Here is a 72,089-nt window from a genome sequence, read left to right as displayed (position 1 = left end):
CCTCAGACACCGGGGCCCATGTGGCGTTGAGTTCCTTCAAAAGAGAAAGCATAACACTCAACTTCAATCACAACACCTGAAAGAGGAGGATGGGAGCGAAGAAAGATCTTTGGGATTTGGCTTATGTTGTACTGTATTTTGGCCAAAATCTCCTCCCTAAGATCATTCTTAGGCTTCTTGCGAGGCCGTCGCCTCAAACCCCGACTCCTTGCCTTCTGACCCTGTCTCCAGCTAGGGCCGGCTACAGGGTCAGAAGATGGGGATGAAGGACCCTGACTGCAGCAGGAAATGTACTTCTCAAACTCCACTGACTTAACCTTTTCCTTCCTGAACTCTCAACGGCGGTGCCAAAAGTCCGGAAAGTATCCGGGGCATCAAAGAGAAATGATTCTCCATCCCAATTCTCCTTGAGATGGAGGGTAAGATCTGCAGTAGGGCGGAGCTCCAGGACTGCATCTGGAGACATCCTCAAGCCTTGGCTGAGGTCCATAAACAGGTCAGCCTGGTAGACTTGCAACACCACCATGGTGTCCAAAGCGCCACTGGCCTGGCCCGTTGCCACATATGCCTTGCCAAGGAGCCTAGATGTAATCTGACAGGGCTTCGATGGCAAGACCGGAGCCTTTTAGAAGGATGGACTGGAGAGATAGCCAGAAGAGATAGCTCGCAAGCACATCTTTAGTCTTGGGGATCCTCACATATCTGTGTTCAGCCCTTTAAAATTCTAAGGGCCCTATCGCAATTAACTTTATACACCGACGCATGAATTATTTCTATTTTGCACCCGACGCACAGCAGACTTTTCCCTCCACAGACGCACGTCATTAAATTAGGGAATGAACTTGCGCTTCCGGGGGTGGTTCAGCGAAAAGAGGAGGCGTGTCTTGATGCTATTTTGCAGTTCTAGAAAACAATTCCGCCACAGACCAGGAAAAACCTAGTCTAAAGTCAGTGGCGCATTATTCATATGCTATTTTACAGGCGCATGCTTGGCCATAATGTAGCGTGTGCACAACGCGCATACACTTTGCTTCTCTACTCTACACAGACGCAGCAGTTGACATTTTTGCAAACCATACATAATTACAAGGAAAAATATTCCACACGAGAGCAATCATTGTGGTGTCCATGAAGATGTGAAAAAATAGGCATAAATCTAGCTTACACACAGGGATGGGCAGAATTTCAGATACATGTATTTAAAATACGTATTTGAAAAACAAAATACTATTTTGACATTTAATAAATACATTTAATATGAGTATTTTAAAATACATAAAATACTTTTTGCCAGTCAACCTCTTTATCAGGGTATTGATTTTGTGCATCAACTAGTTCAGACATTCACTAGCTCAGCATTGGATCAGCGACTTTTTTTGGAATAAGGTGAGAATGTCATGATCAATTCTACTTGTTGATTAAAGTTAAAATAATGCATTATTCACTTCAGTTAACATAGCAGAGCACAGACAAGTGGGAAAATAGTGTTAGCCAATCAGTCTAGACCGGTTGTTGATTTTTATCAACTAGCTTGTCAAATGTGTTTAAAGCATTACTGCATGTTAGGGCTGGGTGATATGACACTACATATCATAGCGATGATATAAAGTCTGAATCGATGGAACTTTTTCGAAATCGTTTACATAGATGGGCCTATTTGTGGGGTAAGCAAATTTATCCGTGCAGCTTTTAGTGGGCAGGAATTACGGGAACGTCTGTTATTGGCTGAGGCGCTTCAGATCTGTCGGTTATTGGCTGAGGCGCTTCAGACCTGTCGGTTATTGGCTGAGGCGCTTCAGACCTGTCAGTTATTGGCTGAGGCGCTTCAGATCTGTCGGTTATTGGCTGAGGCGCTTCAGACCTGTCAGTTATTGGCTGAGGCGCTTCAGACCTGTCTGTTATTGGCTGAGGCGCTTCAGACCTGTCAGTTATTGGCTGAGGCGCTTCAGACCTGTCGGTTATTGGCTGAGGCGCTTCAGACCTGTCAGTGATTGGCTGAGGCGCTTCAGACCTGTCTGTTATTGGCTGAGGCGCTACGGTTTCGTTCCAATGAACTGCAGTAGCCAAGGCGACATCTATGTATATATCTATACCCGCCCGCGCCGTCAGATCATTTAGACGTGTGCTGTTTTCAAGAGATAACAACGATATAAATACTGTTCGTTTTCTCACACAAACCGCTCATTTCGTGTCTTAGGCCATCAATGTGTACTTACGATGGGGAATTGTTTAATTTGGACGATGGGGAATTGTTTTAATTTGGACTCTGTGCTTGTGTTTTGATACAGTGACCATCGACCTGCATGACATGACTGACAGACAAGAACGGTTTGACCTAAAAATATCAAAATTGAAACTACTGCGGAAACAAAGACACCTACATCTTGGATGCCCTTGAGGTAAGCTAAAACATATCAAAAATTAATTTCAAAGTGAACTATCCCTTTAAAGGGAATGTGAGATGTCTCTCTGATTGGTTTATTGCACGTTACGCCCAAACCACACCTATGAGTAATGAAGCTACTTCAGACCAACCCATTTTAGATTTGCGTCGGGCACCCACAAAGTTACTTGCGTTTCGCGTTTGATACATGTGTTTCAGATCTTTAAAATAGGGCCCTATAACTTGATGCAAGAGGGGAGTGAACACGGGCCAAATACAGCTTCTCCCACGATCTCAACACCTCTTCATTGATTTATGGGAAAAATTGAGATTGTATGACCCATGTGGAATCACCTAGATCTAATCTACCTAGAGCATATTCCTCCTTATCCGCCGACTAATCTTTTAAAGTGTGGCTATGGTACAGGTCAAAACATCAACTAACTTCTCATATTTGGGGTTGAGGTAGGATATACGGACTCACTTAAAATATCCATCTCAACTCTTATCATGTCTAGCTCCTCAGAACAAGACACATTTTTTTTATAATTGAGCACCAAATCAGAATATTAGAATGATTTCTGAGCGATCGTGTGGCACTGAAGACTGGTGAAATGATGCTAAAAATTTAGCTTTGCATCACAGGAATAAATTACAACTATAAATATATTTAAAAGGAATAGAGTTATTTTAAATTATAATAACATTTCACAATATTACTGTTTTTACTGTATTTTTCATTAAATAAATGCAGCCTTGGTGAGCATAAGATGCATTTTAGGTTGCATATTCAAATGTTTGGCACCCATACCACTGTAAATGCATCTTTGGCTTTGATGAGTTTATATGCATATGAATCAAACCACAGATTATATATACATTTATATGAAAATAGAAGGAACAGCACCTGTTGAACATGAACGCCAAGACAGTGATAGCAGAAAAGATCGCAGACAGACTGCAGCCGATGTAGCTGACGTAGGACAGGATCTCCCACTGGCGTTCATCAATATTATTCACCTCAATCTATTCAGAGTGAAGGGGGGACAAAATTTAAATGAAAACAATGAAATTCAAATAATATCAGCACAGCATGATTTCGTACTTGCTCAGCACTTACTAGAAGCACAGCAAAAGGGGTCATGTGATTACAGGAGCACTCCACAACATCACCACTGAGCTGAGTGGTGTTACAGCCATCCGTTCTCCAGGTGCTGTTTCCTACATATTCCATGTGAAGTAAATACATTTTAGTATTAAAAATATATATATAAATATAGTACAATAGTATATAATACAATACAAAGCTTATATGTCAGTTTAGCATAAATTTTAAAGGGATAGTTCACCCCAAAACTAAAATGTCACAAATTTGCTCACGCTCATGTGTTCCAATTGTTCATTATCATTCTAATTAGGGAAGTCTAAGAAGGGAATAGGGAAGTCCACACCACAGCTATAATGATAAAGAGTTGATACTTTTTAACAACTGATTAACTATTAAAACACTGGCAGCCAATAAGAATGCACCAGACCTTTGTGGAAAAAAGTGTGCTTGTACTGTAGTACAAATCATGAAAGCATATCATTAAAAAAAAAACTATTTTCATTCATATTTTAATGCAACAAAAGGCCACATAAGTGTTCACTATCATGACTATGTTTCTTAACACACTTATGAACACTTGTAAAAAGTTCACTTTGCAATGATGTCAAAATAAGTACATTTTAAATGATAATGTTTTAATAATCTTTTGTCATGCTTTAAAGAAATACACTTATTTTAAAGTGTTGACTAACTAAATCACATGTAAAGTGATTGGATATAATTTTAACTGCAGTGTGTTCTTTGATATTACACTTACATTTAATATATTTTAAGTGCATTAAATTGCAACTTTTATGTGCTGCATATATTCAGCAGGACATTTAACCATAAAGTAATTATGAAATTACATGTATAAAGATGGACTTAAGTCCTACTTAAGTGGGTCAAAAAGACTCTTAATTGTAAATGAAAAGCAATAAAATTTCATAAGCATTACTTTCAGTTTGCACTGAAGTATATTCTTCTCAAATATATTATTTAGTCTTTTTAAAAGCATACCAAAGTGTAGGCTACTTCTTTTTCACAAGGGGACGACGTAACTGCAGCGTGTGCTAAAAGCTATTATTATAGTAATAGTTCTTGGTGTGAACAAGCCTTAAAATGTGCCATATGTGAATGATATTTAAAAATGAACAGCACACAGCAGAATTTTCAGTGAGTAATAACTTCGAGTCAGTTCGACTGGAATATAGTCATATACACCACATTTATGATACTTTTAAAGAATTATTGTTGTTTTTGGAGCTTGAAGAATTGCATGAATATTCTTCAAAAAATAAATTAATTAATAAAACAGCACATGGATTAATAACGACACGAGGTAGCTAAACGATGACAATTTTCCCTTTAGTTCCCACTCACCTTGTTCATCATAGTATTGACAGGAATATATGTAGCTTGTCTATATCAACACAAAAACAGAATTAACAAATTAATAAAATGTTTTGGGCATTTTAAGAAAATTTGAAAAGGTATGCTTACGTTTGTGTGATTTGTGTAATTATTGACTGGGAACTGTATTATAAGTGGATTGGTCAAATTCACAATGTTGCGTCCAGGAACTTCAATCCGTATGACTTTGGACATTATAGCATTATCCAGCTGTGAAAACAACCACAGACAGACAGGATATATGATAAAGAGTGAAGGGGTTAACAACAGGTTTAATAGTCCCTTAAAACAGTCAGAAAAACAAAGTTAAACCTTACATTAAACTGATCATCGGAATCATATGTAACTACTCCAACTTTCTGCTGGTTTTCTGGGACATTCTGGAAAGGCTCCATTGGGATCGATATGTTTGCTGTTCGAGTTTCATTAGACACCTTAAAATGGAAAGGAGTGAATGAAGTCATTTCACCGTATCATTAACACTTACAAAGGCTATGAGATGAAAACATGTTACATAGTGTCAGCGTCATCTTAAAGAAAGTATTTATAAAATAACATAGTCTTTTAGACTTTTGGGAGAAGAGTCTTACTTTTGGAGCGGTGACTGGTACACGACCGTTTGTCTTGTTCATCTTAAGTACAGTCAAAGCGAGCTCCTCAAAATTGTAGGTCTGCGGTTCCTTCGTCATATCTATAATGCTGTGTATGGCTTCTTTCTCGATTCTGCAAAATTATATCATTAGCACGAACACAACCAAGTCAACACAAGATTATTTAGATCTTAAAAAAAAAAAAAAAAAAAAAGATTGGCATGTGTTTACCTATTGCAGGTGTTCTTAGTTGTTTTATTTTGTGAGCAATCCTTTTTAGCCGTCTTAGAACAAATCATCTTTACTTTAGATTCCAGAGTCTCTGCAAAGGTCTCAATGCAACTCTTGGGATTTCTGCTAGAAGATGGCTGTACTGGATGTGGCACAAAAATCAGACACTTTTTCCCACACTGTTTGTTTCTATGTTTTTCTCTCTCTCTGTGTGTGTGTGTGTGTGTGTGTGTGTGTGTGTGTGTGTGTGTGTGTGTGTGTTGTTGTTGTGTTGTTTGACCCTTAATTCACTAATTATTAAATTACAAAGAAATGTTTAATGTTAAAAATATTTCTATTGTATTTGTACAAGGAAAAATATAAATAAAAACAGATTAGCTCGAAATTTACTAAATTAATTTGTTGTATCAACTTACACCGTAATATATTAGAATGTAAAATGACATGAATGATTTCTGAAGGTTCATGTGACACTGAAGACTGGGGTAATTATGCTGAAAATTCATTATTTTAAAATACAAAAATGTTTTAAATTAGAAAACAGTTCTTTTAAATTGTTATAATATTTCACATTATAAGGCTATTTTGACCAAATAAATGCAGCATTGTTGAGCAGAAGGGATTTTTTTCAAAATCTTAATTATTCCAAATTTTTTGACCAGTAGAGCATTTGTAACAAAATAGTTTTTAGTGGATCGTGAAATTATGTAGACTTTATGCTAATACATTGCTCGGAAAGGGGATGTAAAAAATCAGTATCACACTACTGTCTAAATACTGAGATCTAAAGCGCAAGACTACGATAATGAAATACAGTGTGATTTCAGGAACTTACTGGTGGTGGATGTCTTGGGGTTAGATTCTCTAACCTCTCCATAGATCACGATCAGAAGTAGCAAGAGTCTCATATCTTACACTCTGTGGATACATAAATACAAAATATTAAATTAAATACATTATACAAATATGTAAAAGGCTCATCTTCTTGTTGATAACATGGTTTAAAATACACTCTATAATAATAACAATAATAGTAAACATGTAGGCCAAATAGGCCTGATATATTCATAATCCTTTATTTACAAATATTTCTGTGTAATATTTCTGTTTAAATACATTTAGATTATTTAGATAAACACATGCTCTTACCTTACTGTTTTTCCTGTCACGAATGCTGAAGTTGTGACAGCTCTGTGGAAAGTTTGCAGAAGTGAAGAGCAAAACTCAAATTTTGTGGCTTCAGTCAAACTCAGTGAGCTCTACTGATGACAGAGCACAATGACATCCTTGTCATCACATTCAGCTTCCAGCAATACCATTAACATACGTACCGTACACATGTGTACATACATATTGAAAAACAAAACAAAACGCAATGCCAGCACAAAAAGGGCTGTTTTAAAGAAATGGCATTTGGTGACACATGATATTATGACCAAATCCTCAGCACTACATGCTACTATTGTTTTTTATGGGTTAACAGTAACTGCCACTTTCTCATCATATCGTAATACTTTGCTCATTTTCGTATAGTTACCTAGCATTTGGGATTATTTATCATCATTATAAATACTGTAGGTTAAAAAAAAAAAACTTTATACTTAGAAAAACCTCCATGGTATTATCGTGATATCTATCTTGGTGTACCATTTCATGCTAAATAAGATTTGATCTCTCTAGAAAAATATAAAAAGACCAAAACTTCCTTCTAAAGACTTGATTTGAATAAACGAGGTCATTGATGGAAAAGGCATTTGACTAACTGTGGAAAACTTGATTATAGCATATTGAAAACTAACTAACAAACATTTTAAATATATAGAATAAAACATAAACAAAATGAAGATATTTTGAAAATGTAACTGTAGCAATGAATTATCTTTAACAAGTAAATGAGATGAATATTGTTACAAAAAAACAATATTAATATAATATTAATATTAATATAAAGTGTGGTATTAAAAGAAAGAAAGAAATTCCAGTCAGCACAATGATTATGAATACATTTTGCAAGCAAGTTTTAATCCAGTTTTTGTCAGTGTCCCATTACAGTCTTTTCTCTTCTCTCTGTGTGTGTGTGTGTGTGTGTGTGTGTGTGTAGAATGAAGGGTGTTTGTGCTCTAGCTCTTCTTTAGGCAGGTCTAACTACCATTTCTGTGTGTATTTGAAAAGGGCTTTAATTTGTTTGTGTTGACAGATGTTAGAAAGCACTCTATTTGACAATCAGCTCTCAGCACACAGCCAACTCTTATCTCCGACATTCACCGCAGTCCTTTAATACACCTGTCTAAAACACAAGACCGTTCAAACAGACTGAGCTTTTTAGAGACAGCAGCGAGAACAAGACAGACGCCCTAATGACAAGTACACGAGTCTCAGGAATGCAGAAAAAACACCAGTTAAGAGCAAACTATACTCGTGTTAAATCTACTGGAAGATTTCATACAGTTCAGATGTTAAGTCTCTTTTCATTAGCATGGTACAGAAATAGTTTCTTGAGCTTCTGCAAAGTTTATAAATACTAATTCTACAGTTTTTTATGAAGCTGTCAGCATTCAAATGTGAAAAGGGTCAGAAATGAAAATGGTTTTAATACAGCAATCTATAGTAATTTGATCACAAAACGATGAGGACAAATGTATTAGTTTTGTCTAACTGTATTCTATAGGTACGGAAGTTGTATGTTTTGTGTGTTAGAGTGGTACATAAATAAAAACGTTTGTGCAATGCTCGAAATGGACACAAATTAGGAACGAACCCTGATAATATAAGGTGTTATGAAAGTAACCTTAAAGCTATACCCTGGAAATCCAGAGTTCTCGCGAGAGCACAAGTTGAATTTGCTCAGCGTGGGTTGCTTGTATCCGAGCTGCACCATGTTGTGGAAATTCTTTTCTCAACTTTAAATAATAATTGGAAGACAGCTGGAGATTTCAAAAGTTATAAAGATCTTTATTTCTTGCAAGAAATTGGCTGTTCACACATCAGTCAGAGTCTGATATGAGAAGGCGCTGACTTCTCCTTTTTGCCAAGCTTATATACCCTTAACACATCCTGGTCTGTCTCAAAAGATCGCCTTGGTTTACCTTAAAAGGCAACACGTCTTGTTCGAGATCTCTTCTAACATAAATTCTATCTAGACAGGACAATACCATGTCTGCAAAAATATACCATGTCTGCAAAAGTTTCCTGTTATTAGCTGCTGCTCGATTTCACACATTTTGCCTATCTCTATTTTCATCAAAGCTGCGCACATACTTTTCACACTTGAAGAACACAATAGGTCACTTTGAGTACTCATAGTCTCTTTGCTACCCAGAACATTTTGCCCCTGCAAGCCTATATGATTATATTTCATTTAAATGCTTATGAGTAAAAATAAATGTTCAACGTTAACAAGTTGCACACACCTAAATGTAAAAGAACACATCTAAATGTAAAATTTCCATTACAATCCACCCCATGTTCATTCAAAGAACATACACACAAATTTTGACATTTACTTCTCCTATAATCATAGTAATTTACAACAGGTAAATTTTCCCATGGTCATTTAATTTCTTAGTCAAACTCATGTTCGCTCTCGTTCTCGTATACCTCATCTTCAGGCACTGTAACCTCAACTTCATCTTCTTCCCAACATTCTAATTCTAGCAATCTAATTCTATTTTCAAAAAAAACTAATCATACCATAGTACATTGCCTTTTAACTTTGAATCAAGCTAAATTTTGAATCACATTGATCTATTAGGCCTTTAACAGGCTGATACTGCTGATTAACCATTTTTCTTAACCTTATTTTGCTAGCTTTTATTTCAAGGAGGCGATTGTTTTACTTAGTCAGATCTATTTAAGGATTTGTGTAATAAAATCTAACCAAAAAAATAATATAATCTTTTCATTTTTATCTTTAACACAAATATCAATAATTGTATTATCTTGTTTCAAACAATGTCAATTATAATTTTTTTTATTATTATTATATATATTTTTTTAATTATCTCTCACCCAGCTGTTGCCATGAGAATAGCTTTAGCTGCTGATGTGCCATTTAATCATTAATTACCTATCTTAAAATCCTATTTTCCAGAATTAACTGATGGACATAACATGTCCTGCCTCTATTTGCTGGCAATACGGAATAATTTATAATGGATCCATTGATCCAGATCATTAAATCTGTAACTTCATTCTGAATTAAAAAAGCTTTTTAGAATTTTGCTTTGAGCAAATATTCTATTTCACTGAAATGTCTTAACTGTTTAGATTCATTTTAGTTTAAATTTAACATGTTTGGGTTACATTGTTCTTGGTCTAGGTTTTAACTTTGTGCTCCCTACATAATTATTTTTAATTCGTTGAAGACCTTTCTCAACAAAACAAGTCCATATTTCATTTATGGAAGCCTGGCTAAATTAGCAAGCACTGTTACTGTATTCCTAGATAGACTAGACCTGCAGTCACCTCTCAGATATCAAATACAGAATTAGACAATACATGAAAGGAACATTTCAATAATCACACTGGTAACTTTTCTAACTAATAATCATCCATAAATTAAATATGTTTCCCAAAATCAATTTCCTTTTGAAAGTTTTTCTTTTGCTATTTTAACAAATGGAAACACCTAAAAAATATTTAATGTAGTCATTAATTAATCGCTATAGAAGTTTACCCCATTATCTACTCGGACCGAGTCCAGCAAAGTAACTTATTCTCTCTTATTAGAGAACAACCATTACAACTATTAATTTTTTTTTTAGCATCTATGATATCTGAATTAGGGTTCTAAACCCCTTAAGTCTCTTCAAAAACAGTCCTTAGATTATTTTTATCTTTACAGTAATGTACCTATTTAGAGTCCCTATACTCTACAGAATTAAGAACTTTTCCTCTTCTTAATTTACGAGTACCTGAATGTACCTATTAATTAGTAATTGTTCAAATCATGAGATCTATATCAATTCTCAGTCGCACAGTTTGATTGAAACTGAATAAAAACATCAATTATCATAACACACAATTAATTATTATGCTAAGCTTGAACCATTAGTTGGTCCACATCTTCCTCCAGATGTGTTGATCATCTCGTTGCCCCATGGACGTTCCATCTTCACCAGGGTGATTCTTTGCGAATCGTCGCAATGGGCTTTCCCACGTTGGAAAGGGAGGAAAGTTAAACTAGCACTTCCTTTGTCCCTCACTTGACGCTTTGCGTTGTCGTTGGTGTCGGCGTTTGGGGTTGCTGAGGCTGGTTGGTGTAGTTTAAGTCGAGATGCTTGGACGGAGGTGTCACTGCACCCCAGATGGGACCTTGTTTGTGGAGTGAACCATTTCCTGGCTGCTTTCACCTGTGAATGGAGACCTTAAGTATTTTTGTTAATTACAACATCATGTATCATGTCGCCGGACTCATCTGCTTATCCGACCTGTCATCCTTTTTGATGAGACCTGTAAAATTTCATGTCAAACAGTGACAAGACAATACTTTATACATTTGGAACAGAATCAGTTCTGTTCGATGAGATCCATCATGACATCCTGTAAAAAGTTAAATATGGGGTGGACAGGGCAAGCTTGCTTGCTCTCTGCCTTCCCAAAGTTATACGCTGCGCGTGTGGCATTGTTTATTTCTGCCACAACAATAACCCAGCTCAGGATAGTTAGCCAAAATCATCCATGGTTGTTATTTTGTTGGGTATATTTTCTTCCCTGTTGGGTCATATTTTAACCTGTTTAGATACAGCTGTTTTGATTGACATCATTTATGTCTCTGAACACCATAATTTACACACTCACTTTCACACACTCCACACACCCTTCTCTGGCCAGAGATTCTTTCATTCATTCATTCATTTTTGTCTGCCTTAGCAGTTTATGAACTGAATGGGGAACATATATTAGGAGTGGAATACCACCAAATCTGAACGGTAACAAAGTTCGACGACGACGGAAACTACTGAACGTAGACACACTGTGGCATTCCCCTTGCGACAGTGTACGTAAACCTAACTTTTCAAAATCAAATAGATTAAACACTTTAAATAGAAATCGTATAGACCTACAATTGCAGTTGAGAGAATCCGTTTTAATTTCTCAAATGCAATTTGTCGTTCTTTGCACAATTTCAATTTTCCAACCTTTTTTTGTTGCTCATAAGCTATTTAAAAGAAGATTTGGAAATCTTCACACAATCTTTGATCCATGGACAAAAATAAAAAACATTTCTATCTCGCTGATGATGACAGCATGTGATTTCAAATGTTTATAGTTAGAAAACATTGTTTCTATTGAATCTAGAAAATTACCTTTTAAATGAAATGGAGTGACCAATATTTTTGTCAACCCACAATTTATATTTAAAGTTGGTCACCCAATCTCATTCTCATATGCACAATGCACAAAAAAGTATCTTAGTTAAACATACAGTAAACCATTGACTCTTAGAATCTCATAGATCAAAACCATTTTTCCACACTGTCTCCCTGGGATAACGGGATACAAATTCTAGACGCCTTCATATAAAAAGTATAATATTTAAACACGTTCAATTCATTTAGTACTATTTATTCATCACTTTAACAGTTCTGATTCCCTTAATATTTTCTCTTATAGTGACTGTTTGTAAAACCCTGTGCTCTCAGATGGCCACACATTTTGTCAGCCACCAATCTTTTAGTCACACTGTTTCACAAAAAGCCCCAATTCTCTCCACTCTGCAGTCAGTGGTTTAGCTAAAGAGATGTCAGGGACGGCCCCCTCCACATCATACAGTGATGCTTGGCTATCAGTCAATTCAACCTTCACAGCACACCATTTTTTCTGACCAAATTAACTCTGAGGTTTTTAGTTCCTCAATCTCTAGTTCAGACCATTTTTCAGCAAAAATTTCATCTGGCTCATTGCTAACATGACATGTGCAATGCAAATCACTTTCTTCCATGAAATCATGGTCAGGAGGCATCCTATTTGTGGCTTTGTTTTGCAGACCACACTGAGGAGTGCTCCATTCAAAAACATATAATGTTTCAGTTGGCATTCGCACCATATTCATATCAGCAGTGAGACCACTGTCACCACAATACAAGTTCAGCTTTAGTTTACGCATCAAATCTCTTCCCAGAAGATTACAAGGACAGGTATTAGTCACAAGCAAAGCATGAGAAAATGAGTGATCACCAATCTGACAAGACAAATCTGCTGTATATGGTTCCTTTACCAGATGCCCTGTGGCACTTCTGGAGGTTGTCCATTTTCCAGATAATACAGTTAAATCAGGCAATTGTTCATTTTTAATTGCTGAGTTCTTCACTCCACTGTTAATTTAGAAACTTAACTTTCTTTCCCTCGACACTAATGTCAATCATTGGTAATTTTGCAAATGCTTTATACCAAAAGTTCAGTGTCAGCAAGCATATTTTCTTCATTGCAAGAAACAGCAAGCACATTTTCTTCATTGCAAGGAGCAGAAAAAGAGATAAGATTAGACATATTTACCACCTGGGAGTCAGACCCTTCACCGTCGCTCCCCTCCCCCTCCTTCTTTCAATCTCCTTGTGGCTCTGGTGGCTGTTGGAATCCTCTGTTCTTTGGAGGATCCGGACAGTCATTTCTCCAGTGTCCTTTTCGCCCACAATTATAACAAGCTTCAGGGTCCCTTGCGGGTCGGTCACCCATTCCACGTCCTCTTCTTCCTCTGCCTCGTCCTCTTCTGCCACCTCTTCCTCCTCCTCTTCAGCAGAGCCAGTTAAGTGTCTTTGTCAGTCTTTTTCTGTTTGTTCTTGGCTTGGTCTCTCAGCAGCTTTTGTTGATGCGTTGCGTGTCGCCGGATTTCTTCCAGCCGCGCTTGGTGGTACCCCACACAAGCTGTTTTGACCTTTTTCCCTATTTCAGGGTCCAGACCGTCCAGAAAAAAACAGTTTTCAGATATTCTTCATACGTACTTATCTTTGATTGTCTGGCCTGTGCTTCTCTTTGGGTTGGTGAACATTTACGAATTTTGGAGATGGAGGAGTGTAGTCTGGAGGAGCAGAGGGCAGGGTAGTCGAACCTCGCAAGCTTCGATGTTCAGGGTGTCTTGGTGGTCTTGCTTGCAGACTCGTTCCCTCTTCTTCTTTGTCTTCCTCAGGATCTTGACCTCCCATTGCTCCTGGTTGTCTTTGTGGTTCGTGGAGGGCCACTGCTGGTGGTGGTTGGTAGGGGGAGTAGGGAGCCGGACAGCGGTCGTCCTCAGCCAGGCGGGTTTTCATGCATCTCATTTCCTCGGAAGAATTAGAAACAGAGTTTAGTAAAGTTTTTTTTTTTTTTTTTTTTTCTGGCTTCCTCTGCCTTTGTCTCTCTACTATTTGCACTCTCTAATGGTGCTAATGCTGCATTTATCTGTCTTCTTTGTCTGGTAATTGCCTCATTTAACCATACATCTACAATTCAACCATCAAAGTCATAATTATCTTTTTCTGTATATTTTTGGACTTGCTTTTTGTCCAATTTTCCTTTGTCTTTAGCAGATGGCTTACTCTCAGACATTAAACACACATTAAATCCGTACAATACTATTAACTGTGGTATCCTATGATGCCACCCCGTTCCATTTTTCTTAGTCATGGAACAATAATTCCCTTTTGAGAAATCCACTGTCTCCAACTCTTTATCATTAACATTACCCATTTTTGCACTAATTTTACTCAACAGTATTTATATTTGCGTATTTAAATCTTTCTCCTTGCGTGGTCACCACGCACTATATTTACTGTGTTAATTCTTTCCCCCAGCGTGGCCACCACGCCTGCCTAAATCCGTCGATCTAGGACTTTCAAAAATGCCCACATCCGTCGATGCTAGGTCTTTTTCCCAGACAAGTGCCTTGTTAAATATTTGGAAGTTACTTTCAGGCTTATTCCAAACCGCAAACTTGTCTAGACTTTTGAGAAGATTACTTTCAGGCTTATTCTCAAAATTCTGGCCCTTCTGGGAAAACAATTAACACTGGCATTTTAAGAAGTTACTTTCAGGCTTATTCTCAAAATCCTTTTGGAAATTACTTTCAGGCTTATTCCAAAAATCCTGACCCTTTTAGGAAAAAATATTCAATACGCAAATAATTTTCTTATTTACCACGTAAATAATTTTCTCTCACCGTGCTTTTTGCAGCTTGGTTCTTTATTCGGGATCGCGTCCACCTAGGCCTGCCGTGGTGTCTACAATTCTCCCGTCCCTTGCAGTTTTAGCGTTGGGGTATCGGAGCCAGAGACTTTCTTGTCTTTGGGATGTTCAATCAATTGCTTCGTACACGGAGGTCATCAGCTTTGCGAATCCCATCCTCGTCGCCATTTGTTGTGGAAATTCTTTTCTCAACTTTAAATAATAATTGGAAGACAGCTGGAGATTTCAAAAGTTATAAAGATCTTTATTTCTTGCAAGAAATTGGCTGTTCACACATCAGTCAGAGTCTGATATGAGAAGGCGCTGACTTCTCCTTTTTGCCAAGCTTATATACCCTTAACACATCCTGGTCTGTCTCAAAAGATCGCCTTGGTTTACCTTAAAAGGCAACACGTCTTGTTCGAGATCTCTTCTAACATAAATTCTATCTAGACAGGACAATACCATGTCTGCAAAAATATACCATGTCTGCAAAAGTTTCCTGTTATTAGCTGCTGCTCGATTTCACACATTTTGCCTATCTCTATTTTCATCAAAGCTGCGCACATACTTTTCACACTTGAAGAACACAATAGGTCACTTTGAGTACTCATAGTCTCTTTGCTACCCAGAACATTTTGCCCCTGCAAGCCTATATGATTATATTTCATTTAAATGCTTATGAGTAAAAATAAATGTTCAACGTTAACAAGTTGCACACACCTAAATGTAAAAGAACACATCTAAATGTAAAATTTCCATTACAACCAATCACATCGGGTTATCTGATATAGGCGGGCCAGAGGCGAGCTAAAGATGACGACAGCGCTGCGACGTCGAAGTCATTAGTAAACATTGCAAGATGGCTATGGATGAACACCAGTTGTTTGAAACGGCTTTGGTCGCTACAATGAACGAATTAGACTTGGCTTTTTATCTAAAAGAGGAACAAAAGACGGCGCTCGAATCCTTCCTTTGCAAGAAGGGCATTTTGCTGTTTTGCCGACGGGATACGGCAAGAGTCTAATCTACCAGTTAGCTCCGCTGGAAGCTAAGCGATAACTTGTGTTGTGATTGGTCGTAGTGTTATCTAATTGCGTGCAGTGAGATTTTCCAATGCATGCTTGGTGCCGCCCCTCGAGCTGGCCGATTTTCATTAGTCGACGCCAGACCATTAATCTTTCAGACTACACTATGTGTCCCAATTCAAAAGCTTTATCCCTCAAAGGCTGTCCCAATTCAAAGGATCCTTCAAATGTGGCCAACAAATGCGTCCTGCATTTCCCGGGCCAGATCCTTCGCAGTCTAGAATATCCCAGGATTCACTGTGCGTCAGTGACGACTGAAATTGTTTGATGAAAAATGCCGGATTACACTTTTCAATGTAAGTATTGTTGCAGCTCTTGATAGAAATAACATCACAACATTTATTTCCATGAGGCGGTGCATCAATTTTTGGTCAAGATCTTGTATTGTCAATGCAAGAGTCAATCATGCAATTCCCACACCATTCAAGCTCCACCGTAACCAGAGCTACTTTTTTTCTGTAAATTATGTGACATTTTATTGGTGTTTATTGGCTGTTGGCAAACCAGATTACAAGTGCATCACTGCCACTGGACGGGAGGGCGAGTTAGGACACTGGCAGGGAAGAAATAAATGAAATAAAATAAAACAAAGACATTCTATATTTTCTCCATCAAGTTTCTTTCAAAAATGTTCAAATACCTGTGCATATCTTTGTCTCAATGCTATTCCAAGGATGATTATTATTTATTTATTTTTTATATGAAGTTTAGATTCACACTTTTGAGTGCATCTTTTAGGTATTCTTTCCTTTTCATATGCATTAAATTCCATTATCACATGTTGGACAGATTCGGGTTGGTTACAGTTATAAGCACAATCTATTTGGGTGTTTACCTATTATATAAAGTGTAATGTTGAGTCCTGTTTACGCCCTGTTCTAACATATCCACTTCCTCATTTCCTTTCACACCTACATGTGCAGGAACTCAAAAAGAACCTGATATTCAAACCTTTGTTATGCCACCTGTTTATCATTTAATAATTTTCATGTAGAAGTCTGCAAAATTTCCCTGATTTTAGTGCTGAGTCAAACTACCTGATGAAACTAAAACACTCTTTTTATGGCCATCAGATCTCTAAAAAATGTTTTGTCTGTTCTCAGGGTTCTTTTTGAATTATCAGTGAACATCATTAAATCAATTTCATTAAATACTTTGATTTTTATTTTATTTTTTTTATCTTTTAATCGTGTAGTTTTTAACAAAGAGCTTGTCTATAGCGTTCTGTTTTCAGCGCTCATATAGGCTAATATTCGAAGCCATTGGTTCTTGTGTTTTTTCCCAAAGTATAATGAAATGATTTATTCCAAGCCTCTGGGATGCACTACTTTAAAGTCTTGCAACTCAACATCTGTCCTGTAGAGTGCGCTGTGTCCCATTATCTGACTCTCAGTTTATCAATTTACACAATCTCTTTCTGATTCTGTCACAGAGATTCTCTCAGTCTCACAGGGCTATTCTTGAATGTGACTGAATTCAACACATGCTACTGGCATCCTGTTCATTTATTTCCATTGTGTAAACAACCAATCTAAAATTGATAGAGTGAAACTGTCTGACCTTGACCAGAGCATAATTCTGAATGTCTGGTAGCCAAAAAACTCTAAAGCAGGGATGCCCAAACCGGCTCCTGGGTGTCGCTGTCCTGCAGAATTATTAAAGACTTATTTTAAATAAGTAATTACTTCACAAACGCTAAAAAGTATGTTCTATATAGTATGAATGTAATATATATTCGCCATGTTGCCCTTGCACACTTCATAATCTCGCCAAATAGTTAGTCATACAGGTACTTTTTGCCTACACTTTTATGAGTACTGTGAATTCATACATACTTCTTTTCTCACATACTGTTTTTCAACTATATAGTAGGGAAGTATGCAATTTTGAATGCAGCCAAAGCATCTGATATGTCTAAAAGACATCTTTACACAGCTGAGTAAAGGCTGCTCTGTGCCTGCTTAAAATGATGCATAAAAACGCCTGCTCTGACCCACCTCAGCCCCTAGCGTCTGGTTAGTATACCAGTATTAACTATTGTGATGTGTAAATGCATTTATCTCACCTCTAGGCAGCATTAAAGGAACACACCGACTTTTTGGGACTTTAGCTTATTCACCGTATCCCCAGAGTTAGATAAGTCCATACATACCCTTCTCATCTCCGTGCGTGTCGGAACTCTGTCTGACGCACCCACCGCTAGCCTAGCTTAGCACAAAGACTGGAGGTAAACGGCTCCAGCTAGCATACTGCTCCCAATAAGTGACAAAAAAACACCAACATTTTCCTATTTACATGTTGTGATTTGTATAGTCAAAGCGTGTACAAAGAACAAGGTCACATGAGACACAGCCATCTTCTAACCGCATACATACTGGGAACTATATTCTCAGAAGGAGAAGCACTGCTACTTGGGCGGAGTGATTTGCTCGCAGCACCTGAGAAGCCCTGTGGTGAGGAGCAGAGAGTTTGCTCAGAGTTGGAGTAAATCACTCCGCCCAAGTAGCAGTGCTTCGCCTTCTGAGAATATAGTTCCCAGTATGTATACGGTTAGAAGATGGCTGTGTCTCATGTGACTATACAAATCACAACATGTAAATAGGAAAATGTTGGTGTTTTTTTGTCACTTATTGGGAGCAGTATGCTAGCTGGAGCCATTTACCTCCAGTCTTTGTGCTAAGCTAGGCTAGCGGTGGGTGCGTCAGACAGAGTTACGGCACGCACGGAGATGAGAAGGGTATGAATGGACTTATCTAACTCTGGGGATACGGTGGATAAGCTAAAGTCCGCAAAAGTCGGCGTGCTCCTTTAAACAGTCTGTGTAAAGACACCTAATTGCCACTTCAGAAACGCTTCTGTGCCACCTTTGATGTGTAAACTTGGAATTAAGACCAATTATTAGCTGGTTCAGGTTTGTTTAATCGGGGTTGAAGCTAAACTCTTCAAAGCTAAAAAAAAGCTAAAAAAAAAAGGTAATAGGTCTAGCGATTTTTTTCTCTCTCTCTTGGGTGTCCACCAAGGCGTTTTTTATCCAGCTGAAAACACCTAGCTGTGGGCGCTTGAGAGCGTTTTGGCAGTGCCACGTTTTTTTCAGTTGAGACGCTTTGCTTGCTATGATACGAATATCCGCGGAAGTGTTACTAGAATCTCATTTTACAGATAGTTTGTTTCTGTATTGTTTCTATACAATGTAAAGTATTTGCTCTGACTCTTGTTTTTAAATTATTTTGTTCCGTTATCATGCTTGTTTTTTTTTCATCTTTGCCAGCAGTGAGCGCTGTGTTTTACCCAAACTTGAACATTCTTAGGGTTAGCGTGAAATAGACGATCAACGCCTCGTTACACTCCTGCATTTAAAAAAACGCGGCCCTCCCATTGAAAACAATTGTAAAAGTATACTAGCTGTGGAAAAAAAAAAGCTTTGGTGGACACACGGCCTTACAATTCTGACTTTTTTTTTCCCTACAATTGCGAGTTTATCGCTATTCTACGAGGCCCCTAAAGGGACATGGTGAAAAATATAAGTCAAGGCTTTAAAGTTCTCTTTTAAATGTTTTGCATTTGCTCGCAAAACGTTTGAGTTCCCCGAGAAACTTTGCATTCGCTTGCAAACTGTTTTGCGTTCCCCCTGGAAACTTTGTGTTCACTCGCAAACTGTTTTGCGTTCCCGCTAGAGACTTTGTGTTCACTCGCAAACTGTTTTGCGTTCCCCCTGGAAACCTTGTGTTCACTCGCAAACTGTTTTGCGTTCCCGCTAGAGACTTTGTGTTCGCTCGCAAACTGTTTTGCGTTCCCCCTGGAAACCTTGTGTTCACTCGCAAACTGTTTTGCGTTCCCGCTAGAGACTTTGTGTTCGCTCGCAAACTGTTTTGCGTTCCCCCTGGAAACTTTGCGTTCACTCGCAAACTTTATTGCGTTCCCCCTGGAAACTTTGCGTTCGCTCGCAAACTGTTTTGCGTTCCCCCTGGAAACTTTGAGTTCGCTCGCAAACTGTTTTGCGTTTCCCCTGGAAACTTTGCGTTCGCTCGCAAACTGTTTTGCGTTCCCCCTGGAAACTTTACGTTCGCTCGCAAACTGTTTTGCGTTCCCCCTGGAAACTTTGCGTTCGCTCGCAAACTGTTTTGCGTTTCCCCTGGAAACTTTGCGTTCGCTCGCAAACTGTTTTGCGTTCCCCCTGGAAACTTTGCGTTCGCTCGCAAACTGTTTTGCGTTTCCCCTGGAAACTTTGCGTTCGCTCGCAAACTGTTTTGCGTTCCCCCTGGAAACTTTACGTTCGCTCGCAAACTTTATTGCATTCCCCTTGGAAACTTTGCGTTCGCTCGCAAACTGTTTTGCGTTCCCCCTGGAAACTTTGTGTTCACTCGCAAACTTTTTTGCGTTCCCCCTGGAAACTTTGCGTTCGCTCGCAAAGAGCTCCAAAGCAAGTGAACTCAAAGCTTCTCGGTGGGAACGCAAAACGCAGAAGCATTGACAAATAATTTTTCCTCCATATCATATTTTTTTCGTCACCATGTCCCTTAAGGGGCTCTGTACTAATCTATCATGAGTTTATATCTTGCAATTCTGATTTGTTCCCCCTCAGAATAGCGAGGAAACTTTTGTAACTGTTAAATAGGCTGTTGTCTATTATTATTATTTTTATTTATTTTTTTGTGTGAAGGCATAGTAATAGCCTACTTTTTTTATGCGCATGAGCTTTATTTGCGCTTTATATGCGCTTTATTTTAAAAAAGTGCATGAACACGTGCATGTCTTTGTGTTAAGATAAATGTCCAGACTGGAGGTGGCACTGGCTACTTTACTGATGTCCGTCGCGTTGAGCCCCTCCTCCAGCTCTACACGGCAGCGGGACACGCCGCAGGATTCGGCACAAAGTCCGAGTCACTCTCTGCACACATGAGGGGCGTCACAAGCGGAAACCAAGTGGAAACCGTCCAAGAATACTGAGAGAAAACGAGGATTTTATCGAGAAGAAACCATCATATTAAATCTTTACAAGCAGGGCGCTGATCCAAGGCAGGTGTCAGAGAGTGTTGCCGTCATCTGCGAACAATTTGAGGTTCTTGTGTTGTGGTTGATGCGCGACGACCGACGGCATCGTTCACGAGCGACTTTCTGTCACAAATCTTTGCACCACAATAAAACCAGCCGGTATTCATGCTTCGTTTACAGAGTCATCCCGCAAGAGGAAATTGCAACGCAAGTTTGCACAGCGCCTGCTTTGAAGTAGGTTGTAGATGTAATTAATTTTATAGTCAGCACGTGAGTGGGATGAAACGAGCATTAAGTGGGCACACCCGCGGGATATGATACCTAACACACTCCGAAACTTCAGACACAGCATCGGACCTTATTGACTGGAATTGGTGTTTGAATCTCACTGAATGATTGTTGCGCTCAAGAACACCGCGCTTCTGCAGAAAGGACACGCGAGCCCACGATGAGATTGTTTTTAATCTGAGTGCATTGGACTTTTTGTGTTTTTAGTTACAGACAGTTTTGGTTACACTTGAAAGAGTTTAAGCTGCGGAACCCACCATCACTGATCCCGATGAGAATGATGGCAGTATTATGGGATGACCCGTTCACGTTGCTGTGGAGACGGACTCTAATGTATTCTCTTCTGGTGCTGTTGATGAGTGGAGCGCGCGCCTTTGGAGATGAAACCTTTAATGGAGAGGTGATTCTTTCAAATTGTGCTGCATTTTTGTATCACAAACTGATCACGTAGGGCTTATTCAGTACTTTATTCAGTAAGTTTGGTGAGAACTTAGAGTGTTAGATTTAAATTGTTTTGGTCACTACTTTTGGCCACCGACAAACAAACAGAAAATAATGTATTCAGATAGTTGTCAGTGCTTGAAGAGTTAGAACTAGAACAGGACTAGTTGGTTTGTTGATGTCCTGCTAAAATGCATTTTTTTTCTTCTGAATTACACTTTTAAAAAATATTTTCATGATTTATCACAACTTTTTTTATTTTGTCAAATCAACATAATAATAATTAATGTGGTTCAGAGTACATCATATTTTGAGTTTAGGTTCATTAAACCAATCTCCTTCATTGTATTAACTCATATTTTTAATTTCAATGAACTCAAACTTTAAGTTAAACCAACAATAATTTGTACAGTGTAGCTGCACATTTGGTGTTGATTTTAATGCTCATTCTCTACTGAATAAGCTTGATACAAGTATAAACCCTATATTTGGTGTGTGTTTCTCATTTAGGTTTGATGCACTGTGCATTTCTTCTCCAGTCTCAGGTTTGGTTTTTATAGGACCGCTAAATGACTGTAACTCAGCATGTCAATTGCTGCAATATCAGAGAGCAAATTAGAAAGTTATTTAGATTTTAACAACTTTTTGAAATGCCAAGATTCTTGTCTCTTTGAAAGCTTAAGTTCTTGTAGACAAACTTTTTGGATGTTTTAGTTTGAAGTGGTGGAACAGCTTGTAGTCTGTGTGGTTTGAGGGTTGTTAGTGGTGTGCCACCTCATGCATGCAGTGCCTCAGTGGTCCAAACCCAGTCGTTGGTGGTCTGGCACTGTGCAAATAGACTGACAGAAGAACCGGCAGTTAATTATTTTACTCTTCCAGACTGATTCAGATATCTGGCAGGGAGCCTCATATTGATCCTTTCAGGTATCTGTTGCCTTCCTAAATCAGTCCTGACCCAGATTCATCCAAAAAAGAAAAGAAAAAAAAAATCTTGAATAACACAAGCTATAAATATACAAGTTCTCCTCTGGACTGGAAGCAAAATCGATCTCAAATTGAGCACCTGCAGTTTCTTCAGATTAGGGATGCTTAACATGTGGCCTGATGATTTGGTTTTGTGAAAAAAAGCTAAGGGACTTTCTGATGTTGTGACACTATCAAAATGCGACGTTGCTAGGGCTGTTCCCACACACCTGGTTATCACATCAGCTGTTTATCACTCATTCTGTGCAGGTTTTTTTTCCTTCTCACACAATTGTTTGACTGAAACCCCAAATATGAATTTTACACATTCTCCTTTCATTACTTTTGAGGATGTTTAAAGTGTTAGATCACCCAAAAATGAAAATTCTTTCATTATTTACTTATGCTCATGTCATTCCAAACCCCTGAGACTTTTGTTCATCTTCGGAACATAAATGAAGATCTTTTTGATTAAATCTGAGAGATTTCTGTCCCTCCATTGACAGTCTACGCAACTACCACTTTGATTTTCACTTTGAAAATTTGGACTGAACCGCTCAATTCATATGGATTAGTTTTACGATCTCTTAATTAACTTTTTGAAGCATTTGAAGCAAGTGGTAGTAGCATAGACTGTCAATGGAGGGACAGAAAGCTCTCAGATTTAATTTAAAAGATCTTCATTTGTGTTTCGAAGATGATCGAAAGTCTTACGGGTTCGGACCGACATGAGGGTGAGTAATTGATGTAATTGATGACCTTTTTTTGGGTGAACTAACCCTTTAAGTACTGGTACTCACTAAACATTGGTGGCAGTGGTTTGCATGATCAACTTGGATTCACAATGCTTTTGGGAAACGCATCCCTGATCTCCAAGGTCTGGGCGTGTCGTTTGACCAAAACCCTTTCAGAACAAAGCAGTTTATCTTAGTAAATCTACCAGTCACAAATGTTGAATGACAGCTGATAGGCCTGTACATGCCACAGCAGTCTATGGAATCTTAGGGGGATTATGTGTGTTAAAGCTGTACGACCCACAGATTTGGGTGTGTGGTGAGAAAACTCTGGGAACAAAGGCTCAAATTCCGCTCCAAAACCTTAGTTTAGATTCCATGCATTCTCTTTTATAACATATATTTTGTGACAGAACTTACTGAACATCCAAAACAATGCATTGCGCAATTTGTGCTCATTGTATGTGTGTACATATGTTGGTACTTTGACCAGCTGAAAAGTAACAAAAAGCTTATAAAATGTGTAAATGAGTCAAAACAGTGCTAGGTATTCCTCTGTCACACACACAAATAAAGATCTGCTGCGAAGAGACGGCGGTTCTGATGCCTAAACCGAACTGTGATGGGCAACGTAGCTCCTATGATGAGAAAAACCAGGTAGAGCATTCTGTCCTTTTTAGGGTCTCATCTTATGCCATCACATCCTGTTTATGTTCATATTTCAATCAAACCACATCAGAGTTCATTGCAAGGAACGGCAGGTCTCGGTCCGCTTGATTGTTGCGCACCAGGGTTCGGATGGCAGCATTCACACTGATTAAACTGACCCGCACTAACAGAGCAATCACACCTGAGTTCGTTTTAACCAAACCAAATCTGCCTAGTGTGAACCAAAACAACAAAGTCCATGTTTTTATGAGCACATTGTGCTGGATTTACATACATTAATTCAACAGGTGTACACCAAGACCTTATGAAGCCTACAGAGAGCAACTTGCATTTGAGATTCACAATTAAGAACATTAATATTCTAAACATTGGGTCTCATGCGCTAATTGTCATGCAAATTGTCTGCCTAACCCACAACACATGCATACGCACGTGAATTTGTTATTAACCATGTTTTAATGTTAATGAATGGGAGTATTCTGAATGAGAAACCACATGACCGAGGCTAGTCATTTACATAAAACATGCACACCCAGATTACAAACCTATTAATAGCCAGCTGTACATATGCATATCTGCAGAATGTACAGTATCTGAGGAACCTCACAGCGTGAGATATAACACACACTTTATATATATGTGTGACCCTGGACCACAAAACCAGTCACATGGGTCAGTTTGTTGAAATTGAGATTTATGCATCACCCGAAAGCTTTCCATTGATGTATGGTTTGTTAGGATATGACAATATTTGGCCGAGATACAACTATTGAAAATCTGGAATCTGAGGGTGCAAAAATCTAAACATTGAGAAAATCGCCTTTAAAGTTAGGGACTGTTCATGATTTTGCTGCATTCAGTCACAAAAATAAATGTTTTATATATTTACAGTAGGAAATTTACAAAATATCTTCATGGAACATGATCTTTACTTAATATCCTAATGATTTTTGGCATAAAAGAAAAATCGATAATGTTTACCCATACAATGTATTGTTGGCTATTGCCACAAATATACCCGTGCGACTCGTGACTGGTTTTGTGATCCAGGGTCACATATATATATGTATATGTATATGTGTATGTACACAGAAAAAAGTACATACACATTTCATTAGCACGTGATTAGCATGCGATTAGCACATAAGCACATCTCACACACACACACACACACACACACACACACACACACACACACACACACACACATATATATGTATGTATACGTGTATGTGTATGTACGCAGAAAAAAGTTTGGCATCTTTATGGGTTGTATAATCTTTTTGCAATGACAAAAAGTGCAAACTCAAAGCTTGTGTTCCAGTTCACCCTTAACACAAAAACTGTAGCCGCTTGAGTGAGGATAGGGAGTGTTGTGAGTATGTGTGTGGGTGCTGCTCAGAGAGCCTTTTGTCATACAGTTCTTTACAATACAATACTTCATAGAAAAGCATTTGCTTTCTCAAACAAAGATATGACTTCAAAGTGGACTTGAATGATGAACTTTTGAACAGGGATCGGCAACAAGGTTACTTTCAGTTGTTGTCGGTTCCTTCAATTTTCAGATGGCTTGATCTGTTTGCTTGGCAATTCAAATAGAGTCCTTTCAATTATGGATATATCATAAACTATCAGGAATGTTTAAGTAGATCCTGGGTGAAAAAGGTGTTGTCTTGCTCTTCCATGTTGCATGTGATCAGTGAATGCTAAAGCTGTTTTCCAAATAGGCCACAAACAGAAAGAGTTAAGAGACGTTTAGGACTGCAGGGCTCTCAGGCAGCTGAGGCGCAACAATGAGACTTCTTGTGTTCAGCTGACTGTGTTCAGAGGTGCGGGGAGATAGAGAGACGGGTAGAGCTCAGGGAGCGGAGGGGGGTTATGAGGACTGTACTTCATAGAGAGCTGACTGTATCACTTCCTGCAACCTTATCTTTATCCTGCATTTAACCCCTGGAGTCCCACTTTTCCCTTATGCTTTTTATCCGCCCTGGGTATCCGTGGAATATCTGGCACGTCGCATCTTTGTAGTTTTCCCACAAACTCATGTTCAGCTGTTTGTGTGGGGTCTGGGCTACCTCACTATGACTCTGAGGGGTAATGAGATGTGATTGGACCGGCGAAATGCATTAACTGCTAATTGTGTCCATGTCTCAGTGAATGACTTTTACTTCTGACCGGTAGGTCTATTTCCTCTCTTCTTAGGAACCAGGGCCACATTGACCAGCGCAATTACTGCAAGGTCATGAGGGTAATGCGCCAGATTCGTTTGGCCTGTTCTGAAACCTTTCCCCGGTCTCTACTGTACATATCTGCCTTATCCTCACAGAAATGGGCCGTCATATATGATTTATTTAGAATGCTATTTGTAGGCAGGAACTATGTATGCCACACAAATAGTGTTCCTCCTCATGTGAAGCATGTGGGAGATTCGAAAATGGATTCCAGTGGTGTTTGGTGCATTTTGCCAAGTTAATGCTAATACTCAGCACTAAGCAAACAACATACAACATCCATATTGGGTAAGCATTTAATTGAAATATTTTTTTATGCATTCCTTTTAGTATTTAATGAAATATCAAGTTCAGTCACGAAACTAGATGGCGGAGACTGACGCAATCTGCAAGCAATCACATAATTACTGTATGACACAAGCTGATTGGTCTCTGCTAATCCTGCAACCAATGAGATTGCTTGCTCAACATTTAAATAGTCTGGTTCAGTGTTTGCTGTAGGGTAATCCTGCAATGTGCACTATCAGAGTTGCTCTGAAACCCTCAACTACCCCCCCCCCCCCCCCAGCTCCACCTGCCTAGATCTGCTATGGGATTTATGTATGTCTATTCATGCAGCAGCAGCACATCTTACATGCTCACAGCAGTATCAGCAGTAGCAAGTTCATACTTGCTCCGTAGCAGCAGCAATACCAAATACATTAACATGGCCATATTCAAGAACTTGCTAAAACTATTTTGATAGTTGCCATGATTCAATATCCAATATTAACCGTTATGATACATTTTTCTTAAAAATATTGGCAGATAACCAATATGGTACATACTGTGCATCCCTACTTAAAATGCTGTCTTACTAGAGCTACACATAGTTAATGACTATTTCTAAATCTCTTTTGGTGATACTTCCATATCCTTCTGAAAACTCCTCACTTGATTGTTTAGTTAATTTAATATGCTGTTTTGATTGATTAAGGTTATTGATTTACACAGCGGGAAATGAAATTGTCAACTGATTGATGCACTTGGTCCTTTGACCTTGCTTTGAATCTCGTTTTACAATGCCTGCCATTGCCTAACAAAGATATAGCCTAAATGCATTTTCAAAATCTATTTATTGCAATTTCTGGAGGCTGGAAAGGACATCAGGGCGAGCTGAGAGAGAAGACCACATGGAGTTTAAATGAAATTAGTCTTATTCCCCATTCCAGTTTGATTATTCCCCAGTCTAGTTACCTGAGATATCAAAGCCAGAATCCTGTCTGGAACGCCCAAAACCCAACGTGCTTTAACTTATTTTACTCCCACCCTCCTCTGTCATGTTCTGTTTTCCTGTCTTCCTCTTAATCTTTTTCACTTGATCTGGTTCGCTCGCTCCCCCTTCCCTCTCACTTAATGACCAAAAAATGGCACGCACCCAAGGCCCAGGAATAATAGCGCTCTCTAGTCGTTAGATTCTTGGCTGACATTGTTCTGGACACACACACACTCTCTCTCTCACACTAAACCCAAGTCTTTTCACGACGTGCTGTGAATCACAGGTTCCTGGAGGACATGCTGTTGGCAGACGCTCTCAAGGTCCCATTGAGCCAACGGCTGGCAACAGTGGCTGATGGGAGAGAAGGATGTCTCTCCTTGCTTCTGTTCTCTGCAAAGCCTTACTCTGTATGCATGACATATGATGTTGTGATGGTGGAATAGATGCTGAAAACTTTAGGTCTTCGTTTATCTCATGCACTGGAGAGCTTGGCGTCCATTCCAATGACCTGCAACGAATCTCCCACGTGCCCTTGACATAAGGAAAAGAGCATATAAAGCATGAAAACAAGAACGTTGTTCTCCTTTACGAGCCAGTAAGCAGAACACTAGGGTAATGTCTTTCTGTTGTGGGAGTTCACACACCCTCCCACCTCTCGCCCTGCTAAAAGCCCCAGGGCTCTGAGAGACTGAAAGCCGGCAGTCTTATCTGTGGGGGTAAGGTGTGTCATGCCCTGCACCGCCCTTTAGCACTTCCCTCTCTCACAGCCCTATGGGGGACACAAAGAGGATTGTGCTCTGGGAGAGGAAAAAAGCTGGGTATTGTTTTATTAGGTGTGAAAGTACAAGGGTAGTTGACATATGATATGGAAATTGGGGGGAAAAAACGAGTGCTGTCAATCGATTGCATTTGTAATTTATGTATTACAATATACATAACACATATATGTGTATTACTGCAAACACATCCAGATAATGAGCTGCCAGTGTGTAAGAACACACTGCTGCACTTCATTTTAAAACATGCAGCGCATACTTATTTAATAAAATTGCAGCCTTTGCTATTTGATAATTGCACTCAGCCATATGACTATTTTTGGTTTATTTTGATGAATCAGCCCTAGTTTAGGGGATTTTACACTTTTTATTATTCATCAGATGACAATAGTAAGTCTGATCACTTAGGAAAGTTCTCAAACAAGCTGCATTATTTGAGGCATTATTCATGTCTTTAGCACAAACATAGCAAAATGAGCTTCATACAGAAGTTTAATAATAACACTTTTTTAGCTGGTTTGTTGCGGTGGCACATTACCCTTTGGCCAGCTATTCAACTGTTTGACTGTTATCCAGCTGCCTCTCAGCACACAGAAGGGCACAAAGGCCTGTGTTTTCAGTGGCCATGGAAAGTGAAGATCGGGTCCAGGCAACAGTGTGACAGCCCTGGTTACAGAGTAGGGAGAGAAGGGGACATTATTAAAGCAGGGACCCCCTTAACCACATGAGCCCATTGGGACATCCACATTAGCCCTCTGCTTATTAATACCAGGTGAAAAACAGTTTGCACTGTAAAGTCACAAACACACTGTTGAGCAATTGATTCTGAATTGCTTTTAGTGTTGCATTTGTTCTTGGTTCCTTCATTTTAGGACCAATTTTATCTCTTATGTTTCTCATTGTAAGCAATAAGGGATGGGAGAAAAAATGGTTCCTCTGTATCGCGATTCTCTAATCATTGATTCTGAGCTTCGTTTTTTTTCTGCATATACACAATGGATTTGTGTGCGGAAGTAATGTTAAGAACAGGACAAATCATCTGATATGTTAAAATGTAAAACCATGCATAAATGTGAATGCTGTCTGATAGACCTAAAACCTCTGCCTTTTGACTGCAGAATCTCTACAAATCAGAGGACAATTTGTGACATTGTTCAGACTTTCTGAACAATGAGACAAGCAAAATACCTCTCCAACTGTTCTCCACTTTATCTCACTGCTGTCTAGGAGAAACAATTGAGACATTACAGAAATCTGGCTTCCTATGGGAAGTTTTGTTTGGTGTAGGGCTGCCCGATTAGTGTTGCTACAGGGTGGGCTTAACAGTGGGGTAGTTTAATTACATCATTTGTCTTAATGACCTAACTAATGATGATAAGCAGTACTGTAGCCACATTTAATGCACATCAATGCATAATGTCCAGCTTTCACCCCCTTTAATCAACCCTCTGGCCTTTTAAAATCGCCCACCGCATCCCACACAAGAGCCAGATGGGAGTCCATGCATGTCTCTGCCCTGAGGAAAGTCCCCCAGCAGTGAGGGGAAAAGTGGCCGCTCTCTGCTTCTAAAGCCTGGTAAATTGACCACCGCAGCTGGTGCCGTCTCCCCTCAATCTGTGGTCAGATCTGCCTCAAGTGTTCGCACACAGTCTGGGCCAGTATTAGGTGTCGCGTATAACAGGTGTGACGGTCTTTAAGTCCGTGAAAATATCTTATTTCTCCCTCATTCTCATGGCAGTGACAGACTTATGTTCTTTTGAACTGCTGTGGTCTTAAAGGAGTCACATAATTATGACTTGTGCCACAATTTAGTTTTTCCCCCTCTCTCTCTCATAATTTCTTATAATTTCTTTCTGTAATTTCCAACCCATAAGACTTTCATTCATCTTCGAAACACAAATGAAGATATTTTTTATGAAATCTTAGAGATTTCTGTCACTTCATTGACAGTCTACAGAAGTACCACTTTGACGCTTCAAAAAGTTAATAAAGAGATCGTAAAACTAATCCATATGAATTTAACGACTTAATAAAAAAATTCTGAAGAGAATGATGCTTTATATGATGAACAGATTAAATTTAGGCTTTTATTCACATATAAACATTGATCAATGAACATAAAGAGAAGCTCAACCGTACTTTGCTTGATACGGGAGAACAAACCTCACTGGTTCTTGCTGAAGCTCAAACATGCTGCGTAACATGAGAATGAACCTCATTGGTTCTTGCTGAAGCTCAAACGTGCTGCGTAACACGAGAATGAACCTCATTGGTTCTTGCTGAAGCTCAAACGTGCTGCGTAACACGAGAATGAACCTCATTGGTTCTTGCTGAAGCTCAAACATGCTGCATAACACGAGAATGAACCTCATTGGTTCTTGCTGAAGCTCAAACATGCTACATAACATGAGAATTAACCTCATTGGTTCTCTAAAACGTCAAGCAAACATGATTGAACTTCTGTTTACCACAACTGATGTGTGAGTTGATGAATGTTTATATGTGAATAAAAGCCTATATTATATCTTTATCATATAAAGTGATCACGTCTCATTAAGAAAATTTGGACTAAACCGCAAAATTCATATGGATTAGTTTTACGATCTCTTTATGAACTTTGAGGCATCAAAGTGGTAGTTGCGTAGGCTGTCAATGGAGGGACAGAAATCTCTCAGATGCCATTAAGATAAATCTAATATATATCCCTATTTACAAAAGGTCAAGGAAAATTTGATTCCTCATGATATGTCCTTTTAATTCCATCTGTCTGTGTTTTTCTCTTAGTCATGGCTGCGGATGTACGGCTACCTCCCTCAGGCCAGCAGGCAGATGTCCACCATGCGCTCCGCTCAAATCCTGTCCAACGCCATCAGCGACATGCAGCGTTTTTATGGGCTGGAGATCACTGGACAGATGGACATCGTCACCATAGAGTAAGAGACTCAATCCATCATGTGATCTAATGTATCAGCTGTACTGTTTGAGCTACTACCAGTCATCTTCAACTCATCGTAATCAAACCATTGATTTTTCATCAAGTACTTTCATCCCATTAAACCTGTAAACAAAGTTCACCTGATAGAGAACCTTGAGGGAATATTGCTGGTCATTTAATGTCTGTGGAAGTACTTTTCTAGCTGAAGGATTTTTTTAGCTGGGTCATTTTCCCCAAAAGCTGATTGATTGTAGTTGATCGTAGAGAACATTGGTGGCAATAGTATCCATGATCAACTTTTGGAAACACAGCCCTGGTTGTAACATGAGTTTGATTAGAAATTTCCACAGTTTACAAGCGATTCTGTTATACCAGTCTCAAGCTAACAGATAATACTGAAGGCCCATTCACATCAAGATTGATAACTATGAAGATAACTATAATGATAACTTTATTAGTGTCCACTCCAACAAACGATATTGTTCAGTTTATTATAAGCGTGTGTGCAGTCATGCGGCTTAAATACTTGAGCTCTTTAAACTCGGTTGGATTGTGATTGGCTGTCAATGTTTTTATCGTTAAAAAGTAGTTCTGAAACAAAATAATTCCTCTGTGTCGCTATTGATATAGCTGTGGAGTGAACTTCCCTATTCTCATACAATTACGATTATTAATACTTATTATAGTTATATTATAGTTATTGTCATTATAGTTATCGGTTTGGATGTGAATGGGCCTTTACACATTAATGTTAAAGTGTTTTTGTTATTAAAACTGTGATAGTTGCCTATTTAAAATGTTCATTGAGCTGTGCTGTTTTCTAGCATGCTTATCTGCCTTTTGTAAGTGTATTATCAGGTGAAAAGGATTGTACTATGGTAATGGAAAACATGCCACAGATGTTTTCCATAGATGTTTAGTTAAAAACCCCTTACCTGGCAGGGATCACTAGTGATCCCAGATTATTTTAGTTCAAAATATGTTTGAGCTTATATATCTCAATATTAATAAAAGTCTGGTTAATTTTGAGTCTTGAACTATAAACTCTCAAGGGTTGGCTTTCTAAATGTATGTGTGTTATGTTTCTATTCAAAATTACTTATGAGCAGTAACCTTTTTATTTTGGGCATTTCATGTATGCAGGAAGGGATGAGGAAGGGGTTAAAAATAAACTGAAATATTTCTTTAATTAATAAGATCAAAGTCCACCATGCTGCATAGACATAAAAGAGCTTCCCATTCAGGGCTTGACCTGACCTGGACCTGACGCACAGATCCATTATACTTACACATGCGTTTTATTTCTCAACTGTTTATTGTTCGCTTAAAACATAGCTGACTGTGTTTACGGGAATACTCGCCAATAATTGACATTATTTTGTGTGTATTTGACTGTTTAAGCAGTGAAAAAGAACTCAATTTAGTACTGAGAGATGGCTTTAGGTGCGCGCACTTTGGGTGTGAGCACAAAATCTTCGGGAATGTGTAAAAACATGCACAACACGCGATCCTATGCCGAAATTCAAGCCCTGTAACAGCAACAATGTTCATCCGGAGCAAAATAAACGAGTGAGTGAGGAGAGGCGGGTTTGTGTGTCACTCGCTGTTGGAGAGATGAGAGAGAGAGAAAGAGCAGCTGGTATCATGCATTTATTCTGAGGCAAATGAGCATTGGAAGTGTGTGATAAAGTTCGTTGTTGTGGGCAGGAAGAAGACAAGGAATCAGCTGGCTTGAACTCAGTAGACTCTTTATTGACTTCAGTCTAAGCACAAAGTAAAGGACGGGGCTTTTAACGCACCCAAAATAAACATAAAACTCGTGTCGTCGGTTTTGTCATGCGATTCCTCTCTGCGTGCCTGTGTGTGCTCCGAGTCCCAGCGTGTGCAGCTCTCTCTCCTGTCACTGCTTCCTACTGGCTTATATGCTGTCCCTCCACCCAATTACTGAAACAAGAGACAGGTGTTATCACTTGAACTTGACCCACTTACATCCCACTCGTCCTCCCACTCTCTCTCCCGTCACAGACTTCGCTAAACCACGTCCCCTTGCCACAAAGTGTTTCAGATATTTCAGTATCGATATATATCGAAAAATGTCTATTTTTGACAATACTACATTGTGCTTACACTGCTGAAATCCACCAGCATTTAGCTACATTGTGCTCCGAGTGCAGGGTGTTAATGTCAAGCCCTGTTCCCATGTGTTCAGCGACACTAAGCCCTCATCTGTTGCTGTCTTTTTAGGGCCATGAAAAGACCCCGCTGTGGCGTCCCAGACAAGTTTGGGGGTCAAATCAAGACCAACGTACGACGGAAACGTTATGCCCTTACTGGCCACAAGTGGGACAAGACCCACATAACTTTCAGGTGGGTTTGAATTTCACTCTTCACTCTTTTCAGTGATTTTGATTTTCCTTGCATCAATGTTCTTCCTGCGTTTGTTGTGGATGCAGTATTCAGAACTACACGCCTAAGATCGGGGAGTACAACTCATACGAGGCCATCCGAAGGGCCTTCAAAGTGTGGGAGAAAGTGACGCCGCTGACATTTGATGAGATTCCTTTCCATGAGGTCAAATACGGCCGTCGGAAGGAACCGGATATTATGATCTTCTTCGCATCGGGTTTCCATGGTGACAGTTCTCCGTTTGACGGAGAGGGAGGATTCCTGGCTCATGCTTACTTCCCTGGTCCGGGGATGGGTGGAGATACTCACTTCGACTCGGACGAGCCGTGGACCATTGGCTCGCAAAACACACAAGGTGAGTCTGAAGGACCTGTGTGCTTTATAGATTGCATAATATGTGATATATGTGAAATTATAGATTCATACACTACCGTTCAAAGGTTTGGGGTCGATAAGATGTTTTTTTTAAGATGTTTTTGAAAGAAGTCACCAAGGCTGCATTTATTTGATAAGAAAATACAGTAAAACGGTAATATTGTGAAATAACTGTTTTCCACTTTAATATATTGTAAAATGTAATTTATTCCTGTGATCAAAGCTAAATTTTCAGCATCATTACTCCAGTCTTCAGTGTCACATGATCCAAAATCATGAATAGAAATAGAGTCCTGAAGCCGTTTCACTCGGATATACGTCACAAGACTGACTTTAAGATCGAAAGTTGCTATAATACAGTCCCTGTTTCCTAAAGTAACTCGGAAAAGCCTCTTTGTCTTTAAATGGGCCAAAGGTTAATCGTAGGATGTAGTTTTTTAAACAGTTTAAAGGAATCATTCCATCATGACACATTTGATTAATCACTGACACACTGTAACATTCACTGAGAGAGAACTCATCATGCAACTTCAAAAGGAATCTCCAGGATTTTCCAGAGCCATTTCCATTTTTTGGTTTGTAATGTCTGGCTACAGGATCATCATTGTTAGGCTACAGTTGAAGTCTCGGTCACCGTGTCACAGCTGTGAGGAGAGATGTCTGCTATTGCCTTGAAGTTGCATCTTTTACCAGTCGCAAGCCTCAGACAAGAGCAGCTTTGAATGACGAGTGCATTTGTCTGTGAAAGCCGTCATTGATTGAACTGTCTGAAAGCATCAGGAGAGCCAGTTCAGTGCTTCTCTTATCTGCACACTTATTAGCCTTAATGATGTTGCCTCTCTGAGAGAGAGAGAGAGAAAAACCTTGAGGAAGCAACATTACTATCCGATGACTTCATGCAGCCTGCATTAACACTGGCTAATAATGGATACAGTCAGTATTAAAGGGAAGCAGTCAATCATTGTCTGTCCCTCCCGAAATCAGGATTTAAGAATCACATAGAGCCATTTACACCCGCAGAGTCACAGATCACTGTGACAGCCGGAAAATGGAGACAGAATATGATTAAAATCACTCACAGACTGAGTGCACTGTCATTGCAAGTGTTTCCATTAATCGTGTGCAGATGAATGCAAATTTTCTGCTCTGATGCCACACTCCTTTCAGATGAACTGATAAGACTGAGTGAGAGGAACACTTACTATGTATTACAAATCTGTAGCAATTCAGGACATGATGATTTTCAATCGGCAAGTGGCCTATGCTTGTGAAAAAGTAGTGTGTTTGATTTTACTGAATGTACACTTAGTGTCCTTCAAATCTCAAAAGTGTATTTCTTAAAAAACTGTACTTGCATATAATATAATATTAATGCAATAAAAGGCCACTTAAGTGCACTTAAAGAGAGTGCATGTTCATTTCTGTTTCTTAAAAATACTTTGCAATAATCTCAAATTTAACATTTTACTTTGTCAATTTTTTAATCATTCTTGCTTTATAGAAGAACTCTTATTTTGATGTGTTGACTAACACACTAAAGCACATGTAAAGTACATGATTATAATTTTAAGCGTAGTATGTTATTTGATATTACATTAAAAGTTTAACAATCAATTATGCATAATTACATGCAACTAACCCTCAACCAAACCCTAATCCTATCCTAACCCTATAGTAAGTACATGTAGTTGCTTAATATTACTCAGTTCTTAAATATATACAGTAATTACACTGTAACAATGACACCTTAAAATAAAGTGTAACCATTAAATGTTCTAAATTACAGCTTTCTCATTACAATTGTGTAATTACAAATGTCAGTACCTTCGGCAGTACAGTTTAACCATATTTCAAAGAAAATAGTAATTATGAAATTACATATACATGTTTACTTAAGTCCTACTTAAGTTATATTTCCACTTCTGCTTGTCCGGCACGGCACGATTACAAACCGTTCTCGGCCCGCATTTCTCATCAGTGCTGTAAAGGATTGGCCACTGGCTACCAGTTTCTCTGTAGTTGGCCAAGCATGGTGTTTGAGCGAAGTAAACCAGTTTAAAAATATCTTTCCATCCCTCATAACACAGTCACTATTTACATCCCATATCATTGCATTTGTATTACATTCCAAAGAGCTCTGTTATCATCCCCACAGTGGAAAATTAAACCACATCCGGACCAGCTGTGTCGGATCGGCACAGAATAGCAACGAGAACGGTTTGGCCCAATGGTGGAAAAGCGGCTTAAGCCAACTAAATATAACTTCTCTTCCTTATCTACTGCAAGACCAGTGGCGATTTTGTTTAATGTGCACACTTAAAGGATTAGTTCACTTTCAAAAAGATTTTTGCTGATTATTTACTCGCCCCGATGTCATCCAAGATATCCATGTCTTTCTTTCTTCAGTCGAAAAGAAATTAAGGTTTTTGAGGAAAACATTGCAGGATTTTTCTACACAGAATGGACTTCAGTGGCAACCAACTATACCAATGTTCAAAGAAGGTTCAAAGACCAGCTTCAAAGTCTATATATACACTTTTTAACCACAAATGCCCGTCATGTACTATCTCTGAGATGCGCCATGCATTGCGTCATCACGTTGGAAAGGTCACGCATCACGTCATCTGTCTAAGTTATTTGTCTGTACTCCGGTTCAAAAAGGTAGGGAAGGGCGAAAAATTTCATCTCATTTTCTCCTCCAACTTCAAAATCGTCCGACATCTTTGTTTTAATTTATTTTTATTATTATTTTTATTTTCTTCGTGACCTTTCCAACGTGATGATGTAATACGTGGCGCATCTCAGAGATGGTATTGAAGCTGCATTGAGTCGGACATTTGAACCTTCTTTGAACATTGGTATAGTTGGTTGCCATTGAAGTCCATTCTGTGTAGAAAAATCCTGCAATGTTTTCCTCAAAAACCTTAATTTCTTTTCGACTGAAGAAAGAAAGACATGGATATCTTGGATGACATCGGGGTGAGGAAATTATCAGCAACATTTCTTTTGAAAGTGAACTAATCCTTTTACTACAGCAAAAGTAATATGCAGTTGATATGCATTATATCATGTGCCCTCAGAGTGCTCATAAAGTGCAGCTGTGATCTCCCAGAGCGAATGCTGTCGTATCAGACATCAGACCTCAGTAAATCAGCTCTTCTCCTCCTCATTGCTGACCGTTAGCTGTCTCTTATACCTCAGCATGTGATATTTAATATGTGTCTCCTCCAGGTAATGATCTGTTCCTGGTAGCCGTACATGAGCTGGGACATGCCCTTGGACTGGAACACTCCAATAATCCTTTGGCGATCATGGCCCCTTTCTACCAGTGGATGGACACGGACAACTTTGAGCTTCCTGAGGATGATCTCCGTGGGGTCCAGCAGATTTACGGTAACCTGACGCATTTTACTGTATATTATCTCTGATCAAGTGAGCAGTTTAGAACAAGAACAAGTGTTGGCGGAGCGGTTGTGCAACATTTGTTCTGGTCTGGCGCATTTCATTTCCGGATCCCATTCTCTGCTGTTCTCCTTATCATCTGTTTATAGACAATATAGATTTACAGCTTTAGATTACGTTTAGTTTCCTGGTCTGGTCAGGGCCAGAGTTACTATATACATGTGCTGTTGTAAAAGTGTTTTTGTTTTTGTTCGTTTACAGTAAGCAGTTTTAGTGGTATTCAAGCTTTTGGTGTAAAGTTTATATAATGTTTGTTTTTGTGGTAGATTGGATTTACTTTGCCCTTGACCAGGCCATGTTGCTTTTGATTACTCTGGTCTTTGTGGACTTAAGTAATATTTATTTAAGTTTTGCATGAGCGAGTTTCAGCTGTGAGGGAGAATCGTAGGCATCCTTCCCAGTTTAGAAGAAAGAACTTGTGCTCATGTCATGGTGAATTTGTTAATCATTTAACACATTATTGGTGTTTGTGAAGGCAAGCATCACTATTATTGTTCATACTTAAAAAGAATAATTTATTATACCCGACTTTTTATTTATTTATTTTTTTGCATACAGAAAATGAAGCCTAGTTTTAGAACCATTAGGATTTCGTAATGTGTTCAGGGTCCATTAAGTCTCTCTCTATATTATCATTACTCATTGCATAAATAAATTACTGTAATACTATAATATTTTTATTTTAATCTTCATTAATTGAAGACAGTTCAAAAAATACTACCATGTTGTATCAAAAGTTTATAAATAAATATTACAATTAAAATATCTATTTTTTGTTCAAATGACCATAATGATAAAGTTTAAGGAAAAGTGTCACAATGCAAAATCAATACAAAAGGCTTCATTTACTTTAATCAAAATATATTATCTTATTTTTGGAGATTAAATATGACCTGGACAATATCTTGATGCTTTGTAAAATTCACAAACATCATATCCACATAGGATAGATCCATGTTTTCATGGTTTTTTTTTTATGCCAAATTCTGACCCTACCATCTGCAATGTTTTCAATCTTCTATTGTCCAGTTTTGTTGAGTCTGTGTGAATTGTACACTCTCAGAGAGAGAGAGAGAGAGAAAAGAAAAAAGGTACAAAAGCTGTCACTGTGGTGGTACCTTTTCAAAAGGTACACTTTTGTAACTAAAGGGTGCATATTGGTACCTTAAAGGTACATATTAGTACCTAAAGTGTACATATTAGTAGCTAAAAGGAACAAAAGTGTACCTTTTGTAAAGGTACCGCCCCAGTGACAGCTTTTGTACTCCGAGTATAGCCTCAGTTTGCTGTTCTCAGCTGACAGGAGTGGTACTGGTGTCTTCTTCTGCTGTAGCTCGTCTGCTTCAAGGTTGGTCGTGTTTTGTGTTCAGAGATGCTCTTCTGCAGACCTCGGTTGTAACGAGTGCTAATTTCAATTACTGCTGTCTTTCTATCAGCTGGAATCAGTCTGGTCATTCTCTGACCTCTGATATCATCAAGGCATTTGCACCCGCAGAACTTCCGCTCACTGGATATTTTCAGTTTTCGGTCCATTCTCTGTAAATCCTAGAGATGGTTGTGCATGAAAATCCCAGCAGATCAGCAGTTTCTGAAATACTCAGACCAGCCCGTCTGGCACCAACAACCGTGCCACATTCAAAGTCACTTAAACCACCTTTCCTTCCCCATTCTGATGCTCAGTTGTCTTGACCATGTCTACATGCCTAAATGCATTGAGTTGCTGCCATGTGATTGGCTGATTAGATATTTTCATTAAGGAGCAGTTCAACTGTTGTACCTAATAAAGTATATATTAGCTATTAGCTCTCGATTTTATGTTTATTATGGACTGAACTAAGAGGTTGCCACAATAAGCTACTACTGGTACAAATACTGAAGTAATTTGTGTTTGTTTCTTCCACTCTTCCTTGTAGGACCCCCTAACAGTTCTCCCACTCAGGCTCTCCCCACTGTGACCCCTCGACGCCCGGCCCATCCAGACCCCAGGGCCCCTCAGCCTCCTAAAAACCCCCCCGGAGCGCCTCCTCGCCGGCCGCCGGGGCCTCGCACCACCGACCGCCCCGATCACTACGGCCCCAACATCTGCGAGGGCAACTTCGACACCGTCACCATGCTCAGGGGAGAGATGTTTGTCTTTAAGGTGAGCTAAAGACCCTAGCTACAGTACTGTGCAAAAGTCTTAGGCATGTTAATATCCCCCACCCCCCGTCCCCCAAGTACTCCCAAGTACAGTACACAAGTACTGGCACTTGTGTTAAAATGCTGTAAAGTGAGAATGCTTTCAAAAATAAAATCACAAATTGAATTTATTTATGATTTAACTTCTATTAACTAATTCAAATCATTATATGGTGTAACGACCCTTTGCGTTTAAAACGGCTTTTGTCCAGGTACACTTGCGCATAGTTTCTCAGGTAGCTTTACAGGAAGGTTTCTTCAAGCGTCCCGGAGATGTTCCCGCAGTTCTTCTGGATTTAGTCTGTCTCAGTTTCTTCTGTTTCTTCATGTAATCACAGACGGACTCGATGATGGCGAGATCAGATCATACCGGCTGTTGTCAGACTCCTTGTGCATACTCAAATCTCACTGGATTATTACAATTAATGGCAAAAAGAAAGTTTGGAAATGTAAACTGATATTACTGACACACTACAGCAAAAGATATAAATAACTGACTTAAAACCATTTTTGGGGGGGATGGGGGGTGGGGGATATTAATATGCCTAAGACTTTTGCACAGTACTGCATATTAAAGCTTTTGGTAACAGAACACGCTATTTTACAGTGTCCTTGTTACGTTACATGTACAGTAAATTATGCATAATTACATGCAACTAACCCTCAACCAAATCCTTATCCTACCCTAACCTTATAGTAAGAACATGTTATAAATTAATAGGTAACACTTTATTTTACAGTGTCCTTGTTACATATGTTACATGTACTTACCATAGTAATAACAGTAAATTATGGATAATTACATGCAACTAACCCTCAACCAAATCCTAACCCTAATCTAACCCTATAGTAAGTACATGTAGTTGCTTAATATTACTCTGTACTTAAATATATAATTAAACTGTAACAATGACACCTTAAAATAAAGTGTAACCAAGCTTTTTATAGTAATGAGAATTATATGTTACAAACATGTTTTTGACAGGCTTCGTAAGATTCACTCAAGCGGTGAAACTATAACAGTCACAGTTCCAAGTGAAAGACCTGAGACACAGGTCGAGTCCTGCTGAGGTCGGCCTGCTCTCAATCTGGCTTTGTTAGGCAATGGGCCGTAAAAACCCTCGTGCTGGTCTTTGTTACGGGGCAGAGCTCCATAAAGAGGAAAGGAAACATGTATTTGGAGTCTGGAGTTGATCAGGAGATACATCAGACTGCATCTGCTCTGCCCCTTTTGCTGGAGTTGCGGTTTTGTGGTCACGTCACGTCATGTGATTTTCTCTTGTATGAAAGAAGTGCTCTCTGTGGCAGAGAATCTTTAATTCCTCTGAAAGAAAAAAAAAAAAAAAAACGAGACCACATCATATGATCTTTCACTTTCTTCCATTAGATGAAGAAGCACATCATTTTGCTTTAGTCTTTAGTTAGAAGAAATGTACAGTATATGAAAGAACCAAGACATATTTATACATGGAAATAGCTAGGTTATTATAAAAATCCTAATGATGTAATTTAGCAATTATGTCCGTGTCCTCCTGGTTAACCTTTTTACAAATAAATATCTAGGGACCAAAATATCCTGAATATTTGATTAATAAATGGCACCTTATTGTAAAGTGGTAATATATATATATATATATATATATATATATATATATATATATATATATATATATATATATATATATATATATATATATATATATGATATTCATTTTATTTACAGATGTGGTAAGCACTTTAATTAAATTTAAACTTTAATATTATATATTGTTATTTATTTGAATTATAAATAATGTTACTAATGCTGCTACTACTACTATATTTTATCATTTAAACATAATAATAAAAAAAAAATATATATATATATATATATATATATATATATATATGTATATGTATGTATATATATATATATGTATGTATATATATAAAGATGGATATATATATATATATAGCATTTTATTTCTAGATGTGGGGAGCTTTACTGGGCATGTTAGACCGTAGCACAATTTGTTGGAAGGATATATTGATGTGTTTCTTCTTCAGGTGTTACTGATTAACTGGTCGCAGTAGTCAGGTTATCCATTAGACAACAGTCAGATGCCCTTGAGTGAAGAACCACTCCCTATAATCTGCTTTTCTCAAAGGCAGGTTCCTGAAATGAGGCCGTTCCTCATGTAACACAATACTACAAGTTAAGTCATGCAAGACTGTGTTCCTCCATGCAAGAACAAGGTGCACGTGTGTCTGTTACGATGAGGTGTTGGGGTTGAGGAGCGTGTAGGGAGAAAGCAGGATAAATTTAGAGCGTGTTGGCCGCAGAACGGGCTCTGGTTTTAATTTCGCCTTGGTTTGGAAGTTGGAACACTCGGACGGTCCTGGTGGAGAGCCAGAGTCAGTGTAACGGATACACTGAGTTTATGTACATGATCACTGTTACTGCAGCTCACACTAAAGTGAGCCCCGATAAACTCACAGCGAAATAGTTTTTCGTTCTTCTCTTAAGCCCTATTCGGACGGGACTGGTTTAACATGGAGAGGTTGGGTAATGTAATTTTACCACAGGACGTCTGTGATAATAATGGCCAGTTTGCACGGGATAAGATATCTCAGTAAAACCAGAATAAGTGGGAGGGGTAACTCGATTTACGCACCGCCGTCTCCTCCCTGTCGTCATGTGTGTATTACGTTGCTTCCTGATCATCATCATGTGTGCAAACACATATATATATATAACCTTTGTATATGCAAAACAGTTAGGTTCAGTCGGATGTATTAAATAAATTCAGATTGTATGTTGGTAATAGGCACTTATCTAACGCTAAAAGAAGTTTCGTGCCTATAAATAGTGCATTCGATCTTCTTTCTGATCTGAATGGTGTGTGGAAAACACTTGAGTTTTGCCACAGACTCGTCCCAGCGTCTAGAACACAACTGAATGCTTTTTCAAGCGTCTCCATGCTTGAAAAACCGAGGAAAACTACTTTTAAACAGGAAATGACGGAATATTTACGTACATGTTTACAGCGGGTCTATTCGCACGGGATTAGTATTACCTGAGGTCATTTTTCTGGACCTTTTTACTGAAGGTAAAAGTCACCATAATCTTTACTCACATTGTCCGTGATGATTACTGAGATGGCACATTCGGATGGGACTAAAATCACAGAGAAGCTCTGGTAATAATTACTCTACCCCACCTCTTCATGTTAAACTAGTCCCGCCCGAATAGGGCTTTAGGGGTAAAAAGAAATACCTTTGCAGTGGTATACTCTTAGCTAACATCACTGCTGTGAGCGACGTTTAGATGAATATGTAAATATGTGCTATGCACTTTCCTTCTAATAACAGAATAAACACACAGGTAAAATGACAACGGTGAGAAAACAGCAGTTCAGAAAGCATCTGATCGTAGCGATGTGGATGTTTGCACCAGCTCTGCAATTCAGCACTCTAGTAAAGTCAAGTTTATTTATATAGCTTTTTATACAGTAGATTGCTTTAAAGCAGCAGCTGTGTTCATGTTTTTACTCACGGACCTCTGACCTCGACGGACTCAACAGAAGAAGTGAACCGAAGAAGATTTCCACGTCAGAGAAGGCGGAGCCTCAGAGCCACACCCACCTATTATTATCAACATTATGGGAAGAGATCTAGCCAGACGGGATTTAAACTTTGTCGGCTGAAGATCCAAATTTGGTTTGAAGATGAAAAATGTACCAAGCACAATGTTCTCCCACCATTCTTGATTTCTAACACACACTCACAGTGTTCGGCTGGTCTTGCGGCTTCAGAGCAGAAACTAAAGCTGATGATCTCCATGTGTTTTTCCGTCGTCCCCGGTCGCGTTCATATGTAAATTGCGTGAGCTTATTTCGTCCATTAGATCTAAAGATCTGAATAAACGCATACATTTACCCGCCCATAGACCCTCCCCTCGAAGAAATCAAGACAGAAGTGGACAAAAGAGGGCTGCAAATAAACTAGACTACCATTAGTACAGAATACACAACCATCATCATCTAATCGCTGATTCTGAATCTCGTGTCTTCCCCAGGGTCGCTGGTTCTGGAGAGTGAGGAGGAATCGAGTGCTGGATAACTACCCGATGCCGATCGGACACTTCTGGAGGGGTCTGCCGGGAGACATTGACGCCGCATATGAAAGGCATGACGGCCGATTTGTGTTTTTCAAAGGTATTTTCCCTTTCTAACTACACTTGAAAACTGATATAGCTCTGTGCTGTTAAAAGTTAATATAGACCATAAAAATGTTATATTCATGAGAGAAATTATTACCCAGGCTGGCAGAATTACATCACATTGACGTGCTTTTTACATTAGAACAAGCCATTGATTTTGACGTTTGTCATTTAGTCCAGTAAGTGTCCTTGATTTCCCTCAGCCTCTCATGTGTTAGTCTGATGGATTTTACAGGTAGAGTTTCAGAGACATGGCTTTTTGTTTCATATATATATGGGTTTATGGGTTTTAAGGTGAACGGCCAAAATTTAATTTAGAAGCTGCATAATTCTGGAGATTGACCATAAATTTTGCAAAGGAAGCAAAATACTGTGAATGCTTTAACTCGCATTAGCTTCACTTCAATCAGGACTCAAAAATAAGGATTTTTGCTTTTATTATTATGATTTGCAGCTGAAAATTACAATTAATGTTATATTAGTAACAAGAAACCCTTATAATGAAAATGATATACTTTTTTCTGGCATATATAAAAGTATATTTTTAGCATTTTGCATGATTTGAAAATTAATTTTTTTTTATAGCAAAGCCAGTAAAAAAGTTGTATTTTTTAGCATTGTCAGATTTTTGAAAATATATTTTTTAAGGTGTTGTGAAAAAGTTAACATTAGTTGACTGTCCTACTACCAAAATAATTTTCTTTAGAATGTTAAGTTTTTGTATGTCAGATTTATAAAAAAAAAAAAAAAGTTTTCCTAACAACATTGAAAACAAATATTACTCGATTTTTAATAATAGCTAGAAATTAAACCATAATAATGTAACTCCATTACACCAATAAATTCATAAACACACTTTGCTGTTTGCCCAGTTTTTTCTAATGTCAAATGGTGAAAACATTACTGATTTGTTAGTCATTTTTTTAATCCACTCTTACTGTGACTTTCACAACCATGGCAATTCATATTTGCAAAAGAGTGCTGCAGTAATGTATTTTTGTAGACCAACCTGGAAATTTAGCGTTACACTGGTTCCTTTGACAAAAACCAATATGATTTTTCTAATGACTTTTTGATTATTGCCGAAAACAAAGTCTGTGACCAAAAAAAACTTATAATCTCACACGTTTTGTTCATCATGGTAATTTTCAAAAGTGGACACAACTTTTATGAATTTTGAAGTGTAAATACTTCACCATCATTAGCTTCGGACATATGTCCATCTTGTTTTCACCACAGACTTTATTTAAACAGCTTTTAAACAAAATCCCATTAAAAAAACCCATTGACTTCAGTGCCTAAATTGGCACACAATAAACGTAATCCCTGCACTACTCTAGTCCAACAACATCCATGCTAACATCCTGCTAGATAACATTTTAATCATCTTAATTCATAACTAGAAACCAAATGTTAATATTTGCAAGTCATAAAATCAATGAAAATCTCTGGTGCAAAGTCAACTGGCCAGAAACTCATCATTATCAAGCCCTGTCAACAGATTGAAATCAAAAACGGCTCAGACCACAGTGAGGTTTCCCACATTAGTTCTACATATCAACACCCAGCACCCCTGAAACAGACATCTAATGACTTCCTACTGAAGATTTCTGTGTAGATGAATGTGTATGCGCTGTACTAAAGCTGGCTCCCATAAGGAAACTCTGTAGGGCAAGTGATGTCATTGGCAAGGCCCTTTTAAATTTGGATTTCCGCCATCCGAGAAAATCGGGAGACCAAACATCTTGGGGAGCAACATCTGTTCTTGGTGAGGCGAGGCCATTGCGTCAGCTAGCGGTTCTACCAGATGCTGACAGCAACGGTTGGACTTGGATAAGAGCCCGTTGAATCAAACGGGTCCATGAGGATGGTGCCTCGGTGTCTGCCATACTGTAAAATAATAAAAACTGAAGCTTATCCCAATGTTTCTGTAACGGCTCCATGCAATGCTCTCTGTCGTCACTTTAACCGCTAAAACGTTGGATTCGAACCAAACCCACATTGTTGGTGCATCTTTTTCAGTGTTGTCATGCAGTTATATGTGTTCTAACAGAGAGTAAACACCAATCTGGAGCCTGTGTCAAAGGTTGGAAAGTCCCTGTACATGCACCATGAAATCCTGTTACGCAATGAGTGTTGCTGCCTCCCCCCTTCTTGTCTTTTTCTACTTCCTCACTATTGTTTTCAACCTCTGTTCTCTTATTCTTTAACTTTTGAGTGTTTTATTTTTTAAACAGTTTTCTAGCTTTTCTAGTAGTTAGCCGAAATGCAGGGAAGTCCCGGGAAGTTTAATTTATTGACATAACTCATATTTAATGTGATAGTTTCGTCCTTACATCTACTGTAATATAATATATTGTTAGTCCTGAGATTCTTCGCGTCAGTAAATAAATATATACTAGGTTGACAATTAATGTTCGTATGTTGTAATGATCTGGTGATAATTTTTGTTTTGTGTGTTGGTCAAAAATGACTGAATTATTATTATTTTTTTTTTCAATGAAATGATTGTACTATATTGCACTATGTTTTTTTTATGTTTTGTATTTTAAGGGGATTTATGGCACTAAATTATATTTCTGCAGTAGTTATAATTTATTTATTCACTTTTTGAGCATGGACCTGAAAATGAAATTTCCAACTTAAACTGGAATGCTTTGGAGCACAGACTTAAGTTCGGTCTCTTTTTAAGAAGACACTTGGCAGATTATTACTCAAGTGAAAAAAGATTAAAGTGAACTTGAAAAGGGGTATACAACTTTACATTTATTGTTATGAAAACTTTTTATATGAAGTATATATTTTCTAAAGCACGTTTTACGCTAGAACTGTGAGAAAATCAAAGCCATAAATCTAAATAAGTAGTGTTCCAAATTTGAGGTTTATATCTAAAAAAAATTAGCTTTCAGTAAGAATTGTTTGTGCGCAGTACCAAACGTTTCCAATAGATGAAATTCGTCTCCCATTCATTTCCAATGTGCTCATTTTTGACCATGTACAATACAAGTGACTTTTCTTTTTATAGAACCATATAACCTTTTCAAATCATGTCCATGAATTTTTTTTTTTGTGTGTTCATACAGCAAGTGGCAAAACCTTTAACAAGTTTCGTACCATTCCGATGAAGTAAAAAACTCTAAGAAAAAAAAAACCATACAATTTTAGACATAAACGTAATTTTCTTTTACAAAAAGCGGTAGATTGAAGTGCTCGTTTGTGTAGAGACTGTGCACACAAGCCACAAGAGAACATTTTTGCCTTCCGACACTGCAAAGAGTGGCAACGAATACATTCCAGTACTAGATCGCCTCTTATTTAAACAAACAAAATGAATACTCTGCTAGTCAACTAGAGATGTTTCATTTGTATTAGGTACATCCGTTCCACAAGATGTTTCACAAAGTGGTGGGGATAATATCGACCCTGGGAAAAAGTGGCCCGTCACACCTGCATATTGGCTGTGCCGATATGGGTTTTTCAATGGGTGGCGGATATACAGTATAAACCTCATATGATGGCAAATGAGATTGCTGCAATAAAATAACCCCCCCAAAAAAGAATTTCACAAAACTCTCTTTGTGACCATCCACCTGTAGGAAGCCAGTACTGGTTGTTCAGGGAAGCCAACCTGGAGCCCGGCTACCCTCAAGAACTGATGGATTATGGCAGAGACATCCCATATGACAAGATAGAGACGGCCATCTGGTGGGAACCTTCAGGCTTCACTTACTTCTTCAAAGGAGACTGGTGAGGGAATAGTCTTATATTTTTGTTCCACACAGAATTCTGCCTCTGTTTGTCTAATCGTTCCCTTGAGCTGTTTTGTAAAATCCTCCTTGCGATGAAGTTTGGCCCTGACACACTAAGCCATAATCATGCCTTTGTTGAGCATCGTCCAGCCCAGTTTTTCCGATGTGTTCCGCACCGCCTGCACCAGTTGGACATCAGGGGTATTTTGGCCGATTGAGCATGTTGAATCGTTGTCTGTCAGGGAGAGAGAGAACTCTGATTGGCTGTTTAGCTTTGCAAATGAGTCGGTGCACAAAAAAAGAAAAAAAAAGTGAAAGTGACACAGACAGAAGGCTGTTCTAATTTTACGTCATCTTACCTGAGCATTTGAATGCGCGAATAAGTTCATAACAACATGAGCCGCCTTGAATGAAGAAAGTGATCAGCATGAATGATAATCAAAATGGTAAGCAAGCACTGCTTTGTTTAGGGTTTGTATATCTGCAGTGCTAATTTCGGTTTATGACGAGTATTGACTATTGATACCTGCTGATATAGACAGTTATTTCCTTACACGCACATGCTAGATTACAGTCGCCTGTAGTCTTTCTGATGTGATCAAGCGCAGCTTTTTTTAATGTCGGCTTGGTGTGTCACGGCCTGTTCTGGACCTGGTCTTTACATCGGTCTCGGGTGGTCCGATCAAAAGTGGTCCGCTGAGAGAGATTGATGTTTACTCCTGGTATTAACATGTCTCACAGTGACCACTTCTGATTGGATTTCATAGAAGAGAAGTTGACTATTTTTTGACTACATATAACCATTTTCCAATAAATGGGTCAATGACACTGCATCAAAAATACATCAAATTCACACATACAAGGATTTGAACACACCTCTTCTATGATATGATTTCCATTTCTAAATAAAAAAAGGTAATTTTAATATTTTTGAAGGAGCATAAAGTCAAAAATATCAGAGATACAACTGTCCTGACATCATAAGGTTTTCTTTCATTATTTTTCTAAACTCTTTTCATGAGGGATTTTTGTCCATTAAGTAGTTTAAAATAATATGTTATTAGAATTTCCTATAGAGAAAAAAAACAAAACGCTTTAATGCTTATTGGTGTTAAGTATCCTGGCCAAATTTGCCCCTTGGCCTCTATCCATCATGGCCTCCTAATCATCCCCATATACTGATTAGCTTCATCACTGTCTCCTCTCCACCAGTAAGCTGGTGTGTGGTGGGCGTTCTGGCGCAATATGGCTGCCGTCGCATCATCCAGGTGGATGCTGCACATCGGTGGTGGTTGAGGAGATTCCCCCCTTCTATGTAAAGCGCTTTGAGGTCTCAGATAAAGCGCTATATAAATGTAACGAATTATTATTATTATTAAGTCTCTTAAAATATTTTAACTTTTAAAAGCCCTATTCAGACGGGATTAACTTTATAAGGGTAGATGGAGTAATGTAATTTTACCACAGGACGTCTGTAATATTAATGGCCAATTCACACAGGATAAAACTAGATCTCAGTAAAACTAGCAGAAGTGGGAGAGTAACTCGATTTGCACATCGCCGTCTCCCTCCTGTCGTCATGTGTGTATTACGTTGCTTCCTGATATCACGTGCGCAAACACAACCTATATTTATAAAACAGTAATGTCCGGTCGAATGATGTATTAATTAACTTCAGATTGGATTGTGTTGGTAACAGGCACTTATCTAACGCTAAAAGATGTTTCGTGCCTCTAACAAGAGCTTTCGATCTTCTTTCTGATCTGAATGGTGTGTGGAAAACACTTGAGTTTTGCCACAGACTCGTCCCAGCGTCTAGAACACAACTGAATGCTTTTTCAAGCGTCTCCATGCTTCAAAAACAGCGGAAAACTACTTTTAAAGAGGAAATGACTAAATATTTACGTACATGTTTACAGCGGGTCTATTCGCAGGGGATTAGTATTACCTGAGGTCATTTTTCCGGACCTTTTTACTGAAGGTAAAAGTCGCCGTAATCTTTACTGACATTGTCCGTGATGATTACTGAGATGGCACATTCGGACGGGACTAAAGTCATACAGAGCTGGCAAAGTTTAAAGCCCTTGATTTGGGACAACGGTAACATCCTTCAGTGTTTGTTTTGCATTAGCATTTATGATACAAATGCAAAGTGAGCACCTTGAAAGTGGTGTGCACTTATGATCAGATCACCAGCTGTGGATGTTAATTTCATATGTAAATGAGGTCACTGGACTTTTGCTGAAACGTTCGCATCAAGGAAAGTCAGAATGAAATGCATTGAACTGTGTTTGATAAACTACAGGTACTGGCGCTTTAATGAGCACTCCAGAGCCGCGGATCAGGACTACCCTAAACCAATCAGTGTGTGGGGCACTTCTGTGCCGTCTTCTCCCAAGGGGGCTTTCCTCAGCGATGACGGAGGTGAGTGTGTGGGGTTGAGGGGTCATCTAGAGCCTGTCACCTAATGTACTAGATGGATGGGGATCAATCAGACGGTGAAACAAAGAAATTGAGAGAGAGAGTAATGCATGAAATGTGATTTCAGAAAGTAATGCAATATAATCGGGAAACACTTACATCACTGAAAGCTCTTTCCCATTTAAAGGAATGTTCCTGCGAGTCGAACTGTATTAACAGGATCTGTGGCATGATATCGATCACCATAGATATTCATTTTGATTTAAAGGAATGGTTAAAATGGGCTTAATTTACTCATTCACATGTAGTTTCAAACCTGTGACTTTCTTTATTCTGTGGAACTAGGGCTGCACGATATATTGTTTTAGCATCGATATCGCGATGTGCGCATCCACGATATAGTCACATTGCAGGATGTGCGATTTCAAGTATAGGGATCATAGTTGATACGTACGGACCAGGCACCATGATTCAAAATGCATGTGATTCTCGGATTAATTGCAGTTTAACCATCATAGAGCAAAAGAGCACGTGTTTTAGGTTGTGTCCGTTTAAACATTCACCTAATTCAGTTCTCTTTCACGTCTATTTGTACTTGATCGAACAATTTGACGCAAAATGATGTCAACATGCTCGTCTCGGCGAGAATCCCCATAAACGGTCATGGCTTACGTGAACGCAAACGGATGAGAAAGAAAACAAATGCTTATCATTACTGGATCTGTGCATACGATCTTAAAGTGACAGCAGCCTAATATTCCTGTTGCTGTCATTAATGTTGATCAAAGTGTAAAATATCAAATCACTTTTGTAGCTTTTACAAAGATTAATTATATTTGATTTAAACAGTTAAGACTATGCTGTGTTATTTTACATTTGATTATTCAATTTCCGTACCTGAATACTGTTAGACTTACCTGAAAAACGTAAAGCACTGTTTATTTAACTTGTATCTATTGTATTTCTCTATGCTTGTAAATTGTTTATTTTTTTCAATGCAGATGCACTTCCCTACAAAATCATTCTTGAATGATTCATTCTTTACCAAATAAGCTATTCAAGTCATCTGTTGAAATGTCGTCTGAAAAATCTGTTGCGGAAATATCGCAATGTTATATAAATTTAGTTTGTATGCAGTGATGCACAATTTTCACTCTCCAACTTTGTCTCTCACACAGCTCATACTTACTTCTACAAGGGTTCAAAGTACTGGAAATTTGACAACCACAGAATGACGAGCGAGCCGGGCTACCCAAAGTCCATTCTTAGAGACTTCATGGGCTGTAATGTGGACCTCGATCCTGACATAGACACCGACGTGGACCCGGGACGCAAGTTGCCTGATCGGCCACCCTTCAACCCGGATGCTGGCCGAGACAAAGACAAGGACAAAGACAAGGACAAGGACAAGGACAAAGACAAGGAGAGAGACAACACCAATGACGTGGACTCTAAAGAAGAGACGGAAGAGAAAACGAATGAGGTGGATGTGGTTCTGAAGATTGATGAAACGCAGCGTACCATGAACATCATCATGGTGACGGTACCCCTGGTCCTGGTGCTGTGCATCTTGGGATTGATCTACGCTATTATTAACACACTACAGAGGAAAGGAGCACCCAAGTATTTAGTGTACTGCAGACGTTCAATGCAGGACTGGGTTTAACCTCTCAGAATGATCTCCAATCCCTGTTCTGCCCTTCCATTTCACATGCCCTAAAACTTTGCACACACAAAACAACAACATAAACATGCTTAAACTCACTCACTCACACACACACACACACACACACACACACACACACACACACACACATACACACAGATACTGACACACACACTTTCACGTTCACCCTTCTTTTCCTTTCCCATGGTGCTTTCCTAACATGTTGTCTAGTCTATTTATATCAGAAAGTTTGCACATTGATTTTGTTGGTGGGTTTTCCTTTTCATAATATTTTCTTTTGAATCAGTTGTTTTTGGGGTTTTCTTAATTTCTGTTTTTTAAGATGTCACAATCTAGATCTCCAATCACTGCGTAAAAGATGAACGGGAAGTCTTGCAGAGCAAAAAGTGAGGGAAAGGAAAGCGGAGAAAGGAATATCTCGCTTAGGAACATTTCTGCATCCATTCACCTTTTCTCAGGACTCTCAGCTGTGGTTTTCCAACTGACCGGGCAAGTCATAATCCATCATCATAAAGACTATAAGGACTGTGGCCGCTTCTATCATAACTTGTTGGTAATATGTCGATATACAGCGGGGTCCAAACGTCTGAGACCACAAGGAAAGTCTGGGATTGAGAGACTAATTTAAACCTGAAAATTTCAGGATTTTTAAAAAAGCAACACATTTTTAATTATTTTTGTTCATGCAGCTTGAGTGTTGCTGTCAAAGCAAAGAAATTCATGCTAATTTAAGTTCAAACTGTCATTCTAATAACATTTTTAATGTAGAAAACATTTATTGCATTAAAAAAAATGAAACATTCTCAACTAGTGGTCTCCGACTTTTAGACCTTTCTTTTTGGAGTCAGTTCACAAGCAACTGGACCTGGTTATTCAACCAGTAACTAAGTCCAATTGTGTTTGATTGAATTTTACCTGCTATTTCTTTTGGTGTCAAAATAGGGACTTTTCTCTACGTTTTGCTTACCTAGTGCATTTTATTGCCCCTTGTTTTAACATGTTTTATGTGGTTCCGTCCATATTTGTAGAGCCCTCTTGACTTTTTTCTTGCAAGCTGGTGTGTTTTTAATCTCCAACAGTGGCGTGATCCTGTGGCTATTATAATTTTTATTGTCTGAGCAGTATAATGATTAGGTTAGTTTCATTTACGGGGGGTTGAAAAAGCTTGAGGCATTGAGATAGAGTGTATTTATATAATAGCTTTACATTGTTCAATCAAATGAAAATATGAAAAATAGAACTATAAAATACATACCACTAGCTTACACCAATTTAAAAGGCGAAAAAGGCTTCTTTGGGCCCAATTATAAATAAAAGCCTTAGTAGGGGCTCACTGTTGTAGGGAATGTTAGGTAATAGTCTAATTTCAAAAACAGCAGGGGGTGAAAACCATTGGTAAGCTCCTCTTTCCCAAACCCTAAGCTCTCCCTACCTAAGAAATGTCGTCATTGACAAAGGTGGGGTGAGACGAGGGAAAGAAGCAGGGACAACTGTGAGTTCAGAAGGAAAGGGATAAGATGCAGAAACCTTATATCTAAAGTCTTTGCGAAAGGGCTTATAGTGTGTTTGTAGAGTTTGAACTGGATTATATTACAGTGATGGGGATATTTTAGGGGTGGGGGTGTAATAAACAAACAGCCAGGAGTGGGGTAAACCCATTGCAAGCTCCCTCTCCAAGGCTGAAACATACTTGTACTCAAGTATGTGATCATATATGATTTAGTTGTCTCAATTGTATGTGTTGCATTCTCAGAATTGCCTCAAGGGGTGCTATATCAGACATTAGTGTAAACGTTCTTCTATGGCCAGATATTCAATTACTGTCTGGAAGCAACAGTTTGGGAATCTTGCTGAGCAAGTTTTGGTTAAACTGTAGACATGTTTCTAGCTAGCTACCTGAATAAAACGTTTAATTATTCTTGACATTTGAAGGTAACTCCATTGCCTCACCCTGAGGTTTGAATACGAATGCACGTTAGTGTATCTGACGAGACCGTACACTTGCAGTGCATTGGCCTCGCATTCACATCTGCGTTAGCATACTTGCTTAGAGTATATTTTTGGCCTCAGCTTGAGCCGCTTGGTAGATAGTGTGTGTAGCAATGCCATCCCTATATGAGAGCGTGTTGGCACACATTGGTCCAGGGTCCACTGCCAGTTATTTTTGGAGCGCATTCCTTGACCAGCAGAGGAAACAGGATCCCTGTTTCATTCACGACTTATTCATGCTGATGTGATCTACTAGGCAAAGTAGACAAATTAGGCAAGTTTCCTAACATTGTAAGATATAACTGCTGTCAGGTAGGTCTGTGTTTGCTTTCTGTGGTGTTTGCTTAGTCTTGTGTCTAACCTACATAAACACAGCTAGTATACTAGGACACGGAAAGCATTGAAAAAACAAACCGCCGCCATTTTTTAAAGTGCCTCAGACAAAATCTCTGTAATTTACCCTTCGCAATCAGCGAGAGAGTACGTCTACATCTTCCACTACAAAAAGGGAGGTAGAGGAGAGAACGAAAGTGAGTGGCATTATAAATACAGCCCTGTCAGACAAGGTAGAGCAGAAAGCACTTTGATATATATTATTGGGAGAGTAGAGGAGACACAGGACAGTCATGTTCAGAATGCTGTCACTGATGAATCCCACTGAATACCGTTGCCAGGCGATCCGCCCCTCCTCACGGTGCTCCTGTCGGCCGAGGAGATTTGGAGGAGAGTTAATCAGACATAAAAGCTCTTCCATCCCTCCCTCACTGCCCTTAACCTTCTCCTCCACTCGCCCAGATCAATGAGGAATACATAAACAGGCTTGAAGGATATCTGAAACACTCACTCTCAGGGTCTCACTCAGGCCTTATTCCCATCTTGTTCCCACTACAGCCCATTCTAATACTCCTTTTGTCCCTTTTCCATAATCTGCCACTTTATTATTATTATTTTTTTAAAGTACCATGATATTGTCATGGTTTTTTGGACATACTCTAGTACCATGGTAATACCATTCTTTTTGGACACAACCATGATGGTTATGCAATGGTATTCTTGGAGTCAAATCATCTACATCAATAGGGTCATCATTTAGTATGGTATTTAGGGCCAAGTCATGGTTCTTTGAGGTCCTTGGGCACGTTCTCTTTGGAGCCCCATCCGTCCAATTTCTATATAACTTATCGTGCATTAAGCAACACAATTAGGGAAAACATGTTGTGGTAGAATTGTCACTTTGGTTGCTGTAGGGATCCTAGGGGAACCAAAAAGTCAGCAAATGTTGTATTCGCTGAAGGGGGGAAGGGCCCTAATGGTCAGTCTGGGCTGTATTCACTAAGAGGTGCTAGTGGTCCATTTGCTCTGTATTATCTGAGGGGCCTATTTGTCAGAAGGGGCCCGGGGCCCTACTGGTCATGTCCCACAGTATGAGCCTGGGGGCTTAGTGGTCATGTCTCATTATATGTGCCCAGAGGCCCGGGGCCCTAGTGGTCATGCCCCATTACATGTGCCCAGGGGCCCAGGGCCCTAGTGGTCATGTCCCATTATCAGGGGTGCAAACAGCGCGCTTTTCGGCGCCTCCCGCTTTTTTCACGTCAGTTTGGGTGACTTGTGTGAATCGTGCAGATCCGAAGAGTTTTTTTTTTAGGGGGGGGGGGGGGGGGGGTTGAGAGGGTCTGATTATAATTTAACCAACAGTAATTCTGGATTGCGTCCACCAACAGGTAAATAGGAAATAAGCGAATCAGAACACTGCGCGCCAAACCAGCAGTATGTGCGCAAGCGTGAACCACTAGTGTTTCTGTCTCACTCTGGATCTGCCACTGCATCACATTTCTCTCTGCGTGGCGTGGAGTGTCCGTTTTTATGTCGGCTCTCATGTTAACTGGTTAGAGCTTGTGTTAGAGCACAATGCCTGCGTGACACACACACTTCTCGAGCCGCGCCGAAACCGCGTGCTAGAAATAGAACCGCAACCGACGCCTATTTTTCACGCGACACGCAAGAGTGTTGGAAGTTTTCAGACAAAATAGAAGGCGCAAATACATATTAATAAATTACATTTTGATGCTTGAAAGTCTCTCGGTTTTGACAAATGCATATATAATTGTAATTTTAAAAAATAGACCTAATTATCGATTTTCAAATATTGCCCCGTCAATAGGCCTACAGAACGAAATCTTCTGTAGCCTATTTTGCCGTCAATACTGCCGACGTTGTCTTTGCTGTATCAGGCTATATATATTATGTTTAACATCCAAGTGTTGCACAGAGCCACGCAGTCGCAGACAGCACGTGAAGTTCGTGAACACCGAATTCCCTTTTCTTTCTTATCTATTTGTGTTTGAACAGACATGTGCACGAAAAAATAAGCCAGTGTCCGTCTCAACAAGTTTCCCTGTAAACGCAGTCAAAATAAAACAGACGCGTTGTCATTACCGGTATTAGATACGCGCATTCGTCTTAAAGGGACAGCACCCAATATACTTGCAGCTGTTTGTGTCACCAAAGTTAATCAAAGTTTAGTCAAAAGATAAACTGTATTAATACTTAATACAGTTAATTTACCTGAAAAACATAAAGCACTGCTTTATTTCTCGTGTATTTGTGTTTTATTGTATTTATATTTGTATTTTGTTTATTAGTTTCTATGCAGATGCACTAGGCCCAGTGCTCGAAGTGGGGCGGTACTCACCGGTACGCAGTACCGGCACTTCTGCATTTTACTCCAAAGCGTACCTGCACGTTTTCTTGCGTACCGCTACTTCTCGCATGTAGCCGCTACTCTACCACTGACAGAAAAAGCGTCAGTGTCACGCCCATTTCACATATACTCCGTTTGCAATGCGTATGCGGAGCTTTTTTTTTTTCCGCACCCATATTAACAGGTTAGACTAGAACTTTCGCACTGCACGCGGATGCGGTCCGGCAATGCGTTCCAGGAGCGGTGCATATACAGCAGTCCAACGATCGTTTCCACACCGAGTCTATTTTCACTGTGCTGCACGGGCTGAATTAAAGTGACAGCGTGTGGTTCATGGTCAAAATTAACACAGAATATGACATTATATACAATTTGTATTATTTAAAATTACTTTTAACATTTAAAAACAGACGTTTTCAAATTCCAAAGCTTGCAGAAGGTTCCTAATGGCAATACTGACTTAGGCTACAGCTTTCCTGGTAGCCTTGAGTGAATTAACTTGTCTAAGAAAATGATTCATAAAACGTATATATATATCTGTTGAGCCTATGTTTACTTTCGTCATTGACACAGACGAAAATGAAAAGACTAAGTTCAGCTTTAGGAGGGGAAGAAATAGTCCAGGATAAGAAGACTGAGAGAAAATAAATATAAAGATGAGGAGAGAGCAGGTAGCCTATTGATAAATAATCTAATGACAAGGTTTTAAAGATAGCCTATTTCTTATAATTTTTTGGCCTTCAAAAGTCCTAAATTGCACATATGTAGATCAGAGAAATCCAAATTTTCTCGGGGGAGCATGCCCCCGAACCCCCCTAACTACGGGGGTCTTGAGTCTGGTTGTCCAGGGCACAGGAAATTGTTAATCCGGCCCTGGGTGAAGGCGGTGAGAGTAAGGCAAGAGAGTACCGGCACCTTTTTCCCCCCACTTCAAGCACTGACTAGGCCTACCCTACACAATTACCCAAATCATCCTAGAATTATTAATTCTTTACAAAAAGAGCTATTCAAATCATCAGGTGAAATTGTTTTCAGGAAGTAGCAGTAAAGCAAGAAGAAGAAGTGCAAGATAGATTTTCTAAATTTCATTTGACTCTATGTGCCTATAGGGGTGGGTTGGGGATGGTGGCAATGTAGTATCTGGATATTTGCCGCGGGACGAGGGCTTCGATTACCTCTCTCTTTTTTGACCATACATGTGTTTGCACCCCTGCATTATATGTGCCCAGGGGTCCAGTGCCCTAGTGGTCAGTTTCAGCTGTATACACCAAGGACCCTTGTGATGAGTCCCCTTTGCCAGTCCTTCTAGCAGTCTTTGGCACGGCTGTAGGCTTTGGCGACCCCTGGGAACTGGCACCACTGGTTTGGTCCATAAACCAGCCCAGATGTTATATATATCTGATACATTCACTGTACCATGGTACCATCAAAAGAAAGGTCTTTGCACACTGAGTCCGAAATTTTCGCACGTTAAAAAATAAATACAACCTCACGTTGTGTCAGTCACGTTTACACACTGCCTCCGAAACTTCCGTCCTTCATAAAAAAATTCGGATCGGGTTTTTGACATTTTTTTTTTTTTATATTTCAGAGCCGCCAAATGAAGAATACGAAAAAACGCATGTGGAAATTTCAGACTCAGTGTGCAAGGACCTTAAGTAAAATAGTATGCATAAAACTGTATAACTAAGTAAGTTTGTTTCTACACTGTTTTTGTCTGTCTGTCTTTTTTTCCAGAGATGATAAGGGTGACTGAACAAGATTGTGGTAGACAATGACTGATGAATAATCAAAACAGTCTGTTTATTAGTATGTGATAGTGTAGATTTTAAGGTCTAATATTTTCACCGTCATCTCAAATCAACTCTTGGCCAAGTTTAGGACTGGCTCTTATAACAATGGCCCCTCTCTCTTGCTGCATTATTGTCCTGCACATTGCTTCTGGCCAACAGGAAGATAGACTGGGCCCTCGGCCAGGGCCACAAAGCTTCCTCCCACCAGTCCTCACACTAGCATTGCATACTAACAACAGCCTCTGTTCAGAAGGCTTTGAGTATGAATCATGGACGTTGACCGTTTTGGTCACACCGTTCCCATAAACGCAGCTCAGGACCACTGCTATGTTACGCAATGATGGGTTTTTCATCACAGTTAAAGGGTAACTCTCGACAAAATGCAACCTAGGCTCTTTTTGTTAATCTACCCAAGGCAAACTTTCTTTTAAAAGCATAATTAGAATTGAAACGCCACTTTTAAGTTTGACCGTATTTTCGGTTTAGGTTAAAATGCCTTGTGAATGGGGCACTTTTATGATAGCATCAAAAATCACTATTTTTAAAACACTAAGGAGGCTCGATACAACATGAAACTTTGCTTGAAGTATCACCACGGGCTCTACACATGAACTCGAGCATTGAGAACATTGTTTGTGTACACAGAGTTTACTAAAAAGAAAGATTTTGAACAACTCACTGTAGCTGTGTCCGCCGGCATTTTGACAGCCAAAAATAGTCGATTTCCGAATGCGAATGAACTGACTCTGAATTTTAGTATTGTTTCTTATATGAGGATCCTTTTTCAAATACGAGATCAATATTGATTTTCACTAACGAGAAAACAACAAATTATCCGTGAATTTATATTGAACAAAGCTTTAGGAGCTTTCCATCTTTACTCTCCTCCCTGTTACGGAGATCGACTATTTTTGACTGTCAAAATGCCGACGGACGGAAACACAGTGAGTTGTTAAAAATGTTCTTTTTAGTAAACTCTTTGTACACAATGTTCTCAATGCTGGAGTTCATGTGTAGAGCCCCTGGTGATACTTCGAGCAAAGTTTCATGTTGTGTCGAGCCTCTTTAGTGTTTTAAAAATAGTGATTTTTGATGCTATCATAAAAGTGCCCCATTCACTCCCATTCACAAGGCATTTTAACCTAAAACGAAAATACGGTCAAACTTAAAAGTGACGTTTCCATTCTAATTATGCTTTTAAATGAAAGTTTGCCTCGAGTAGATTAACAAAAAGACCCTAAGTTGCATTTTGGCGGGAGTTACCCTTTAAGTGGAGTTTGACTACCCAAACGGACAGTACAGTGACGCAACATATGACGTCCGACTTCTCTCTCTGTGTGTATGTATATTCTCCTGATATAAACTTGAGCTCTGATCAGAGGTGCCTCTAAGAACATCCGTCCACACCATTTATTAACCAGCTGCAGTTATTAGACTGCAATCATTGTTAGGTTACTGAATAAATAGCCAAAAAATGTTGAGACAATATGTTGTCTTCACCTTTGTGGAATCAGCTGAGCAGAATGAGACGGTGTGTGTGCTCTTGCCTGCATTATTCTCTGTCAAGGGTAGATTCAATATCGAATCAACCCTGTTGTGTGACAATGCGTCTAGGCATGCACACTGTCTTGAAGGGAATCTCACTTTACGTAATGAGCCTTACAAAAACATGCTGTTTAAAACTAGACGGAGCATTTCAGACAAAATATGCAGTAGTAGCAAATCACTAACATTTAAAGCAATGCTGTTAATGTGCACAACATTGTGCTGCAGTGTTTTCTTAAACACCTCATCTTCTTTATTAATAATGATAAAATTACATTTAGATGGTCATATTTTCAGTTAATATTTTTTCTTAATATTATCTTAAATTTGGAAATTTGTAAATAGTGCCTTTTCAATATTTTTCTTTTTTGTGTTTTTTTTTTTTTAATAGGTTTTTACCTTGTTAATAACATTCCGATTTGTGTTTTAGATTTTTTTCTTATGTAGAAACTGAGGATTTTATACATTCGTGTTTGTTCACATCTTCTGAGTGTGTTTAACGATCCATGCTGGACATGTAAACAGTAATAAAAGAAAAAAAGATGTTCAAGAATCAAGTCTCCGTTTTCTGTTGAAGTTCCAGTTACTTCTCAAACATGTCTTCTCAAAGTAAGCATGAAATCCAAATCGACCTAATTTACACTGTAAAAAACTATATGATCAGTAAGTTGACAACATATGTTTTTACATTGCTTTAACTCATCAAAATAAGTTAAGCAATTTTCAACTTTGTTATACAAGATTTTTGAATCAGTTTAATGTAAAAGTTGAAATGACTTAAACATCCAAGTTGATTGTACTTAATTTAAGGCATCAACTTTTTTTTTAGTGTACTTACTTACACATTTGTGGTCTTGTGAACAATTCAACAGTGCATCGCATTACTTAAGTAAAATAAGTTGCAAATACAATATCATGTTGACTATAAACCTTTTAAAGTCTGTAAATAAAATTAGCCAATACTTTTGAGTATGCATAAAAAAGCATTGATTCACTGTCTAATGTTCATTGTTGAGGTTACCTTTCATGGTTGCCAGTGTTTTATACAGTGCAGACCTCCAGGGATCTCCAGTGTAAACAAGCCTCGTCCTTCCCAAACCCCATCGCTGGGCTCTCCTCTCTCCCAGGAGAAAGATCGGGTCCCCGAATCCGCCTGAGCTTCCTCTCCCTCAGGAAAGAGCCGGGCCGTGTGGGCCATGGGAGACAGGGCGGGATATTTATAGTTGCTGAAATGCAAAGAGAAAAGATGAGAAGCATAAAGAGCAGGTGCCACTGTAGGAATCAAAACAGACACAAATCCAGAGTGTGCTGTTGATTTACACACCCATTTTAATTATCTTCAGCTTTATGGATCAGTTTCATGCTCCCTAAACCACCCGGTGAACCACCATGGTTGTGGACCGCCTATATCAGGTGTCCAATCCTGTTCCTGCAGTTCTAGATCCAACACACCTGTCTGTAATTATCAAGTGCTCCTGAAGATCTTAATTATCTGTGCCAGTTGTTTGATCAGGGTTGGAGCTGAACTTTGCAGGAAGGTAGATCTCCAGAAACAGGACTGGACACCCCTGACCTAGATCAACAAAACTCAGCTAATGTTTCCTCCCCTTCTCCCTGTTTATGTCCTTTTCCATCTCAATATCTGTGTTGATAGAATAGCACTAACAAGTTTTGCTTGAACTCCCATCCCCTTTATGTCCGGAAAAACACTATCATACTCTTTCCACAGTATCCTAATTTTCTGAATGTGTGAATGACCTACACAACTGTTCAAAAGTTGTTGTTGTTTTTTTAAAGAAATTAATATTTTTATTCAGGAAGGATGCACTAAAATGTATGACAGCAAATACTTTTACATTCTTACAAAAATTGTGTTTCAAATCAATTCTGTTCTTATGAACTTTCTATTTATCAAAGAATCCACAAAAATATTAAGCAGCACAACTGTGTTCAACAGTGATAATAATCAGAAATGTTTCTTGAGCAGCAAATCAGCATTTCAGAATGATTTCTGAAGGATCACGTGACACTGAAGATGATAATTCAGCTTTGTATCACAGGAATAAATTACATTTTACAATATATCAAATAGAAAACAGTTACTTTTAATTGTAAGAATATTTAACAATATTACAGTATTTTTTATTAAAAAAAATATGCAAGTAACAGATCTTACTGACCCATAACCATACTAGTTTACACTACATTTGTCTAAAGTTGCTGTAAACAGAGACATGTATTGCAGTATTAATATGCCATGAGTTTAAATTTGACTTAATATTTCCAGTGTAATGAACCAGAATCAGCCCTGAGCTTTGTCTTTAGACTCATAGGGACCTTTTTAAACCGAAAAATTCTATTACACATGCAAAATAACAACTGTATTTCCAAAACAATTACTGAAACGCAAAAAACCCTCGCTGAATGCAATGTAAAGAGTTAAAACAAGCAGGCAGAACCGAAAGTTCTACATATATTCGGACTGGCTGAATTCAAAATAGCATGCTAGCCTGCTGTTCTTACTATTTTTGTCATATGATTCTGCTTAATTCTGAGGTAATTACTTTCAGATCCCCACCTGGGGTTTGTTAAAGAAACACACTTAACACACACTCCTCCCTGAGGCACCTGCTATTTCCTAACAGATCGTCTTGAAGAAAACAGGTGGTCTGTCGCTACATACTTAGTTAAATGTTGACAGCATCCCCCACTCTTCACGTCTTCGTCCCTGCTGGGAAATGAGGTCAGTGTTTTTCAGCAGAAAGCATGTGGTTTAGAGTGTTTATTTGTGGAAGAATTAGGGTGGGCAGCGATCGCACACTATAAGATCTCTCCATAAAAACCTACGACTCTAACAAGATCCAGCAAGCACATTCTTTCTTCGGATTTATATGGTTTCCTTCACGAACAATTTCAAGTTTTCCTCCACTAAACTTGTAAACAGACCAAAACAACCTAACGCACCTTTTAATTGCGCACGTCTAATGCGAGCCATGGGTTTACTTCATCTGTGAATGTCGAGAGGAACCCATTTCATAACACACGACGAACACCTGCAGCTCTGAGGCGTTTTCTCTAAACGAATCCTCCAAGGGCATGCCTGTTTTTCTAACCTGACACACTTTTGACCACACACTTGTAACCCTAGAAGAAGCAGGCGCTCAATGCTTGGTCAGCTTCTCAGCCCGAGGCCAGCCGAAAGATTGATTGGCAGCTCTGAAGACTGAAGGTACACAATGGGTTAAAGAAACTGTGACACAATGGCTGAGCACAAAAGGTGGCTATTAGGATGTTGTGGAAACTTTATTCCTCCAAGGGTCTTTAAACTATTTCCTGATCAGTGAAGTTGTCAACAAAGTCCACTTAGTGCAGGTCACATTGAATGCATTAGCACTATAAAAAAAAAAAAAAATCATACGGAAAAGGACATCCAAGATTTATATGGGTTTTTACTGACATTCTGCTTATATCATTTTCATGCCCCTTATGAAAAGACCTGCACTTAATTCTATTAAATTTCGACATGTATAGGCCTACTTCAAATCTCAAACGTATTTTTTTTTAAACAACTACTTGCAGATAGCTAATATAATGAAATAAGTTGACACTTTACATTTGCAGAGGGTTTATAAGTGTAACGATGCATGCAGGGAAGCTGAAGACAGAAGACTCAGGTCCTCACAAAACACTAATAAGTTTAATTCTTACTCAAAAAGCAAGCAAACAGGCAGTGCAAACACATCTCAACACAACAGAGACTGGACAAAGAGTGAAGGCAAGGGTGAGGCTTAAATAACAAACTGAAACGAGCTAATAAATGACACACAGCTGAAACCAATGAACTAATAATGACGGTAACCACGGAAACTGAACAAAGGGCGGGAAACTGAACAAAGGAACATGTGAAACTCAGACATGAACAAAACAGGGAAACAGATCAAAAACAAACGTAACCCTGACAATAAGGGTGTTCATTAATGAGTAATAACTAATATACAATTGCATAAATCGTTGAAAAGCAGTTATAACTGCATTAGTATAAAAAGGGTGACTTTAACGCAATGCCTTCCAAATAGTGAGCCATTTTTAACTTGCATGTTATAAATACTTAATAAATATATTTATTTCATGATGCAGCAAAAACTATTATAGGGTGTCGTATTTGTGGTTTTCTTATTAATATCTCATGACTTGTCACTTTTCCTACTATGTTGCTTAGAATCTCATGATGCCTATCCACAGCGAACTAATTTCTAATATGAAAGTATCTAAAAAATATATAATAGCACAACCATAACTTTATGAGATTTTAAATATAAACAAATTAATTCCAATATTAGTTACCCGTGAACCTTAATGTAGGGTGGACACATGCAAAATATTAATTCATTAGTTATAAACATGAATAACCTGTGAAAGTGCACCTTAATGTAAAGTGGAAATGAAAATCACTGATTTATTAATTATTATTGCACGCACAGAAGAGATCTATCAGTTCAACTTTTACAAAAGTTTAAACTTTTCTTTGACAGCAGATTACTGAGTATGACTTCTCATGAAAAGTGGCTCTTATGCAAGTAAACACATTAAACAATTCAGAGAAACAATCAAGTATTTACACGAGTTCAGTCTTGAAAAAGCATTTGAGGTCATTTAGCAGCTGGTTAATGGCCTGGTCGTGTAATGGCTGCTGAAGTCATCCATATGTTACACATTAGTGGAAAAATTATCATTGTGATGATCATAATGAGATTCTAGCTCGTAATGACCTTCCGGTTGAGCTGTAATGCAGAGAAGCTTTCAGAACTGCCAGTAAAAGGATGTTTATCTGACAAAGCATCTGTTAAATGCCATATGACGTAAAGCATCAGCAAGAAATGGATATAGGGAAAATATTTTTATTTTACTCTTTACATGCATACTTTTTATTACGGAAATAATACACTTTAAACTAATATTACTTACAGTGCAATGCATAAGTGAATACACCCATGCTAAAGTTGACTAAAAAGAGGAATAAAAAATCATATTTTGGAAATTGAACTTAATGCCTTAATTTAAAAAATTAGGAAAAATCCAACCTTTAAGGACACCAATTTTCTTTGTGAATAAATTCCCATAGAGGCAGGCAGATTTTTATTTTTAAGTATTTAAAAAAAAAATATATTTAGATATGCATCCTGATAAAGTTCCCTTGGCCTTTGGAATTAAAATAGCCCCACATCATCACATAGCCTTCACCATACCTAGAGATTGGCATGGAGTACTTTCCATAAGATCATCTCTCAATGCAAATCAAACTAGCTTTTAGGCTAACTGAAATAAAACCATGCCAATCTCTAGGTATGGTGAAGGCTATGTGATGATGTGGGGCTATTTTAATTCCAAAGGCCAAGGGAACTTTATCAGGATGCATAGTATCCTAAAAAAATTTTTTTTTTAAATACTTAAAAATAAAAATCTGCCTGCCTCTATGGGAATTTAACATAGGGGTGTACTCACTTATGCACCATGTATTTTAAGGAAGAACATTTATTTATTTACGATACATTATTCATTCACAAAGAAAATTGGTGTCCTTAAAGGTTGGATTTTTTCAATTTTTTTAAATTAAGGCATTAAGTTCAATTTCCAAAATATGATTTTTTATTCCTCTTTTTAGTCAACTTTAGCATGGGTGTATTCACTTATGCATAGCACTGTAAGTGTGAACTGAATGTGATTTTTTGGGGGGCATTTAACTGAATTTTTAATTGCAACTAAATGAAAATGTATTGTAGTTTAAATCTATATTAAATGCAACTAGCATTAGTTTACAATGCTTTATTGACTCACTTAAGTACATCTTTATATGTATGTTTAAAGTGTATATTGCCAAATGTACTGACAAGCATTTATGCTAAACAAAATATACTTAAATGTATTTTTTTTCTTGAAACTATAACTAGTATATTCTTAATTACACATTTGTTATGATGAATTTGCAATTTAGTACATTTAAGATCAGTATTGGGGTATTGCATTACAAGTAATGTGAGGTACGTAATCTGATTACTTTTTTCAAGTAACTATATGCTCCTAAGAAGAGTCTATTATAGCTCCATCATTGCTCAAAAAAAAAAAAAAAACATACTTTATTATGTTAGTTTTAATTAAAAAAAAAAATTCTCTGGCATTTTTTTCTTTTTGCTGTATTGAAAATGTACCGAACCGTGACACAAGTGTATCATATTGAACCGAACCGTGAATTTTGTGAACCGTTATACCCCTAATATATATATATGTATATATATACACTCACCTAAAGGATTATTAGGAACACCTGTTCAATTTCTCATTAATGCAATTATCTAATCAACCAATCACATGGCAGTTGCTTCAATGCATTTAGGGGTGTGGTCCTGGTCAAGACAATCTCCTGAACTCCAAACTGAATGTCAGAATGGGAAAGAAAGGTGATTTAAGCAATTTTGAGCGTGGCATGGTTGTTGGTGCCAGAAGGGCCGGTCTGAGTATTTCACAATCTGCTCAGTTACTGGGATTTTCACGCACAACCATTTCTAGGGTTTACAAAGAATGGTGTGAAAAGGGAAAACATCCTGCGGCAGTCCTGTGGGCGAAAATGCCTTGTTGATGCTAGAGGTCAGAGGAGAATGGGCCGACTGATTCAAGCTGATAGAAGAGCAACTTTGACTGAAATAACCACTCGTTACAACCGAGGTATGCAGCAAAGCATTTGTGAAGCCACAACACGCACAACCTTGAGGCGGATGGGCTACAACAGCAGAAGACCCCACCGGGTACCACTCATCTCCACTACAAATAGGAAAAAGAGGCTACAATTTACACGAGCTCACCAAAATTGGACAGTTGAAGACTGGAAAAATGTTGCCTGGTCTGATGAGTCTCGATTTCTGTTGAGACATTCAGATGGTAGAGTCAGAATTTGGCGTAAACAGAATGAGAACATGGATCCATCATGCCTTGTTACCACTGTGCAGGCTGGTGGTGGTGGTGTAATGGTGTGGGGGATGTTTTCTTGGCACACTTTAGGCCCCTTAGTGCCAATTGGGCATCGTTTAAATCCCACGGCCTACCTGAGCATTGTTTCTGACCATTTCCATCCCTTTATGACCACCAAGTACCCATTCTCTGATGGCTACTTCCAGGAGGATAATGCACCATGTCACAAAGCTCGAATCATTTCAAATTGGTTTCTTGAACATGACAATGAGTTCACTGTACTAAAATGGCCCCCACAGTCACCAGATCTCAACCCAATAGAGCATCTTTGGGATGTGGTGGAACGGGAGCTTCGTGCCCTGGATGTGCATCCCACAAATCTCCATCAACTGCAAGATGCTATCCTATCAATATGGGCCAACATTTCTAAAGAATGCTTTCAGCACCTTGTTGAATCAATGCCACGTAGAATTAAGGCAGTTCTGAAGGCGAAAGGGGGTCAAACACAGTATTAGTACGGTGTTCCTAATAATCCTTTAGGTGAGTGTATATATATATTTACTTGATTGTGTAAATTCTGCTTGTGATGAGCGTTGATTGATCATGTAACTCTCATCTCCACTGTGATTGATGGTTGTCAGTGTATTACAATGGTACTTCAATAGGTCAGTAAATTAACATTATATCAGATAATGAAATACGGTTTATTACTGTAAATTTTAAGTCTGTAAAACCTAAAATGTTACTACAGTATTTTTTACGGTAAATTTCTGGTAACCACAGCTGCCAGTTTTTTACCGTAAATTTAACGGATTTTTTTTTTACAGTGAATACAGTAATAAACTAACAGTAAAACAACAGAATTAATGGTGCAAAGTTCTTCAATTATGAAATTTCGACTGTAAAGCAGCTCTAAAAAGATAATAGTGTCATTATGCAGCTCAGTTTAGTTCAATGTTGATTCAATTTATTCAATAACAGTGTCAATTTTGCAGTTCATCATGAAGTGAGCATAATTCAGCTATAAGAAGCTCTAAAGGAGGAGATATTGTTGTTATTCAGCTCAAGTCAGTTCAGTGTCGATGTTGCAGAGTTCATCAATTATGAATTATTAGATTCATCTAAAGCAGCTCTACAGAAGACATTTATCATCATCCAGCTCAATTTAGTTCAAACTTTGATCTCATCCAATAATGTTAGTGCATGCAAATTGATAATATAACTGATATTAAGTGTCTTGACAGTATGTACTGTACATTGCCTACTATTTTAACCATTTATGTGATATCCTGCTGTGCAACTATAAACATCTCACACAGTCGTAAGCTACACTGCCATCACATGACCTCAAAAAACCTCGTAAACAGGTCCAAAGAAAACCCAATGTGTTCAAAAGAGACACTGCCTCCCCCTGAAACTCTAGTGTGTTCACACCATGTCGTAAGTATTCAAGATTTCAACTTGTAAAAAGTGTTCGCATCCTCATATAGAGCTCGTAATTACAACTAGTAGGCTGGGAATTTTCTGAGAGCTCCTACTCACAATAATTTACTTTAAAATGTATACTTCAGTCTAAGTTGAATGTAATGTTTTAAGACACTTAAGTGCATTTTATTTGCAATTACATTAAAAAGTGCTTTTTAAGTAGGATTTAAGTACATCTTTATATGAATTTCACAATTACTTTCTTGAAATATTGTTAACAGCTGGATATACTGAGAAGTATTTATGCTAAGCTAAAATGTTATGCAATTTCTATTGAAACTTGGATGTTATGTATTTAAATATATTGGCAATTACACATTTATTCTAATGAAGTTGCTTGAAATATAGAACAGTTCAAATTAGAATAAGTACTTTACTTTAGGCAACAAAATAAGTGCATTCTTTAAACCAAGATTATTAAAACAACCATTTAAAACATACTTTAAAGTAAAACTGACCATTTTTACAATAAAACAATTTGACATGATTATTTGAGGGGATTTTTATTTCATTAATATTATACAGTATATGTAAGTACAGTTTTATAAAAATACACTATCAAGATTTGAAGTAAATATTCATTACAATTAAGCAAGATCATTGAGATCCATGTGAACATGTCATGTGAGTATATTGACTCGTGTGTGTGTGTGTGTGCGTGCGTGTGTGTGTCTCCAGGGCTCTGCTGCCTGAAATGTCAGAGACACAGGGAGGTTATGGGAACTAAAGAGTAGAATGAGCAAAGACTCCGACTATTTGATCAAGACTTTCTCTCAGGACACAGAGTGACCTACACAGACCACCTGACCCTGTCAAGCCACTTCCTCTGACCTCTGATAGCACTCAATATGAGGTGATGCAATCCATCCCATGATTCTCTTCTTCAGGTCAAACCTCCAGACGAAATAACACAAAATGTATTTTCTCATAGGTGGAAAAATGCTTTCAAAATAACAGACGCGAGCGTCATTTTTAAAGTCATGGCGCTAATACAACAGCCAGTCAATTGGAATTTTTGGAAATTCCATAGGAATTCCATTGGAATAGTTGGAATTTAATATAAAAAATACAATAAAAATTCACTCCCATACATATCAAAGAAAGTGTGCTTAATTGTATTGAGTCCTAAATGTATATTTTAAAAAACAAAAGTACAGGCAGATAATATAATATAATATTAATGATTTTAAAAGGTTAAATTAATCATGACCATTTTAATTAACACACTTAAGTACACCATTAAAAAGTGCGCTGTTTCAAAGTTTTATACATTTTAACATTTCACGGCTGGGCTGGACTTGCTTGTTTGGTTGGTTCATAGAGTGAGATTAAATACATAAAGTACATTTGTGTAATTTAACATTTAATTATAGCATGTTTGCGTAATATTCTGAGTTTGCATTTCACTGGGACAAAGAGCTGTTAGTTAATAAATGGGAAAACAAAGTAACTTACTCATTTGAAAAAAAAGTAACTGTTAATTTTACTTTACTTTAAATTTAAAAGTAAGGCAATACTATTGTTTAACGCACTATGTGACTTGACTAAATAGTATGCTAGTAAGCATGTTCCATTGCGAACACACACATACAGTACATTTTCATGTGCATTGGGGCTTATAGAATTTCCATCTCCTATGATGCAGACGCAAAGCACTCAGAGATTATATTCACAAATGGTCTTGATTTATGTGACCGCTCTTTATGACTATAGCGTGGAGCTAGATAGCCCTGAGAGACAGAACCTTTTGATCGGTCTGCATTTTCAAAAGAAAGAAAAAACTTTAATAGACTGCTCTTATCCTTTATAGAATCAGATCAGCAAAAGGCCATATTGTGTGAATCAAAAGACATGTGTTTAAGAGCCAAAAGCTGTCTTATTGCCAAATCAGACAGGATACCTGCAGTGTCTGTTCAGTCATGCTGACTCCACACTATAAAACACCACAATCTCCGTGTACTCTAGTACATCTCACTATGCATGCTATTAGAAATATAAAACGTGCTAAGAAACATAGAAATTTGGCCTAATAACTTGCAAACAAAGAGCAACTAAAATGTGGTTTTGTATGACTTTTTTTTTTTCAATGTAAGTCTGTGGAATTATTCAGCTTTTATTATTATTTACCATGGGTAAATTGTAAGTCTGGTGCATTGAACGTACATTGAGCACTCAAATTTAGTAAACGGAAACTCAAGCGTGCTTGAGTTTCAGACTTGCAAGAACCGGTGATGTTTGAGCTTCTACAAGAACCAATGAGATTAGTTCTTGCGCATCAAGCAAGTACAACTGAGCTTTAACCATATTTGAGTTATCTATATGTTTGCGGATCAGTGTATAAAAGCCTAAATTAAATCTGTTCGGCATATAAAGCGATCGTGTCTCTTCAGAAAAATTGGATTAAACCGCTTGATTCATATGGATTTATTTTACAATCTCTTTAAGAACATTTTGAACAGTTTTGGGTTAGCAGACTTTCAATGGCGGGGCATTAAAACTATATTAATTTGTGTTTCGAAGATGAAAAATGAAAGTTTTAAGGGTTTGAAAACGACATGAGGGTAAGTAATTGATGACTGAATTTTCTTTTTTTGTGTGAACTATCTCTTTAAGACTTCTCTCTCCATCTAATCCTAAATATTGGGAATAGTGATAGTGATACTTGCCTTGCCTTGGGTGTTCACATCTGTGAGTACTCTACCCATTGTAAGTAAATGCTTTGTTTACCTCTCTGCAGGGCGTCTAGCCGCCTGTAAACAGCACAGGTGCCTTCCCTGCTGGATAGATTGAACAACATCAGACAGACGCTGATGCTAAAATCATTAGAAGGGCTTGGGAAAAAACAGGCCAAAATGTGGATAAAATGTTGTTGGTAAAAGTCATACTCTGACAACCGTGGTCATATTTCAAGTCAACCATGACCTGGAAATTAACTTTACAATAAGGTAAAAGACAGTTTTGCAGCGTCTCTCATGCGACGGTGTTCTGAAAACAATGCACTCAAGTTAAAAGAACTTCAACTTTTTAAAACGTGTCTCTAGACCTTGTGCTTTTTGCGTTCCACTGACCTGCATCTTGCATTTTTTATGTGTTTTGTGTGAACTGGCCCTTACACTTTACACTCACTCTTGCTCGTATCCAAGGTAAATCATCACCACAATGTTTCCGTACAAAGTTGCAATTCAAACCTGCATAATTAAAACTAAATTTGTCCTACATTAACGCAATAATGCATCAGCTGTTGTGTTCAGAGGTGGATGCCTGATGTTTGGGAACAGACAGACAGTTCTGGGAGGTAATACTGAACCACTTTGATGACAGACTTTGGGCGTTTCAGAAATATTTTAGATGCTGTGCAATGAGATTGGTCCTTCCACTGGTTAGTCCAGTTATCCAATCACATCCTCTTTTGAGGAAAAGTCACGTGAGATTTTTGTTGCGCATCCAGGAATGTATTTGTTAAATGTGTTTCCATCCTTGGCCCTGTTTACACCTGGTATTAAGATGCGTTTTGGTCGATGGGATCACAAGTGGACCACGCTAAATACAGGTGTAAACGGGGTCTAAAGCGTTTTGAGCTTGTCCACTTTCAACCACTAGACCAGGGTTGTCAAGCTTAGTTCCTGGAGGGTCACTGTCCTGCATAGTGTAGCTCCAAAACACCTGCCTGGAAGCTTCTAGTAATCCTGAAGACATTGATTAGCTGGTTTAGGTGTGTTAAACTGCTAAACTGTGCAGGACAGTGGACTCAGTTTGACATCCCTGAGCTAGACCTTTCAGCAGGGAGGAGAGAGTAAGACCAGAGCATCAATCTGTTTCTTCTCTTAACACATTTACACTCTTTTATGCTACGTCAGACTGATAAAAATCGTTCTGATATATTATTAAAATGTGTGTTGGGAGGAGTGCACTTG

The 72,089-nt window shown here is 38.4% G+C and overlaps 2 protein-coding genes across 3 annotated transcripts in view; one reads left to right on the top strand and one right to left on the bottom strand.

The window, feature by feature from the left end:
• LOC308686892 (adhesion G-protein coupled receptor G2-like) overlaps positions 1-5,840 on the bottom strand; it is a 12,616-nt gene extending 6,776 nt beyond the window's left edge. Inside the window, exons 1-7 of the mRNA XM_081358970.1 lie at positions 5,705-5,840; positions 5,474-5,606; positions 5,201-5,317; positions 4,974-5,093; positions 4,854-4,893; positions 3,504-3,604; positions 3,291-3,409 (exon numbers count right to left, since the gene is read on the bottom strand). Of these exons, the coding sequence (XP_081215096.1) occupies positions 3,291-3,409; positions 3,504-3,604; positions 4,854-4,893; positions 4,974-5,093; positions 5,201-5,317; positions 5,474-5,606; positions 5,705-5,772 (698 nt within the window). The 5' untranslated portion in view covers positions 5,773-5,840. The remainder of the gene's footprint in view (positions 1-3,290; positions 3,410-3,503; positions 3,605-4,853; positions 4,894-4,973; positions 5,094-5,200; positions 5,318-5,473; positions 5,607-5,704) is intronic.
• Positions 5,841-20,765: 14,925 nt separating this feature from the next.
• Positions 20,766-53,622, top strand: mmp15b (matrix metallopeptidase 15b). Of its 2 annotated transcripts, XM_081359444.1 has the most exons (11): positions 20,766-21,613; positions 22,165-22,199; positions 31,070-31,218; positions 33,465-33,587; positions 33,674-33,981; positions 37,233-37,394; positions 39,377-39,603; positions 43,699-43,837; positions 47,439-47,589; positions 49,897-50,015; positions 51,191-53,622. In XM_081359444.1, the coding sequence occupies exons 2-11, from the start codon at positions 22,170-22,172 to the stop codon at positions 51,676-51,678; spliced, it is 1,896 nt and encodes a 631-aa protein (XP_081215570.1). In that variant the 5' UTR covers positions 20,766-21,613; positions 22,165-22,169; the 3' UTR covers positions 51,679-53,622. The 2 variants fall into 2 exon arrangements, with proteins under 2 accessions (XP_081215570.1, XP_081215569.1); XM_081359443.1 differs by lacking the exon at positions 22,165-22,199 and having other exon boundaries at positions 20,800-21,613.
• Positions 53,623-72,089: the final 18,467 nt, after the last annotated feature.

The sequence above is a fragment of the Scardinius erythrophthalmus genome (genome assembly GCF_964197995.2).
Source record: "Scardinius erythrophthalmus genome assembly, chromosome: 2".
NCBI classification, from domain to species: Eukaryota; Metazoa; Chordata; class Actinopteri; order Cypriniformes; family Leuciscidae; genus Scardinius; species Scardinius erythrophthalmus.
This window is presented reverse-complemented; position numbering and strand designations above follow the sequence as displayed.

Excerpts from the sequence above, each read along its gene's own strand:
- mmp15b (XM_081359443.1), top strand. The coding sequence starts at position 21,485 with ATGAGAATGATGGCAGTATTATGGGATGACCCGTTCACGTTGCTGTGG. Across the intron at positions 33,588-33,673 it reads AAGACCCACATAACTTTCAG|TATTCAGAACTACACGCCTA; the intron begins GTGGGTTTGAAT and ends TTGTGGATGCAG. Across the intron at positions 37,395-39,376 it reads TGGGGTCCAGCAGATTTACG|GACCCCCTAACAGTTCTCCC; the intron begins GTAACCTGACGC and ends TCTTCCTTGTAG.